Source organism: Momordica charantia, assembly GCF_013281855.1.
Source record: "Momordica charantia cultivar OHB3-1 chromosome 10 unlocalized genomic scaffold, Mcharantia_2.0 BLBB01000010.1, whole genome shotgun sequence".
NCBI lineage: Eukaryota > Viridiplantae > Streptophyta > Magnoliopsida > Cucurbitales > Cucurbitaceae > Momordica > Momordica charantia.
The window spans coordinates 12,444,287-12,516,375 of NW_028275158.1; the positions used below are offsets into that span (position 1 = coordinate 12,444,287).

The 72,089-nt window shown below is 36.7% G+C and overlaps 3 protein-coding genes and 3 long non-coding RNA genes across 7 annotated transcripts; 2 read left to right on the forward strand and 4 right to left on the reverse strand.

The window, feature by feature from the left end:
- Positions 1 to 2,377: 2,377 nt before the first annotated feature.
- On the reverse strand, positions 2,378 to 4,487 carry LOC148208568 (glucan endo-1,3-beta-D-glucosidase-like). Its single transcript, XM_088118952.1, has 3 exons — positions 3,066 to 4,487; positions 2,633 to 2,983; positions 2,378 to 2,534 (listed from the first exon to the last, which is right to left on the reverse strand). Exons 1-3 carry the CDS (start codon positions 4,444 to 4,446, stop codon positions 2,497 to 2,499), a joined length of 1,770 nt encoding a protein of 589 aa, XP_087975078.1. The 5' UTR covers positions 4,447 to 4,487; the 3' UTR covers positions 2,378 to 2,496.
- Positions 4,488 to 6,525: 2,038 nt separating this feature from the next.
- Positions 6,526 to 11,403, reverse strand: LOC148208569 (uncharacterized). The gene is made up of 3 exons (XR_015788433.1): positions 8,589 to 11,403; positions 8,464 to 8,498; positions 6,526 to 7,258 (listed from the first exon to the last, which is right to left on the reverse strand). It is a non-coding gene; the product is annotated as an uncharacterized LOC148208569 (long non-coding RNA).
- Positions 11,404 to 19,979: 8,576 nt separating this feature from the next.
- On the reverse strand, positions 19,980 to 22,355 carry LOC111025301 (uncharacterized). Its single transcript, XR_002603500.2, has 3 exons — positions 22,148 to 22,355; positions 21,430 to 21,474; positions 19,980 to 20,280 (listed from the first exon to the last, which is right to left on the reverse strand). It is a non-coding gene; the product is annotated as an uncharacterized LOC111025301 (long non-coding RNA).
- Positions 22,356 to 26,175: 3,820 nt separating this feature from the next.
- On the reverse strand, positions 26,176 to 28,783 carry LOC111025300 (glucan endo-1,3-beta-D-glucosidase). Its single transcript, XM_022303142.2, has 4 exons — positions 27,352 to 28,783; positions 26,898 to 27,233; positions 26,453 to 26,803; positions 26,176 to 26,355 (listed from the first exon to the last, which is right to left on the reverse strand). Exons 1-4 carry the CDS (start codon positions 28,745 to 28,747, stop codon positions 26,321 to 26,323), a joined length of 2,118 nt encoding a protein of 705 aa, XP_022158834.2. The 5' UTR covers positions 28,748 to 28,783; the 3' UTR covers positions 26,176 to 26,320.
- A 12,855-nt stretch (positions 28,784 to 41,638) lies between these two features.
- LOC148208570 (uncharacterized) lies at positions 41,639 to 44,176 on the forward strand. Its single transcript, XM_088119111.1, has 4 exons — positions 41,639 to 41,966; positions 42,462 to 42,778; positions 43,180 to 43,318; positions 44,169 to 44,176. The coding sequence occupies exons 1-4, from the start codon at positions 41,639 to 41,641 to the stop codon at positions 44,174 to 44,176; spliced, it is 792 nt and encodes a 263-aa protein (XP_087975237.1).
- Positions 44,177 to 65,572: 21,396 nt separating this feature from the next.
- LOC111025298 (uncharacterized) lies at positions 65,573 to 68,712 on the forward strand. Of its 2 annotated transcripts, XR_002603499.2 has the most exons (5): positions 65,573 to 66,091; positions 66,985 to 67,112; positions 67,645 to 67,817; positions 68,333 to 68,398; positions 68,484 to 68,712. It is a non-coding gene; the product is annotated as an uncharacterized LOC111025298 (long non-coding RNA). The 2 variants fall into 2 exon arrangements; XR_002603498.2 differs by having other exon boundaries at positions 65,574 to 66,091; positions 68,333 to 68,712.
- The last annotated feature ends 3,377 nt before the right edge of the window (positions 68,713 to 72,089 follow it).

Here is a 72,089-nt window from a genome sequence, read left to right on the forward strand (position 1 = left end):
AATAAACATCAACGCACACACCCACCCCTCGTCTACTTACTCTTCATTACTCGATAAGCCACCAATTCCAATCTTTCAAATGCATCGACAAGCCATTCACACATCTAATCAAAACACAATTATCCAACATGCTCTTCATCGTACAAAACAAGAAAATAATCTCATAGTTTCCAACTAAGCAAACATAAACTAAATAACATAAAACTATCACGTGCATTTTCAATCCCAAGACATGCTTTCAAACATCAAAGCTTAATCACTTCCAACCATACCGAGCAGCAACTTTTAAGGCACATCCAATAATCATGACACAAGATATTTTCCTAATATGTAAAAGGAAAGGAACAAAAGAAACAACAAGGATGCAACCCAACAATAACAACTAGAAGTCCTCAAATGATGCCCAACAAACTCTAAATACATGAGATATTCAAGTATAGCAAAGTTAAGCACGAAACCATCTCAATAACACCTATTAACTTACATATTAATAAATAATAAACACACCGAAAGCACCACACAATTCATACATATTCAATCAACAAACATCCCCCAAGTAAGAACTACTTACTACCAAGTTCTAATGCGCTACCAAGTTCACCGAAGGGTTCCTAAATCGAAAAGCAAACCAAACTTGATTAGAATTCATGTTAGAAACACTTAGTTTGCATCGAAAGTGAGTTTAGATGATCCGTTACCTACTATCTCACTATAAAACCTCTTCGGTAAGGAGTGGGTCGACGCCGAGGAGGTTCGGGCATCCAAAACTGAGTTCGAATGTTCTTATGCCTGCTGTTCCGATGTCAAACGCGATGGGTAATGCTGGCTTGAGTCTAAATAGGGGTGGGTACCGCGAATCGAACTCCGGACAGGTGTGGGTAAGCGTCTAAAGTCGTCGAGGGGAAACAAAGGCCACAGATCGGGGCTGTGGGTGGTCGTCGGAGCGCGCACGGCTACGGGCCGCCTTCGGAACGCCACAGAAACGGCACAGCCACTGCAGAACTGAAGGCGTGCCACTGCTGCTCAACCCGTGCACAGAGCCGCCGCGACGTCGCACAACGCCGGAGGAGGGAGTCTCGCGCCGCCGCTCGGGATTGTCGGATCTGCTACAGAACCCGCGCGTTCGCGCCGTCGATCACCGCCTGAAGGCCTCGCCACTAGTGGATATGCAGTCCGTCGCCGCCGAGTGTCGCTGTTCGTGGAGCTGCTACGCCGCCGCCGCCGTCGGGGTCCCGTGAGTCTGCTGCAGACGAGTCGTCGGCCGAAGGATGAAGCTGCTGCCGTGGGTGCCGTCGAAGAAGGAGAAGAACGAGAGTGGGTGGGGGTGGCTGGTTTACCGAAGAAGAAGAAGAAATTGGGGGGGGGGGGGGGGGGGCTGTCGGCCGCCAAGAGGGAGAGGAAGAAAGAGATCCTAGGGTTTCTTGTTTTTGTTTTGTTTATTATTTTATTTTATTTTTTTTCTTTTCTTTTCTTTTGTTTTAAAACCTATAGCCCAATTCTCAAATCTTAAATGAGGCCCAAATAAGTAACACAAAGTCCCAAACAACAAGCCCAAAATTTCACTTTAGAAATAAGAATAAACCCCACAACAACCCGAAATAAAATAGTTAACTTCAACTCTAAAACCCAAGAATAATATTTCAAAGAAAAGTAGAATTTAGGAAGGAAAATCCTAAAACTCGTGAATTTAGAATTTAACTAAAAATCTCCTACACAGGTCGAGAACTTAAATTATCTTAATCCAAAGAAATTAAACTTAATTCTAATTTAGCCAAAAATTAGAATTTCAAAGTTAGAAAATCCAAGAATTAAAGTTATCAACTTAGGGAAAAATCCAAAGACACTATTTATCTCTTAAAATAAACGAGTCAGAGAACGCGGGGCGTTACACAGTAGATGGAAGAGTTCCGGTGACTTGAGAGCTGGAGGAGTTATCAGAGGACTGACCTGCCACTACAAAGAGGGGGCTGTGGAGGATTGTAGGTGGAGATGTGGGGCAAAAATGATATCTACTTTAACAAATTTTAGCAATTTTAGAATCTATTTTCAAAATTTGCTTTCAAAATACAGAGTAACATTTTAAAATTAGATTTAGGTGGTTTAAATTTGATTGTTTTATAGTTGATTCCCTACCATTAAAGTTCAATGTTTTTGGTATTCATTATATCAAATAAATCCCTAAAATTAAGCACATGTACCTAATTTGTTATAGGGGTATATTCGTCTAAAATTTTTATTCATGATTAAAAAAAACCACTTAACCATTTATACATTTGGCCATTTTTTAAAATCCTTTATTTAGTTTGGTCATTGATGCGTTATCGCAATATATATTTAAGTTTTGGCTCGATAATTATCCAACATAAACAAATATTATATTCAATAAATAAAACACACATAAATTATTAGACTCAGAGAGATAAATGTTATTACATTCAAATAAAAAATCAATTATATTCGTAAATGAAAATAAAAGGTTGTTTTCGTCCGATTTCTTTAGTCATCCGAGGTAGGAAATTTGCAATCTCCATACACTGCATCACAAAATGACACCATTCAAACAAATAATTTTTTAAAATAGTTATTATAAGAAAAACAAAAAAATAGATTTTACAGATTGGATGGTACGTACCGGGGATTTCAGTGACGATGGAAGCAGCTCCTCCAAAATCGCACGCGACAGTGGCACGGTCGTTCTTTTGATAATAGCTGTTGAAAGCATATGAAGCGTGTGCTTCAATTGTATTAGGATTATAACATACTCCACCTGGCTGGATAGGATTGCAATCAGCACCAGCCCCGCACGCATACTCTAGCCCTTTCTGGAGCTCATCCGCACCAGCGTTGGATTTGGCAACGCACCATGCATCACCTTGGGACGACGGCGTCCCACTAGTGGGTGGCGTCCCACCGGTAGGTGGTGTCCCACTGCTAGATGGTGTCCCACTATCGGTCACCGGAGGGAAATCACAATCCCCATACTCTGTGGCAGTGCAAAACAACACCGTTCAGCCATAAATCACTTATAAAAATAATGATTAAAATAAAATTTTGATAATACGTACTTGGAGGTTTATTAACGACGACAGCAGCTCCATCGAAATCGCACGATCCAGCAGCACGACCCTTCTTTTGGTAATAGCTGTTGAAGGCGTATGAAGCGTGGGCCTCGATCGTATTTGGATTGAAGCACGTGGAACCGGGTTGGATAGGACCGCAATCAACCCCTCCTACTCCACATGCATACTCTAGCCCCGACTTGAGTTTATCTGCTTTAACGCCAGCAATGGCGACGCACCACGATGGCGGTCCACTTGCAGGCGGTGTCTCACCATCCACTGGCGGCGCTGGCGGCGGCACTGGGTCGGTGCTTATGTTGAGCGCCGGCTTAGGCCCATTCTTAAGTTGGTCTTCATTAAGTGCAATCTCGTACACCCTTTGACCGTTCGGATAAAAGAGGCCGTAATTCCTCTCAGATGTGGGACCCGGTTTCTTGTTCTCATTGAAGAGCGCAAACAGAATAACGTGTAATGGGACCGCAGGTCTCAAAGGCGTCCCAGCTCCGATTAGAACTCTACGCACCAAATTTCCATTATACGCTGCCGCATTTTCCACATTTGATCCCACTTCCTGGTCGTCTCCATCGGACGGCCACCCTGTCTCTGAAACCAGCACAGTAATGTCATCATATTGTAGTTTCGACATAGCCGCATAAACGGCGTCGACTTGAGCCACAAAAAGGCTGGAGTATTTGTTTCCATTGCCGGTATCCTCCACGCTGGGGTTGTGTCGAAAGACAGCGTAGTCAAGGTTGATCTGATTAGAGTTATCCATGTATGCGAAGAAGGGGTAGATGTTAACCATGAGGGCAGATTTGGTCTGGCGGAGGAATTCGAGCATGGGCTTGATGACGGGCTCGACGAAGTCCGGATTGAAGGCACCACTTGAAGGCGGGAAGGAGGATGTGAGAGCCGTGTAAGGAATTGGGGAGGAGACTTTGATGTCGCCAGCTTTGAACTTCTGAAGGGAAGCTTGAATGTTCTTCATGGCCGGTACGAGAAACGGCATGAGGTAGGTGGGGTCGGTAAACACTTCATTGCCGACAGCAATGAATTCAATTTTCGTGGCCGGGTAGAACTTGGTGATGTTGGCCTGGACCCAATTATCAGTGAAGGACTGGCTGTCGGCAGCAGAGGAGAGGAGCTCGTTGGGGAGGCACACGATGACGTATATACCAGTGTTGGCAAGGGCTGTGAGGACAGTGGCATCGGTGTCGAAGATTTTGACACGGTAGATTCCTTGGTATTTTAGGAGCTTAACTACTTCACTAGGCGAGGCTAGGTTGTCGGCAACTCGACCGTAGTTTACTCCAATATATGACCATCCCGCCACATCTACCACAAATATGGCCGAGAGAAGAATGTAGAGGAACGAATATGTGCCCATATTTGAAGAAGACGGGGGAATGGTCGTTTTCAATGAATGTGTCTCCAAACTCGGATTTTATAGAGACACAAAGTGGGAAGACCAATAAAGGGAGACCGGACAGGTGGTGGGACCCACTGATAAAAATAGAAAATTGCAACCTAACTTTTTATTTTCCTGTCCATAAACCAAAATTAACATAAAAATAGTAATATGGATTACCTAAAAAAAGTTTGTTATTTACTATTTGTATTATTCCGTTCATAAATAACCTTTTCTGTGCTGGTTATTAGATTAGCCACAAATCGCAACTTACACGATGGTTTCCAATTGAGGGAAAAATAAAAAAAAAATTATATAAAGGAAATAGTGTAATGTTTTTCTCTTTTAGTACCTTATATATTGTAACAGGAAAGAATATAAATTATATATTGGGAACTACATATGATACCATATTGAATTGATGAGAAATAAAGCTGGTAAAAAATCGTACTCCATTAGAAATGGCGAGAAAGAGGTCCCACCTATTTATACAAAATTACGTTGGAAAATAAAATAATGAAGGAAACAATAACTGAAATAATGAAGGAAATAAACGGGGAAGGTAATTTACCAACTAGCAACCAAACAAACACTAACAGAATAATTAACTAAGAGTCCGGTGGGTAAAGTTGTTGTTTCTTATTTTTTGTTTCTAATTTTTTGAACTAGAAACAATAATATTGTTTCGTGTCGATTTCTATTTCTTGTTTTTTGTTTCTAATTTTTTTTACTTGAAACAAGAATGGTTTGGTACCAATTTCTTTCTTGTTTCCTGAAAAAGAAATAAAAAAGAGAAATAGAAACAAAATGTGTTTGATAACTATTTACTGTTTCTTGTTTTTTATTTTTCATTTTTCTAGTACAACTAGAAATGAAGATTTGCACTCACGTCTCTTGATCGAGAATATATGTGTTGAGGGAGAAATCCGAGTAGGTGACGTGTGAAGCATTGGAGAAGACAGTTGGGCACGAGACCACATATGGTTAGGAATGTACATTGTGGGCTCGTACGGGCGCGCCATTATTGGAGTTGTACAGGAGGCGCGCGTCGCAAGCCAGAACTCACGCCTTGGCAGCAAGGGGAGATGGACCGGCAGGTGAAGGTGCCACCTGCCAGATGTCAGGGATGTCCACCCTCACCCGTCAAAGTCCCGTACCGCAAGGCGCACCCTGCACCCAAAACTATCGTCCTTCATGTTCGGCCACCTGTGCCAATAAAATGAAGGCCTCCATCACTACCAAGTAAGTGAAAAATCTATCACTAAATCCATAAGTGTTTACCCATACTTTTTACTTCGATTATTGACTTGATAGTCGGAGCATTTTAGACAGACACCGCACCGTTTTCAAGTTTTCTGGTTGCAGGCTCATTTGCTCATTGGTTATGCCCACTTCTGAGGGGCACATGAACCTCTCCAAAACTCGCCAACAACAGTTGGCCTAAATCGACATTTTCAAGCTAAAATAGAAAGCTTGTTTCCCTAGTTAAGACACAAAAACAATGTCTTCCGAACAAAGAATCATTGTTCGAGCAGTCTCTGTTGATGAGGAACGTCGGCACAATAAACCTACAGTTAAAGCGATACCTACTCCCCCTACTCCTTACAAGCCCGGGGAGCCAGAGAGGTAAGCCATCCACTTGGCCCGTTAGGCTAGTGTTGGGATATTCTCTACACCAAAAGATAAGTGTAACGTCCTAGGATTTTCAGCATTCAAACAGGGAACGTTACTAAAGCCACTTAAAAAGTATCACTCGTACTAGAGAATTAAACCACTAGAAATACAAACTTGGACAATTCTCACCACGCTTCTGCTGCGCTACTCTGATTAATAACACTTACATAAGCTGACACTAAACAAAACAAACAATGCTAAAGTTCTAACGAACTCAAATCCTTCTCAGTTAATAATTTAGTAACAATCCAACCTCATAGAAAATTTTCACCGCAATCTTCACTAATCAAAAATCATCCACTACACAAAACTAACTTTCTCAAATAGCAGCGAAGAGAATGCTAATTCAAGTTCGGCTTGAACAAATGTATTATCCTGATAAATATCCTCACATCGTCAAAGTTCAAGTAGCTAAACAAAATGTATGTTCTCAAAAGAATAGTGCACTGTCAACCCTAACACATCCTTTAAAAAATGGAACTTAACAACCCAATTTAATAATCTCAAAACATACTCAGTTACAAATAAACAACTATAACTATCCTATCCAAATTTAAAACTTAACGACGCAGCGTTATCTCTCTAGTCAAGTTCCTCCTCGCCATCACCATCCCAAGAGCTAGCTCGATACCTGTAACGCCCCAGGATTTTATATATCATTCTAGGCAACGCTAAATAATTCACCTGGCTAGCTTTAACTCTAAACATGCGATAAACAACTCCCTGGGAAAATAATTTAAACGAAATAAAACTTCGACTCCCATATGTTCTGTCAGAAATACAAATGTCACAAACTGTCAGGACTTCGCCCTCCGTAGGCAATTTAAAAACAGAAACATCTCATATCCGCCTTAGTGGCAAAAATTCATAAATAAATAAAACAACCGTACACCTAAACTCCAACGACGACAGTGACGCGTTTACCAGCAACATCCATAACAAATAAAGTAGTTCTAAAGAATACAAAATTTCCTCCGCGGTTCACACCTAGCAATAACATAAATCTCAATGCTACTCGTACCCAACGACCCTTCCCTCTATCCTCACTAACTAAGCTAGTGATCCTTCCTCGGTCAAGCCCTCTCCACGTCATCACCGCGGTCGACCCTGTTCACACCTGAAAACATATAAGGGTAAAAAGGGGAGGGTGAGTACATAAGGTACTCCGTAAGTAGCACTTCCTAACTAGCACAAAAATCATGCTCACAGTCACGACATAAAGAATAAAACGATAGCAAGGCAATCAAATAAGCAGTGAAAGATAGCAAACAATAACTAGACATTTACAGACAACAACCATGCGTCGAAACTACCAAGACCACAACCCATGATTCACTAGCCCTTGTCTCATGGTACTAAACCTTCCTCTACACCCACCTGTGTTACTCCCCGCTTAACTTCTCGAGGCATGACGGCTCTTGACATTTATTCCCAAGTCACTGTACCCCCTCCTTCTCCAGTACTTGATGTTCGACCTTGTCATTTATTCCCAAGGCCTAGCACCACTACTTCGCAAGCACCACTCTACTTTTATCCCTCAAGCCTAACTGCTCGAGTCGCATTGACCCTTGATATTTATCCCCAAGGCCTCAATACTCCTCTACAGAAACTTGACGTTCGGCCTTGCCATTTATTCCCAAGGCCTGAACTGTGCACCGGTCCTTGTCGTTTATTCCCAAGGTACCGATGACTTCCCAGCGTATTGGTCCTTGACATTTATCCCAAGACCCCAATACACGTTTACAGAGATTTGACGTTCGGCCTTGTCATTTATTCCCAAGGCCACTACTCAGGGCTTTGAACCTTCAAGCGATTTATATGCATTTTTCAGGTCAGAACACCCGTGGTTAACGGACTATCAACCTGTCCCTTTACCCTTCCCCCTTCACCACTTCACTAACCCTTCCATGACCACCTACAAGTAAAACTCCCACATTCTAAATCACTGCACCGTTTACAAGCATGTTGTTCCACGTAATAAACAAAATACATCCAACAGCTCACAACCAGAACAATATGAATTAATCGGTATAACCACGCTAGCATTTCATTTACATCCCATTTGCAAAACGTCATGAGCCAGTTACTTCTAACTACAACAGTTCAGAACCTACTAGTCACCTACACCAAGAAGAACAGGAAGCATGTTTCCTCAAAAGTATTCAATAATAGAAAGACGGCAACAAGATCGCTAGAAATCCACAAATCAAACTAACAATCCCTACATGCTCATTTAAATTATTTTAACAAGAAAAAGAACAGCATCAAAACCATTCCGTTAACGCTAAATAACGCACGCACTCGCCCCCTGGTGCTACTTACTCAACCACGTCTTTAAGTTTGCGTCGATCTCACACCTAAGCACCAAAAACAGAATAATACAGCAATTTAAATGTACTGTTCAGCCTTCGAAAAACGACTCTACGAGGGTTCAAAGGGCTCATTACCGCAAAACGACTTCGTGTAGGTGTGGGTAAATTAGATCTAGCTTGCGAAGGTGTGGGTAACGTAAATCGGGCTTCGAACGGATGAAGATAATCGCCGAACACCACCAAAACACTGCTGTCCACGTTTTTGCAGCAGCGAAAAGTGCCCAAAACGACCTCCAACGGCTTCGTTTTGATGTCCGTTACTACAAAACAACTTCGCTTAGGTGTGGGTATTCCAAATCGATTTTGTTTGGATGTGGGTAATCCAAATCTAACTTAGAACAAATGTGGGTCAAAGAAAAGTTATCGGGTTTCACGGATCTAAGCTAATCGAGGTTGTTAGGCTCGTTGGATCGGAGAAGGGACGCCGCGAAAACAGCCTCACGTGTATCGATGCCGCCTGCAGCTGCCCGAACGTCACGCGCCGCCGCTGCCCGTCGCACGCCGCTCCTGCCCGTCGCACGCTGCCGCCGTCTGCCGCTGCCCAACGCCGCGCTGCTGCTGTCCCGTCGTCGGTGCTGCTTCGTCGGAGAAAGAAATCCGGATTGGGGGGGGCTGGCGGCTTCAAACGAAAGGGAAGGGTGGAAGAAGATGAGGAAGGAGAACAAGATGGGCTAGGGTTGTTTTGTTTTAATTCCCCTTTTTCTTTTGTTTTGCAACATAAACTCACTTGGGCTAGTTTCTTTTGTTTAAGGCCCATTTACCCAAACACTCCTTGTTAACAAAACCAATAATATAATTTCGTAGTTGGTCCAATGGTCCAGAGCAAGTGTCACATAGCGGAATCCGTACTAAACCATAACTTAATAAATACCATACGCTACTAACTCACCACTAACTCTGTAACAATACACACTAGCCGAGATGCCACATTTAAATTAAATAAAGCTCACTGATGAGTCAAATAAAATAAAAAAAATGAAATCAATAAATAAATCAATAAACAAAAATCTATTTTGTTATAAAATTTTTCGGAACTCGGGGCAAGCTAACCTGAGTAACGCGGGGCGTTACAATACCTGCAAAACTAGAGGGGGAAAAAGAAGGATGAGTACAACCACAGTATTTAGTAAGCAGCCCTTATCTGAAGGATCACGCACAAATAGCATGCCTATACAACGTGTCATGCTTATCAAAGAGTCAACACATCATGCTTATCATTAATCTCGAGCCTTAAATGAAATAAACATATTTCAAGAAGCAGTTTATGTATAAGTTTAACTAAAAAATGTACCATACATGTCAAACTCAGCCTCACATGTTAACTCACTAGTGCTCTTTCTTGATTCCTCCAAGACTTACTCCTTCGAGTCGTACCGACCCCTGACCTCGCGTAGCTAAAGCATCGAAACTTCTCTACGGTGCTTGGTGTTGGACCTTGACATTTATCCCCAAAGCCTCAACTACTACTCAACGTATTGGTCCTTGGCCTCCAAGCAACTCCTAACCTATCACACTATGTTAGTCCTCCAAGTCTAACTTCTCGAATCGTATCGGCTCTTGCCATTTATCCCCAAGGCCTGACACTCATCTACAGAGGCTTGGCGTTCGACCTTGTCATTTATCCCCAAGGCTTCAAACTCTGCATCACATTATGTTAGTTCTACAAGTCTAACTCATCGAATCGTATCGGCCCTTGCCATTTATCCCCAAGGCCCGACACTCATTTACAGAGGCTTGGCGTTCGACCTTGCCATTTATCCCCGAGGCTTCAAACTGTGCATCACATTATGTTAGTTCCCCAAGTCTAACTCCTCGAATCGTATCGGTCCTTGCCATTTATCCCCAAGTCCCGACACTCATCTACAGAAACTTGGCGTTCGACCTTGTCATTTATCCCCAAAGCCTTGAACTGTGCATCGACCGTTGACATTTATCCCCAAGGTATCGACGACTACTCAACGTATTGGTCATTGACCACCACCACATCAAGACCCAATACTAATTCAACAAAATAGAATCACCGTGCCGACCCCCGACCCTTTGTACCCGGAGCCTCGACACTCATCTCTACCAAGTTGGGGTATCGATCCCCGACCTTTGCACCTGGAGCCTCGATACCCAACTAGTGACGTGCCAGCCTTTTTGGCCCTGTTAGTTCTCCATTTACTTTGTTACATCCCGGAACTCTCACCAGAGTCCTACTACATACTTTCCAGGTCATGACCCATGCAGAAATTATCTCACAACAATGGACGTAACCTATGTCACTATCAACCAGACATGCCCATCCAACATCACGAGGACACCCTTCTCTCAACACTCAGCATGCTTTACACACCACATCACAGATAATTCACAAAAGAGACGTAACCGACATATATCCATATACGCATCCAACACTCTAAAAATTTCATAGTAATCAGAACACAACCTAACCTATTCACTTCATTAAAGACCAAACTCTCACCAGAGTCCTACTACATACTTTCTAGGCCATTACCCATGCAGCACTCAACTCACAATAAAACCAGCATGCTTCCAGAACCAAAAACAGTAAGCTAAAAATGAAATGACAGGTCCACATGCATGCGCAACACAACAGATTTCTCCCACATTATTTCAGTATGCTTTTATGAACACAACCATACAACGATAAAACCATTCATAATCCATAATGCTTTCAGAAATACCACTAAGCATCAAATCCAACAATGCAAAGCAAATCAATTATAAACAACCGGAACCAACATGATTTCATTCAAACTACTTACAGTCATTAGCCAATATTCACAAAGACACAATCAACTTACATATTAATAAATAATAAACACACCGAAAGCACCAAACAATTCATACATATTCATACAACAAACATCCCCCAAGTAAGAACTACTTACACAATGCCCATAACACTACTAAGCTTGCCGAAGGATTCCCTAAAACAAACGAGATTACATTTGCATTAGAAATCCATTGGAAACACTTAAATTAAATGAAACCAAGCTTGAGGTGATTCGTTACCTACTAACTCACACTAAAATCTCTTGGGTTAGGAGTGGGTCGATGTCGAAAGAGCTCGACACTTCAAAACTGAGTTCGAAAAGTCTCAGGCTTGCTGGTCCTATGCCGAAAAGAAATGGGTAACTCAAATCAACCTTCGTTTGAGTGTCGGTAACTAATATCTAACTCGAGCAAGGGTGGGTAACGTAGATCGGGTTTCAAACGGGTGTGGGTAAGTGCCAAACACCACAAAACTGCTGTTGTCCACTTGCAGCAGAGGAACACGTCGAAACAACTTCCAACGACTTCGTTTTGTTATCCGTTACTACAAAACGACTTCGCTTAGGTGTAGGTAACTCTTATCTAACTCAAGCAAGGGTGGGTAACGTAAATCGGGCATTGAACGGGTGTGGGTAAGTGCCAAACACCACGAAACTGCTGCTGTCCACGTTTTGCAGTAGAGGAACGCGCCGAAATGACTTCCAACGATTTTGTTTTGTTGTCCGTTACCACAAAACGACTTCGCTTATGTGTGGGTAGCTTAGATCTAGTTTGGGTAGATGTGGGTAAGGGTCGAATATCGCTGGAATGAAGAAAAACAATACTAGAAATGTTGCTGTCCACGTTTTGCAGCAGAGGAAAACGCTCCAAATCCTCCTCTGACGCTGCTGAATGCTAAAGCAAACGTCCGGGTCACCCCATGGAGATCTGGGCTCAAACCACCGTGGGTCGACAGATCTGAACGAGGAGAGGCTGTCGTCGGCTGTCGAACTCCAACCAATTTCGTCAACAGCGCGGATGGGAGCTGAAAACGCGTGAGTTTGTCGCACCGCCTAGAAGAGGGATGGGTCTTCTGCTACCACCATACGTCGCTGCCAGGGACGCCGATTGCTGCCGCTACCTCGCCGGAGAATACAAGGAAGAGGGGAGGGCGGCTGAAACATAAGACAATGGAGTGGTGGGCGGCTAAGGCATCACGAAAATAGGGGGAGGAAGAAGAGACTTTGGGTTTCTTAATTTTTTTTTTGTTTTAATTTTGTTTTTCTTTTATTTTCTTTTTATCAAAAAGTAATGGCCCAAATAAAAACCATATTCTAAGCCCTTGTAAAAACAAAATATAGAGTTTTCTTAATCTTTTTTTTTTCAAAAAGGAAAACTCATTAAAAGAAAGGTTTGAGAAATTTATTTTAATGATTAACTAAATTTTTTTAAAACCGAAGAATCAAATCAAAAAGGGAAAATTACATTTCTAAAACTTTGAATTAGGACTTAATTCAAAACCTCTTTGTAAAAATTGAAAACTTAATTTATCTTTGTCTAACGAAATTAAACTTAAATTCTAATTGAATTCCTCAACTTCGAAACTAAAAAAAATCCAAGAATTTAATTTATCCAAAAGAGAGAAGTCCAAAGGCACAATTCAAATCTTAAAATAAAAATAACCTGAAAAGTCGGGGCTTTACAATAAGAGACATGTGCAAGCATACACGATCAGAAGTAATACAAGAAAGTAATTCCAAGGTCAAATCCTCAAGAACTTTTTCTTTCAAAATTAATTGGAAATTAAATGGTTCAAATTGCAATTGAGTTTTATGGATAAAAATGAGCGATAAAATATTATTTGGGGTTGCACTTATCAACAAATAAACAAAACACAACCCCTCTTCTTCTACCTTAGTTTTGAGAGAAATAATACACTAGAGAAAAAACCGCAAGGTGCTACTTGACACTTTATGGAAATATGAGTTATACTCTTTCACAAACCGCTTTTGGATGTTGCAGAGCCTAGGGTAACCTACTATCATATGTCTATGTGTGAATACAATCCTATAACGTAATTATTAATTCATTTGCTTTTATGGGTTTGAGGACTTATGTCTAGGATTGTGGTTTATGTCCTTATGTCTAAGTCACATCTTGTAACGTCCCCAAATTTTCAACAACACATGTGAGACATGTTACTAAAACCACCTATAAAGTACAACCCAAGCAACGGAAAATACTGAACCCTTAACAAGATAGTACTTTAATAACTATGTTAAGTTTCAAACCATAAACTATCAGCTAAACGAATCTTAAACTCTCAAATAACAACGAAGCAAGAACTAGCTTATTTTTTTTAAAAAAAATATTAATTATTAACTTCAATAACTTTCAACCCCACCGTTCAAACAACTAAACAAAACTAAACTTTCAGGTTTTAAAAATAAAATTAAGAATAACAAAATGAAAATTAAACTAAAAAAAGAAACAACTGCAATTATCCTATCCAAAGTGAAAATTAAACGACGCAGTGTTATATGTGTAGGATCGATATGGCAACACTAGAGAATGGTGAATAGGGTTGCGTACCAACTTTAAGGTTTTAAAAATAAAATTAAGAATAACAAAAATCAAATAACATTTTAATACACAAATTAAAAGAGTAGAGAGAGTTGACATAAAAATTTTTTTATAGTGGTTCGAAAATTTCTACTCCACTCCTCAAGGCTCTTTAGGTATTTTACTGCGTCGATATACGGATGAGAACCAAACCGATCGACTCTCTTTTGTCCTAGGCTAAAGCGAAACCCACGATCCTTTTAACTAGTTCGGGATCTAACCAATTGTGTTTTCTCACAACACAAGACGTACCCACACCTTAGTACAAAACCCAAAATGTAAAATAAGCAATGCAAATAAAGTACCTCACTAAGGTGGATTTACACATTTCGCACTAAAGCAATAGCTAAAACGCTACACTCTAATGTATCTATCACAAAAAAAAATGGATAACTTTTTGTTTGGAGAGAATGAAAATTTGGGAGTAAAATAATTTGATGGGAGAAAGATGTTTGATTTGATAATTCGTGTAGAGGATGGTGAAAATTGGTGGCTTTTAATGGAGTTTCGAGGATGAATTTTTGCCATTGGATTTAGGACAACAAGGATGAACGGTGTAGATTTTTGAAATGAAATAAAGATAATATTGGAAAATGGGAGAAATTGTGGGGATTGAAAAAGAATTTATCAAGATTGAAGATAATTTGTGGATTGAGAGAAATTTGTGGAAATTATTAGATTATTCAAATTTGAATGTGCCACATGTCGTCCTCTTATTCACTTCATTGTTGGATTTCACATCAGCAAATATATGACCTCTTGATGCCACCTATCAACTTATGAGTGGTCCACTTGGCCACATCATTTGCGACATTTGCTTTTTATCCATAAAGTATTCATTTGAACTCCAATTCGAGTGATTCAAAATGTGTTGGATTCTCTTTTCGAGCTTTATGCAATGTGACACTTTGAAACACTAAAAGTATTAGTAAATAAAGTTTGTTATCATCAAAATATTTGGCATGATTGATGCTCGTAGAGCTAACAATATGGTTCTTCTATTCAAGTCTCCTCCTCGCCATCACCATTCTCGTGAGCTACCTCGTCGTTAGCAAAATCTGAGGGAAAAAGGGGAGAGGTGGGTACAACCACTGGTACTCACTAAACATCCCTTACTTGAAGGGTCACGTACAAATAAAATGCTTTAAAAAAGTTCAAACGACATGCTCAACAAATCATCGTGCTTTACATAATTAAAATATACACCTAACTAAACACGCAACCTACATGCCAAATCCAAGCCTCACATCACAACTCACCGGTTCTCTTTCCTATTCCTCCAAAACTTACTACGTCGACTCTTAACCACACATAGCTAAGGCCTTGACACTCATATTTGTCCAAAGTTAGCGTATGGACCCTCGACCATTTACCTGGAACCTTGATACCCAACTACTAACGTATCAGTTCTCTAGCCGTGATACTCACCAATTCACTTCATAACAAAACCAAACCAAAGTTCTACTACATGCTCTCTAAGCCATGACCCATGCAGCATTCAACTCATAATTAATTCAGTACGCTTCTACAAACATAGACAAGAATGTTATCAACGAAACAATATGTCTATCAAGCTTTCGTAGTATACTCACAATCATTTCAGTATGCTTTTATGAACACAACCATACGACAATATAACTATCAATAATCCAGACACACATCAAACACACCAACAATTCTCATAATAGTTAGGGCACAACTTGTGGGAGAATTTGTTGGGACTGTTGAAGAAAGATAATGAAATATATTGAGGGTCGAGCTTATGAGTATTCTTAAGGGGATTGGAGATGTAACAAAAATCAAGTGGAAATGGGTTTCTTGGTTGAGAAAAATAAAGAAAATATAGAGGAAGGAGGAAGAAGAAAGGGTAGAGAAAGGGAGAAAATCCGTGTGTTTGAACGGATAAGAAAGAAGAATAGGAGGGGTTGTTGATGGAAGAGAGAGAAAGAAATTTGTGGCTTAAAATTTAAGCAATAAGAAAAAAAAATGCTTAAAGGAAAACGAGATTCACGTAGGTTTTTGGAAAGGAGAAGAAATTGAATTGTTTATTGTGAACCCACTTGTAAGCTGGTAGTAAGACAGAGAAGAAGTGGGTCTTAATGAAGAAAAAGAACGAGTTGTTACATGCATAATTGGTTTTATTTTGAAGATACCGTTTGGAATTAAGTTTATGTTGGAATTAAGTGAATTAATTTGGTATTGGGATGATATTTTAGGTCGGACATAAGTTGGAGACATGAACGACCTAGTTTGAAAGATTTGTGAGTGGTTACTTTATTAAACGTTTTTTTATATTTTTATTGGATTTGTGATTGGTTATTTTATTAGATTTTTTATAGCATCTATTAATATAGAATTTCAAGAAATTATATATATTATGTATGTTTTAGTATTTTTGCTGAAAATGAAAGAAAATGTGTTTTTTTTTTAGGATTTTAGAAATGTGTTATTATTTTGAAAAATGTTTTATGATTTCAGAGAAATGTTTGAGAAAGTTATGAAATGTTATTTAGAAAGAGATTTCATAATTTATTTCAGAGTTTTGGGAACTGTTGTTTAGAAGGAAAGATTTTAGAAATGATTTGAGAAAGTTCGAAAAGTTCTTAGAAAGAGGAAAAGAAGAATTTTAGAACATTTTTCAGACCACCATGTTATTGAATCCAGATGATTACATGTATGATGTATGAATGTGTTTCTATAGTATACCTAGAAATAGAAGGTCTTTTGGACCATTTGGTTCCGTCCGTTGACAGAATTATTCTGCTGTGTGTATTGAGATTACTCTGCGTCAGTAGACCACAATAGAATGTGGATACATGCGTGGTGTTAAGTTTTCTCTAGTTTATTTATGTTTAAATAAGAATGTTTTACATGTTTTTAGAATGTGCTTTTAGAGCAAATCAAGAAGCTGGTGTAACTAGATCGCACTGGACATAGGGGAATGTCACGGCAATTAGAGCCACATCCAGATTCTAAATCCTGGTCCGAATCCTAGGCTTGGAAGCATTGCTTGTTGGTTGTTTTGGAAGTATTGTTACAAGATTTTTATGAGAAAGTTTACTTATTCCAAGTTTTTATGAGTTTTATAATGTTTTTAAGAGCTTGAATTCCAACTATTTATGAAATAAGTTTTATGAGATTATTTTCTTATTAACTAACAACTCATTGAGTTTTTCATCTCACTCTTTATTTTTTATTTTTCCCCCAGGTTGTACCTGAGTTTCAAGGATAAAGTAGATCAACTTCTGCCACCTAAATAGTTCAAAAGTTACATAACATTTTGTACGTATACGTAGTGTTCTTGTAAAAAGTTTTATATTTATACCAGGTTGACAGAGTAGAATGTTTAGAATGGATGTAAGAAAGGATGTTCTGTAAAGATTATTATTTTATTATGCATCCACTCAGAGCTTGTTGTTAAAGTTTCAGGTCAAAGGTAATAAGTTGACCATGGACTCTGTAGTTAGTTGGGGTCTGTGGTCTGCGCGACTCGTTCTAGGACTAGTAGGTATTTTGAGACGGGTCGTTACATTATTAATAAAAATTATTTTATTATTTATTTGCATTACTCGTATTCAAATAAACTAAGATTTAAAGTTATTTAATGTAACTGAAACAATATATATATGATATACAATATATATTTAATATACATTGTATATTTTTGATATACAGTATATAAACAATATATATTCGATATACAAGTGGATAATGTTCTAGTAATAACCTAAATGGTCTATAGTACATGGATAAGGTTGGGTACATTATCCTAGTAACACTATGGATACGACCTGTTTTGTAATAGTTACAAATGACTTTATCTAGGTCGTTCATGTAGAGACATGTGAGTGAGGGCATCATATACAATGGTTTTGTATAAGATCGAACTGTGAAATAATTAATCATTGGCTCTAACACCATTAGTCAATACATTGTTATCTCATAGGATGACTAGGTAACTCGATTAAGAGTTATGAACTCTTGCCTACAAGGGATCGTCCTTTGATTTGTATAAGTGAGAGTGGTTCGAGTTGCCGACTTAATAATCCTACTATTTTGGGGGCGAAACTGAGTAGGGAGCTGGAAACATAACTACGCAATATGAAATTCACTCCTTACCAACTTTAGAGAAGTAGATGAGTGTTCACTTACATGGTGACTACGGGACTTGAACAAGGGGCCCACCCTCTCATTGGCCTAAGAGGGACTTCTGGTTATTGATCGGACCATAACCGTGTTGTTCATTAGAGGAGTAGTGGTATATTGGGAGCAAGAATTAACTTAGGGGTAAAACGGTAATTTGACACAGCTAGAGCTACGAGCACTCGTGAATGATTGACTTGCCGTTAATTGTCGTACATCTATGGACACAAAAATATTCTACAATGAGAAGAGTGCAGTTGCAACAGGTACTATTTCACTAAGTTTTATCTCTTTTTAAGTGCTTGTTGGGACTCTCCTCTTTTCCTTGGAATCACCGTTGTAGCATCATTTTTCAAACAAGTGATAATAAGTGATATGATCATAATTGGTCTCAAGTCCTTAGAACTAAGTCAAGATAAGAAGACAGCTCCACCGCACACAAAATGCCCAAAGTGAAAGGCACGTCAAGCGTGTGTGCCCCACACTAGGCATGTCATCGCACCCCGCACTCCCAACAGCCTGTTGCGCACCTTCTCTAGCCAGGTGCTAACCTCGCAACGCCCATCCGAATGTGTCAGCGCCCGTGCACCCCCTATCGCAAGTACTCAAGCGCCCCATGTCGCTAGTGCCCACGCGTCCCATACCTTACCCCTGCCACACACCCCTACCTCACCTACCGCACGTACACCCCAGCACGCCCACCTTGTCCGCGTCCATCCGCCCGCCCAGCACTCACGCCTGCACATCGCCAATGCCTTCACCAACATCCACACCTGCCAGCCCTCACACGCCGCCTGCCTTCGCTCGTACGCATGCCTGCCCAGTGTCCTGACTATATATGCCACGCGCACGTCTACCCATCGCCCAGCATTCGGGCTCTCACACGTTCCTGCCAAGCCTCTCATCTGTCCAGTGTGTGCCCACAATGACGCCACCCCATGCGACCGCCCACTCTATTCATTTTAAGGGAATTATTTCCTTTATATTTTTCTTGGTTTTATTTGATCAAAATACATTTAAGGAATAACTTCCCTGGTTTGATTAGTACGTTGGTGGATTTTAGGAAAAGATCTTTATTTGATTTTCACTTAGTATATTTTATTTTTATCAAAATTAGTTAGAAATGATTGCCTTACTTGATTGGCAAGTTGGCAATTTAAGGGAAATATAATTCAATTATTTGTTTTATTTTATTTTTAGGTTTATTTTCATTTTACAATTTTCTTGTTAAGGTCATTGGCCTTAGCCTATAAATAGGCTTGCACCACTCTTGTATTTCACACCTTTGAACCTTTGATTGAAATAGAATTGAGAGTTTTCTCATCCCTTTGTTGTGTGCAAACTCTGCGCCCCCCTCCCCCCCTCTCCCCCAAATATTGATTTTCTTTGTGTAGTTGAACTAATTAGGATCTCATATTTTACCCCTCGGAGCATGCTTGTTTGATTGGTTATCAAACTCGTGGAGTGTTTCCAGACTCGAGCATAGTGAGTATTCTACCTGCTCAAGGTAACGACAGCAAAGGTAATCCATCTAACCCTTAGCCTTTCGGGTTGAATCAGTTGTACGATTGGATTCAAGTGGCTTGTGGCTCGAGTATTCCAATACGCTTTGGTTGTCATGTATCAATTTAGTAGATGTAATATAAAAAATGTAATATGCATACGAATAATATAATCTAGGACAAAAAATATAACTTACAATATAAGTTTCTTTAATATAAACGTCTAAATTATTTGATTTAAATAGAGAATAAATTTTTAATTTAAAAAATAGAGAATCGAAAAACAAAGAAAAATAAAAGGGAAAAAACAAAGAAAACATAACTTAGAAAAAACAAATGAAATATGGAAAAAAAAAGTAACAACATTTCGTTATTCGCGAGATTCGAACAACTAACTTGAAGGCTAAGTGCACGCTTGAACCATAGGGAGAAACAGAAAAAACGAAAAAAACTACTTTTTATGGGATCCAAAATTTAGTCTCTTTTTTTGTAAACATGACACGACTCGTCCCAGAACACCTACTAGTTCAAGAACAGACCACACCGACCATGGACCCCACTAGGTGCCGAGTCTATAGTCGAAAATCTTCTAGACTTTTAAACTAACTTTTAACATCACTTCTATTATTAAATTCTTTCTAAATACACTACTCAGGATGTAACTACAAATGATATGCAATTCCTTAATGACTCTGGGTGGCAGAAGCTGGTCCACTCTCTCTTTGAAACTCAGATACAACCTACGGGGAAAACAAAGGGTAAAGAGAGCTAAAAAGCTCAGTGGGTGGTAAGTTAATACAAAAAATAATATTGTAAAACTTCTTTCATAGACTGAAGTTTCGAAGTTCTGCAAAAAAAAAAAAAAACTTTATAAAACCGTTCTAATAAATATTCTCATTAAATCTCATAAAACTTGAGAAACTAAAACTTATAAATACTTTCTCATAATAAACGTGTAACAGCATGCATAACCTAAATAAATTTGTAAATCGTTCTCCTGAAACATTAAATAGAACTAGGAAAACACTTTCTAATAACATATAAAACATTTTCTTTCAACCAATAAATAGGTTCAGAAAACTTAACACCACACATGTATCCACATTCTATTCTGGTCTACTAGCGTAGAGTAATCTCAATATGCACAGCAGAATAATTCTCTTTCTGGTCTACTGGCATAGAGTAATCTCAATATACACATCAGAATAATTCTTTCAACGCACGGAGTAAAATGGTCTCAAAGACCTTCTATTTCTGGGTATACTATAGAAACACATTCATATAGCATATGAGTAATCACCTGGATACAATAACATGGTGGTTTGAAAACTTCTTTCTCAATCTCATAGAAAGTTCTAAAATTCTTCTTTTCTTCTTTCTAATAACTTTTCTTTTCCAAACCGCTTCTAAAATATTTCTTTCTAACTTTCTCAAATCTTTCTTTCTAAAAACTTCTTACAATCATCTAAAGACATAAAACATTTATAATTCTTATCAAATACAATTATTCCCAAAACATTTCTAAAATCCTTCTGTCTAACATCATTTCAGGAAACTTCAAACATTCCTCTGGAATCATATAGTATTAATAAACTCTCATATTCAACCCAGCTTCTTTCATTCTAAATCAAACATTTCTTATACTTCACACATTTTTCTAAATCACAAAACATTTCTCCAGATTTTATGCATCTCCAAAATCTCAAACAACCAGAGTTGTTTTCTAAATTCTCAGACACATTCATAAATTCTCAGAACATTTCTAAAACAATTCTTTCTAACACATTTTCTTTGATTCTCAGCAGAGATGCTAAAACATACATAATATATACTTTCTTGAAATTCTATCATAATATATTCTAAAAACATTTCTAAAATAAACCACTCACAAATCCTTAGAATCGGAACGTCCTTTGCTTCAATTTCTACCCGACCTGAAATATCGATTTGATACGAAATTAACTCACTTAATTCCATTTCAACATAAACTTAATTCAAACTGTAATCACAATAATTTCAAAATAACTCAATTATCCAAATTCCCCGTTCTCTCTCTTCATTTAAAACCATCACTCTTCTCTTTTATATCACCTTACACATGTGGGTCCCACAATCCACCCAGTCTTCTTCTTTTCCATGTCAATCTCACATGACAAGGCCCCATTTTTAAGTATCTCCTTTTTATTCTTGATATTTAGTTTTAATTCAAACAATTTTCTCTTTCCTCCATCAACAACCCATAATCATCCTCTTATTCCTTCTCCATTCAAACCCACGGCTTTCTCCAACACCATTCACCTTTCTACCAATTCTTCTAACCAACACAAACACTCTTCAATTTTTCTAGCAACCCACAAATAAACTCTACCATTTAGTTCCACATTGTAAAACAGTTCAAAATCTTCTTTTCCCCCTAAACAATTTCTTAAGCATAACTTGAAAAACTCACAAAACCAATATTGGTCAGCACCTCCTAATCTTTTAAGGAGAAAGTAAATCCAACCTGTTTAAGTTTCAAATGATTTCTTAACTCAAACACAACAATGCATAAAACCCTAACCCACTCCTATTTCCTTCCTAATCTTCAAATAAAACCAGTTTAATTACCTAAATTTGCCGCTCTCCATGGTGGAGCTCTCCAACAGCATAATCGAAAACAATCTCAGCCTCTATTTCTCAGCAGTTTTGTGAAGCCCTTGCTACCTCTCTCCCCTGTTCTTTCTCTTTTTCCCCTTCGTTTTCTCTATCTCTATTCTTTTTCTCTCTCCTCTTTCTTTCTTCGTTTCGTTTCGTTTCTTTCCTTTCCTTTTCTATTCTTTTCTTTTTTTTAAAACATGTCACACACACACGCCAACCTCACACTACACACACGTGTCCCCAAAATTCCATTTTTCACTTTTCTTTTTTTCAAAAGACCAAAATACCCTTCAAACTAAAATTCCAATTTTTTTATTTTTTATTTCTTTCTTTCTTTTTTTCTTTTCAATTTCCTTATATTCTTCTTTTTACTTAAAACGAAATCAAACGGTCCTTACAAAATATTTCTCAGAATTTAGAAATTAGAAATAGGATGGGTTACCAAACATGTTCATTTCTAAAAAAAATGAGAAACGTAAACGAGAATCAGGAAGCGAGAGTGTTACCAAACAGAACCTAAATAAAAACATTTCTAATAGATTTCGATTCTTCCGCCATTTTTGGTACTTCAGAGAGATCCATCATCCATGGAAGAAAGGAAGAAAATAACAAAGATCAAGAAAAAAAGGAAAGAAAATAACAAAGATCAAGAAAAAGGAAAATTTGTTACATTATTTAATTTAATTAAAGAATGCTTTTGCTAACTCCTCTTGATACTTGCCTATATAAGAATTTTTGGGATTGGTGGAGCCAAACCAGAATCCGAGCGAAAAATAATTGAAAGAATAAAGAATGAATGATTTGAAGTGAAGCTACATGGGCACGCTGACCGAGGAGGTAACGTTGAGACGCTCCATCAAAGCATCTCAACATTGTCAATGCCGGAGGATCATGGACATTGTCAATGCCGGAGGATCATGCTGCAGGAGTCGGAGTGTTGAGACGCTGGGGACAACATCTCAACGCTACCGCGAGGAGGGGCGCACATTGGGCATTCTGTCCATAGAGGTGAGACGCTATGGAGAACATCTCAAGGCCGCAACTTAAGTTGTTATAATACCATCGTTTTGTCTTAGGGTTTTAGGCAGTCTTGTGATTAACATTGTAGCTAAATTTTGAGGGCGTTGGCAGCACAGAGAGGGCAAACAAGATCATTGTTTGGGGTAATTAGTTATCGTTGTTTCTTGAGTTTGTCCTTCTTTGTGGATAAGTATAGTGTGTTAATATACTTAGAAGCTTATGGCTTTTGTTGGGACTTCTAAAGAGTTAATATCTTAGCGGAAGACTGGACATAGTCAATATAAGGTGAACCAGTATAATTCTGTATGTTGTGTCATTTATGCGCTTTCCTTAATCTCTTGTTGTGTATGATTAACTAGTTAACTGTATATAACTGTGGATGAGGAAATTGTTTGTAGCCTAATTTTCCAACAAATTCCAAAATATTCATACGATATTTCAAGAAATCGGGTGAGAGTTGGGAGTTCTGTTGAGCGATGAAGTCAAGAGAAGGTGTTCCTCTTTCAAAAGTTTAATTTTCTTTTTCTAAGTCCTAAACCATTATAAATTTGAACCGAATAGAACCAAAGTTGAACTGAATTGAATCGATTAAGCCAATTTAATTTAAACACATTGATTATAGTTGGCGGCCACGTCAACTTTGTGTGTAAACAATTTTATAGTTAATGGACTAAATCGTTACTTTTAGAAGTTTAGGGGTTAAATAATTATTTTAAAAGTTTAGGCAATAAATTGTTACTTTTATGGGCTCATCGAATAAACATTTTTTTTATTTTTTTAATTTAATAAATTTTATTAATACTGAAAATGTAGGTTTTCAAAGTTAGCAAAATGCAGAGATTAAAATTATCTATAATATATTAAAAAGGCACGATCTCGAAAAAATATTTTAGGACCATTATACCCCTTTAATTTTTGCTTAATTACAAATAAATAATATATGTTAATAATTAATTATCAATAAATACTAAATATATGGAATGTAAAAGTTTTTCCTTTAATTACAATTCATGATGGAATCTCTAAAGTTTTGTAACTTGTCCTTTCGATGACCTATATTGTATTGAAGGGATATCTATATGATCCGATTGATTGCGTAAAGCCCGCAGTGGCAATGGAACTGGGGAAAGTATACAGAAAAGATAGCATTTTGGTGACAAACACTTCTCCCTTCATTTCTCTTCGTAGTTCTCTCAATTCATTGCTCTCAAAGAATTCTTCAATCTTGAAAGACGACTTAAGATGCTGGTGACGTATTCAAGTTGCAAGGAAGCACGTTGTTGGATCTATATCCTAGACTGGGTCGTTTCAATTCCACTTTGTGATGAAATGTTTTTTGTTTGAGCCATGATTTTTCATCTTTGAAATGATGATCTTAGAGTACAATTATGGAGTTGAAGTATCAGAGATTCCTAGAGGCATACTATCAAGAAAATTTGTGACTTGACGATTGGGGAGCCAACGACTGAAGCCCTACGGTTGTTCACGTCATAATTCTAGTTCGAATAATTTTCTTTGTTTGTTGACCGTATATAATATATATATATATATATATATATATATATATATATTGTTGCGGTATTCGATTGATTTCATGTGATACAAATATGGCTTTCTAAAATTCTACCATATTGAATAATAATATTGGTCAACCAATTATCAATTGAGAAATTTTATTTTAAAGAATGAGTCTTACAATAATTTTTTTTTTGTGTTTTATTTTTCTTTTATAATTAATTTATTTTTTATTTAAAATGTTTAGTGAAAATTAATAATTTATTGATCATAATTACAATAATTACAAACTTATCTTATTTTGTTTGGACAAAAAATCGAGTCCTTACCAATTTTTAATTAATTATAAATAGTAAATTAATTAATTAATCAATAATCAATCTAAAAGTTGGAATAAATTTTTTTTTTTTCATTACATTCAGCTGGAAGTTAAAAGAATTTTAAAATAATAAGTATAATTATAATATGAAATCAAATAATTAAAATAATTTTTCTTTATTGAAGTTTAACATTTTAATATACGACGTTAAAAAAGATTAGGTTGGAAAATCTTTATAATTTTAATTGAACAAAGCAATGTGTAGTTAAAAAAATAAGGATCTTAAATCAGGTAAAATAAACTTTTCAAAATGATAATATAAAAAATTGTAATTTTAACAATAAGAAAATGTAACCTAAATTTCATTAAAATCGTTGTATATGATAATGAATTGCAAAGATTAAGTGAATAGAATGTTAAAAGTTATAATATTAAATTAATTATATCTAAATATTTGTATATGCTTATATTTAATTGTAAAATATGAAAGGTTTGGAATGTCAAAATTTTATAATTTTTTTCACTCACTCAAACTATAAATTTGTGTCATCAATTTATTTCCATGACAATTTGAAAGTTTTATCTTAATAAAATTCAGAAAATAATTAAGAAACTTAAACCTATATTTACTAATAATAAACAAGAAAATAGTTTTAAAACAAATGTGAACAATATAGAAAATGTAAAACATCAACCAATTATAATACATATTGATTTGAATCATATTTTATATTTGGACTATCATTTTTATCGTTTTTAATTTTTAACGTATTTTATTAATAATAATTACCTTTAATCTTATATTTTTACAATTACATTGATTATAAAAATAAAATAAAATATATTTAACAAATTTATTATATTTTTTACAAATTTAAAGCACTTAGTTAAATAAATTGTTTTTATAAATCAATATTTTTATTACGTGCATTGCATGTGGTATTGAACTAGTATTTTAAAAAGTATGGATTACAATTTTTTAGATTGGGTAAAAATTTTTAAATACTTTTAAATTATAAATTCATAAATTAAAAATAAATTACACACATTTATTTTTTAACGACGAAATGCAAAATTTATAAAGATTACCTAATATATCTATTAACGTTTATAGTAAATACTTAGCAACCATTACAAACAAATATTATATTCCATAAAAAAAACATAAAAATATTTTATTAGATTCAGAGAGAATATAAATGTAACTATTACATTCAAATAAAAAGTCAATTATACTAGTAAATGAAAATAAAATGTTGTTTTCGACTGATTTCTTTAGTCACCCGAACTCAATATACAGTAGGAAATTTGCAATCTCCGTACACTGCATCACAAAATGACACCATTCAAACAAATCATTTTTAAAAATAGTTATTACAAGAAAAACATAAAAATAGATTTTGAAGATTCATGGTACTTACCGGGAGCTTTAGTGACGATGGTAGCAGCTCCTCCAAAATCGCATGAGACGGTGGCACGATTGTTCTTTTGGTAATAGCTGTTGAAAGCATATGAAGCGTGGGCCTCGATCGTATTAGGATTATAACATAATCCACCTGGTTGGATCGGATTGCAATCGGCACCTGTCCCACAAGCATACTCTAATCCTGTTTGGAGCTTATCTGTACCAACCTTCGAATTGGCAACGCACCACTTATCACTTTGGGTCGACGGCGTCCCACTAGCAGGTGGTGTTCCGCTGTTTGGTGGCGTCCCACTGCTGGGTGGTGTACCACTATCAGGCCCCGTGGGGAATTTACAATTTCCATACTCTGCGTCAAAAAATGTCATCATGTAGCCAAATCACTTATAAAAAATGATATTAAAAGAAAATAATATACACATTGAAATTTGAATGGAACTTACGTGGAGGTGTAGTGACAATTTGAGCAGCTCCTCCGAAAGTACACGTGCCATCAGCACGAGACCTCTTTTGGTAAAAGCTATTGAAAGCGTACGAAGCATGGGCCTCGAGTGAATTAGGATTGAAACACGCGGCACCTGGCTGGATTGGACCACAATCGGCACCTCCATTCCCACATGCAAACTCTAGCCCCTGCTGGAGCTTATCATCTCCAACGTTTGGTTTGGCCACGCACCACGTCTGACCTTGGGTCGATGGTGTACCACTGGTAGGCGGCGTCCCACCGGTAGCTGGTGTCCCACCGGTAGACTCTGGAGGAAATTTGCAATCTCCATACTCTGCATACAAAATGATACCATTTAGCCACATAAATTTAAAAACATATATTAAAAGAAACAAATATGAACATTGGGATTGAAAAGAAACAAATATGAACATTGGGATTGAAATATGTACTTGGAGGTTGATTAACGACGACAGCAGCTCCATCGAAATCGCACGATCCAGCAACACGACCCTTCTTTTGGTAATAGCTGTTGAAAGCGTATGAAGCGTGGGCCTCAATCGTATTAGGATTGAAGCACGTGGAACCAGGTTGGATAGGACCGCAATCGGCCCCTCCTACTCCACATGCATACTCTAGCCCCGACTTGAGTTTATCTGCTTTAACGCCAGCGATGGCGACACACCACGACGGCGGTCCACTTGCAGGCGGCGTCCCACTATCTGCTGGCGGTGCTGGCTTTCCACTATCCGCTGGCGGCGGCAATGGGTCAGTGCTTATGTTGAGTGCCGACTTAGGCCCATTCTTAAGTTGGTCGTCATTGAGAGCAATCTCGTACACCCTTTGACCGTTCGGATAAAAGAGGCCGTAATTCCTCTCGGATGTGGGACCCGGTTTCTTGTTCTCATTGAAGAGCGCAAACATAATAACGTATAGTGGGACCGCGGGTCTCAAGGGGGTCCCAGCCCCCGACATAACTCTACGTACCAAATTCCCGTTATAGGCGGCTGCATTTTCCATATTTGATCCGACTTCCTGATCGTCTCCATCAGACGGCCACCCGGTCTCTGTAACCAGCACCCTAATGTCATCGTATTGTAGTTTTGACATAGCCGCATAAACGGCGTCGACTTGAGCCACGAAAAGGCTGGAGTATTTGTTGCCATTGCCAGTATCCTCCGCGCCAGGGCTGTGTCGAAAGACAGCGTAGTCAAGGTTGATCTGATCGGAGTTATCCATGTATGCGAAGAAGGGGTAGATGTTAACCATGAGGGCGGATTGGGTCTTGCGGAGGAATTCGAGCATGGGCTTGATGACGGGCTCGACGAAGTCTGGATTGAAGGCACCACTGGAAGGCGGAAAGGAGGATGTGATGGCGGTGTAAGGAATCGGGGAGGAGACTTTGATGGCGTCAACTTTGAACTTCTGAAGGGAAGCATGAATGTTCTTCATGGCCGGGACGAGAAACGGCAGAAGATAGGTGGGGTCGGTAAACACTTCATTGCCGACAGCAATGGATTCAATTTTTGTGGCCGGGTAGAACTTAGTGATGTTGGCCTGGACCCAATTATCAGTGAAGGACTGGCCGTTGGCAGCAGAGGCCAGGAGCTCGTTGGGGAGACACACGATGACGGATATATCAGTTTTGGCAAGGGCGGTGAGGACAGTGGCATCGGTGTCGAAGATTTTAACTCGGTCGATTCCATGGTATTTTAGGAGCTTAACTACTTCGACAGGTGGGGCTAGGTTATCGGCAACTCGACCATAGTTCACCCCGAGATATCCCGCCGCATCTGCTGTAGATATGGCCGAAAGGAGAAGGTAGAAGAAGAAGAAGAATATTCCCATGTTTTGAAGAAGACGGGGAAATGGTCGTTCGTTTTGAGTGGGTCTGCCTTCAAACTCTCATTTTATAGAGACACAAAGTAGGCTAAATGTGGGAAAAGGGAGATATAGAGAATGGACAGGCTGTGGGATCCACTGATAAAAATAGAAAATTGCAACCGATAGTGTTGTTTTTTTTTCTCTGTCCATAAACAAAAATTAACATAAAAATAGTAATATAAATTACTTTGAAAGTTTCTTATTTTCAATTTGTGTAAATTAGTACATAAATGACATTTTCTGTGGTGGATATTAGATTAGCCACAAATGGCATCCGGTGGGAGGGGGGAGCCCCCTTGAAGGCTTATTGATTCATGGCAGTTTTCTTCGAACCGTTTATTGTCTAAATTGCTTTCATTCCACGGTTTTTGTTTTCTTTATTGATGGCCTAAAAAAAACAAAAATAAAAACAAAAACATCTCTCTCATGCGGATTTTAATTTGTTGCTCTCCTTCTCGTACAGATTAACGACATATATTTTTTTCTTGTTTCAATAAGTACAAAATATATATAAATAAATAAGCACGTTTCCTTTTATACTTAAATTTTTTTTTCAACTTTGATGCTTTTCTGTCTCCAGTTTTGTATTTAATTCTTTTTAATTTTCAAAACTTTTAAATGTCTATTTTAACTGTTTTATCATGTCATATATACTAGTTAATAATAGGCAAGATTTTGGTTGTAAAAAAACCAAAAAATTGAAGTTTGTATTAAACAATTTTTAAACAATAAAGTACTGACAAAAGATTAAAATAGAAAATTTAATAGTTTAGGTGCTAAAACAGAATATAAAAAGTCATAAATCTGTACTTGGTTTAAGGCTCTTAAAGTTTTTTGTTTTTTTTTTTTGTTTTTTTTAACAGAAAAAAAAAATCTATACATCCTAAAAAGTGTTTATATAAATGTTATATTAGGAATGCAAATCCATAGTCCTAAATAAACCTGAAGTAAAATACGTAAATCTAAAATAGGTTCATTTCAATAACCCATCAATTATTCCAAACATTATGATTAAGATATGTTTTACTAATCCCATCTCCCATAATGCAACTGTGTCAAAAACTAAATATATTTATAAGATAATAGTTTATTTTATAAATCACATCATGATTTAAGTCTAATTATTCGCATTAATCAACACTTTCAATTCCAACAACCAGCATGCAGAAAATATGAATAAATCAAACTTCAAGGAGAACTAGATGATGAACTCATATATTGTCTTAGAAAAGACGTCAAGGCCCCTACCACCGATCTCAAGTCAATTTACCATAAAACTACCTTTATTCTAAAAAATATGAATATTTCTAACTGGTCTATTTTTGTAGTTAAAAAACTTTTTGAAATCCAATAGAGACGGTGCATACTTCCTTATTGATATAATTTTTAGCACAAAATGACTCAAAAAATGGACTGGCTACCACGGTTACTTATTGGAGTCTCTAAGTTGGCAACAAATCTGAACCAATCCATTGTGAGTTGTACAAAGTCAAACTAAATCATGTTGCTATTATTAAGACCGCTAAATACCACTCGTAGCCTAGTGCAAGTGGAGTGTCGATAAGTGAGATTATTTTTAAAAAATATCGTAAGATTACTTATTATTTTTCTCTCATCCAATCTTATTTCTTTTTACTATCTCTTTTGTTTTTCTCATTTCATTTTTCTCTTTCTCGCTTATTTTTTTTCAGATTATTTTCTTTTGGCACTCTCTCTTTTTTTTCCTTTAGCTTCATTTTTCTTTTTTTTTCCTACTTCTTTTTAATCTACGCATTTTCTTACCTCTCTCTTGTTTTTTACTTACTGTATTTTATTATGCTTGCTTAATCTACTCCCCAAACTTTAGAGAGGAAGTAGTGTCCTTGATGACAGAAACGTGTAGAAAAAATTTGGAAGTACGTAAATATTTTCACATGAAGAAGAACGATTCTTTTAAAATATTAAAATAGTTAAGTTTAGGCCAGAGTGGCAGAAAACAATCTTCATCAACAAAACAATGCACTAAATAACTCGTGGCTTGATTACGACGACAGGGAATCATGCTAAAACAAATCTTAAGCTTCATCATTGACTTAAGACCCCACACAAAGCACTACAAAAAGATGACATTGGAAAAGAATGTGCATGCAGATCATTGGAAAATCATTGCTGCAGAAGCACACAGATAATCAAACAAAGAAGTCCGACATTGGATTCTTAACTTTATCAAGAAATGGGAATATGTGCATAATTTGTTTTTATAAAGATCTATTCATAGAAAAAACAGGTTGACTTCTCAAAATAGCATGCAAAGCCTACAATAGAACAGAAGAAAAATCTTAGGCATGCAAAAAATCCAACTAACTTGCCAGACTACCTAACAAACGCAAATATATATATATACTAAACATAAGCAACAAATGGGTCCGAAAACATTCCTATTCGCCCTTGGATTCATCACCGGAAAATTCCAGCTGCTGAGAAGTTGAAGGCGAGGTTTACCACAAAATATACCCCTTTTTAGGTTTAAAAAACAAGGCGAGGGTGGTTTATTCACTGAAATTCCCTATCCATCAAGGTGGGTCTACTATTGAGGTTTACTTGCTTCACTCATTCCATCTTCTAAGTAGATTGCTTTGATTCCTTTGGCAAAGTGCCCGCTGCTATACTTTCAACCTTGCTCAGCTTATTGATAACCCTTGTTTTCGAGGGCTGAAATATAGTTTTTTTTTTTTTTTTTTTGCATACTTTGGAGCTCTGTTGATTCATTCTTGTCCACGACACCCGTGTATTTGAACACATAATGATAATGTTAATGTTTGAGTAGAATACATCACTAATGCATAAAAATGAAATTTATCACTTTTTGGAGCAAACTTAACAAAAACATCAAATTTCAACCGTGCAGACAAGCAGCGCCTGGTGCTGTTTTCGTGGAGTAAGCAAAATGCTTCCTTTTGAACGAAGGATAGTAAGGACATTTGTTGATGTACTTATTGAGAGAGAAATAAGAAAGTGGGGAAGTAATAATTTCATTCATTAGTGCTCCATATAAATACATACTATGATACTAAAAATAAACATAACTATCTCCACGTAATTAGCTACTCAACTAACCCATAAGAATAGCAACTTAGACTTGACTACAACTAAAAAAGGAATATCAACAAAAAACTAGGTCTTTGACCAAACCAATTCAAAACTAACATTCAAACTTTGTATTTGTAGCTTTGAGTTGACTAACATTTTCCTCCTGACTCAAATGCTACAAACACCTTCAAATTGGCCAGCTTTGGTTTAGTATCAAACCAAACTTCATAGGGTGTCTTCTTCTCCAAGACCCTTGTAGGTTGTCTACTCAATAGAAAGACTGTTGTGTTTGCTGCTTCAGCCCAAAACTCCTTTGGCAAATTCTTCTCATGCAACAAGCATCTTGTCATCTCCATAATACTCCTATTCTTCCTCTCACTAACTCCATTTTGCTGTGGAGAATATGGAGCAGTGAGTTGATGCTCTATCCCATCTTTGTCACAGAAAGAATTGAATCTTTGCGACGTATATTCTGTCCCATTATCAATCCTCACCACCTGGACATTACAACCATTTTGATTTTCAATCCATCGGCTACTATTCAGTGAGAGATCAGTTGGTTGAGGTCTACATAATTCAGTGTGGCTGAGCTGTAGTTTCTCAGCTTCTTTCCAGATTGACTTCTGCAAACAAACTCCGCAGTTTGTTTTAAGCTCTTCCAGAATTGGTACTCTTATTGTCATCTCATTTTCCTGCCGATACTGCAACCCCTTTTGATGAAAATGCCCCAATCTTTTGTGCCTTAACTCAGTGTCATTCACTTGACACTTGAAAGCTATCTGCTCCTTCTCTAGTGGATCTAATGAGAAGCTCTTGTGTTGCATATTTATTTTGAACCACTCATTCCCATTAGAATCAGAAATGAGACACTTCTCATATTCAAAGAACACTTTAAATCCCTTCTCTACTAGTTGACCAACACTTAACAAGTTTTGAGCAATCCCAGGGACAAACAATACTTCACTAATCAACTTGGTTCCAACACAGCTTTCTATTGACACTGTGCCCTTCCCCTTTACTTCAAGATACTCACCATTCCCTATCTTCACCCTTAACTTAAATGACCTGTCAAGGTCCTTAAACAACTCTTTGTCACTTGTCATGTGATTGGTACACCCACTATCAACCAACCAACTGTCACATTGAGTGACTGATGAGAAACAAGTAGCCACAAAGAGTTGATCTTCCTCTTGTTGTACTGCAGCATGCGCTCCTCCTTGCTGTTGAGTTTTTGCTTCTTTACAGAACCTCTCAATGTGCCCCAATAAATGACACCTTCTACACTTCACATCTGGCCTTCTCCAACATCTAAAGTGTGGATGATTATGCTTTCCACAGTGCTTGCATGCACTACTAGCATCCTTTACAACAGACTCTGAGCTATTGCTGCCACTTCCCTTCTTCCACTTCTTCTCTCTTTCATATTCTCCCTGCTGCATTCTAGCTTTCAGTGCCCCTTCAATGCTTTCTTCTTGTTGCATCAACCTCCTTTGCTCCTATGCTTGTAAAGCACTCACTACTTCTATCACTTTGAGCTTAGTTAGGTCTTTAGAATTTTCTAAGGAAGCAATGGTTGCTTCATATCTCTCAGGTACTGAAATCAGAATCTTCTGAACCAATCTATCGTCAGATAGATCAGTTCCTAATGCTCTTGCCTTGTTAGCAATCCCGATCAACTTGTTTGAGTACTCCTTGATGGACTCAGAATCCTTATCTGGATTCTCTCGAATTCCCTTACCAAGTTCAACACCTTCATGCCTTTAATCCTCTCATCACCTTCATACTCACTTTTGAGGAACTCCCAGATCTCCTTTGCTGACTTCAATGCCATAATTCTGTTGAATATGGCGGGAGACACAGCTGCATATAGGCAAGCTAGAGCCTTTGCCTTCCTGGTGACCCTCTCCTTGTGAGTCTTGATCTGATGCATTGTTGGATTATCAGGAAGTGGAGCAATTTCATAATCTTGCTCAATTGCTTCCCAATAATCACAACCCTCCATGTAGGCTTGTATTCTGATTGCCCATGTTTGATCGTTTTCACCATCAAACACAGGTGGAGCCAGTGAAGAAAGATTGTTTGATCCTAACTCCATTGGACAAAACTCTCACAGGTGTATCACTTAGTTTCTCTCGGGAATATTTCACTAATCCTCACTCACTGATCCCTTAAGAATTTAAGGCTCTGATACCACTGTTGATGTACTTATTGAGAGAGAAATAAGAAAGTGGGGGAAGTAATAATTTCATTCATTAGTGCTCCATATAAATACATACTATGATACTAAAAATAAACATAACTATCTCCACATAATTAGCTACTCAACTAACCCATAAGAATAGCAACTTAGACTTGACTACAACAAAAAAAGGAATATCAACAAAAAACTAGGTCTTTGACCAAACCAATTCAAAACTAACATTTAAACTTTGTATTTGTAGCTTTGAGTTAACTAACAACATTTCACAATTCAAGGGACTTCTAAAGTCACGGTGAGTTTATTTTGCGATCTGTTGGTCAACAATCCCTTCATTTTACCTCCTACTTCCTCTTTTTTGCAACCTAGTTGCAACTACTCAATCTCCATTAAATTACCAACATTCTTGCATCAGAATCATCATCATCTAGGTTTAGAATTCGCAGAGTGTAATCTTCCAGCTTTGTTGAACTAGAATTGTAGTTTTACAATTATTTTACAGGCATTTATTTATTTGTTCCCATTGCATTTTTATTTAAGTCAAGTTCGGTATGTTACTGTTTTAGCAAGTCTATACTCTCTCCAAGCTCCGAAGAGAGGAAGGTCAAGTTAGGAGTACTTAGGTGTTTTCATTTTGTTGTATTTCTCTTATTAACGTTATTTTCAATCATTGGAAAGTATTTCTTTTATTTTTACCCATGTTTTATTTATGTCCAACATGAGTTAAAGGCAGTTCTACAACCCCTCACTTAAACGCTTTAGACAAACGTTTAAAAAGAGAGAGTAAAAAGTTACAGGTAGCACCAACCGCTGCTAGTTAACACCTTCAACCAATTATTTCACCTTATTTCTTAAAGTTGGCAATTACACAGTTAGCTCAGCTGAAGCCTAATAATGATAGGGTTAGGTTAAGTAGTTAGTAGGGAGATAATAATGGAGGTAGCTTAGACATAAACACATAAAATAACACTTTAGAAATATGACCTTGTTAATGATTTTTAAACCCTTGTTCAAGTTTGCACAAAGCGCGTAACAAGTGATAGAAAGATCGATCCCACAATGATTGATTTACTAAACACTTCTCTAATTACTCAAGAAGTAGAAAAGCAAATAGAAGATAGTTTAATGTTTAACTAAATTTAACAAAATAGGCAAACGTGCATAAATCTTACAATAAAACTAACTAGGAACAATATGAAGGGATCAAATCCTGCAGCAGAAGCGCACAAACGCTTGTGTTTCGATTTTGTTTTAGAAAAACTACTGTGAAAATAAAGCAATGCAAAGAACGATCGAGAACCTACCTTTAAAGATTGTTCTTCAAAGTAGACACCAACACCACCAAAAAGTGTTCTCCGCTATTCTCTTGGCAAGGATCAATTTGTGGGAACCGTCTTTTGAAAGTGAGGGAGTTTTCGAGAGAGAGCTTTTTTTTGAAAGAAATTGTTTCACCCCACCAAAATGCAACTCTTTGCATTTTATAGAGAGGGAGAGGAGTGACAACCTCCCCACCCATTATCTTCCAAGTTCCTTCCACAATGCAGTGAACCGGATTGTTAATTAAATTAATTAAAATTTATTTAATTTTAATTTAATTAATTATAATAATAATAATTAAATATTATATATTTAATTAAAGCTTAATTAAAGCTTTATTTTAATCATATTCAAATGTATATCGCTCTGGTAACCTATAGTTTTAATGTGATATCATTCACATTAATTGTAACCTACAGTTTTAATATGAATCCAATTCATATTTCTTATTATTTGAATCTTATTCAAATATAACTCTCATAATATAGTTTAATTTTGAATGTCGTTTAAAATTAACTTTATATTATAACGTATCTATATACATTATGTTAATTGTATCTTATATAATTAACCTACAATCCCTCGTTTAAACTGAAAAATTCAAATTCTTTCAAAAACCTTGATCCTTCTTTTACCCGTTGTGAGCTATTGCAGGGGAACCTAATGGACTTACAGATTAGAAGCTCCAATGATACGAGATTAAATGATTAAACTTATTAACTAAAGTAACCAACATTTGTTAATTGTGGGTTACTCCACTAAAGAACACAACTGCAATCTTTGCACTGTACAATATTTTGGGTCCATGGATATTGACCATTAATAGTAAGTTAAACATTCACGAGCGTTTGTAATTACAGCTGGGCCAAATTACCATTTTACCCCCGAGTTACATCTTTCACCTTAAGTACCACTGATCCTCTAATGAACAACCAATGTATGGTCCGACCATTAAACAGAAGTCCCTCTCGAACTAGTGAGAGAGTGGGGTCCCTTATTCAAGTCCCAAAGTCAGCACTTAAGAGAACACTCATCTACGTACCCTAAAGTCGGGAATGAGTGAATTCCATCTGGTGTAGTTATGTTCCCAACTCCCTACTCGGTCTCGTCCCCAAAATGGTAGGAATATTGAGTTGGCGACTTGGGCAACTCTCACACATACAAATCAAAGGATCATCCCTTATAGGCAAGAGTCAACAACTCACTCAGGATTGACATTGAGTTACTTGGTCTTCTTATGAAATAATAATCTATATGTCAATGGTGTTACAACTAAAGATTAATTATTTTGTGGTCCAATCTTATACAAACTCATTACTAGGATACCACACTCGAATGTCTCCACATAAACAATTTGGATTAAGTCGTTTGTAACTATTATAAAGTGGGTCGTATCCATAGTGTTACCATTATAAGATACCCAGCGTTACCCATAACTTCGACCTTTTAGGTTATTACTGAAACATTATCCACTTGTATATCGAATGTATATTGTATATTAATTATATCAAATATATCAAATATATACACTATATATTAAATATATACCGTATATCAGTTATATACTGTTACAGTTACATGACATAACCTCATATTTTACTTTATTGGATTTGGGTTAATGTAATTCTAAAATAAATATCAATAACAACTTTATTGAATAAATATTTGTTTTACATTTACAAACCACGAGTTTAGGATATAAAACCCAACACAACCAACTTTCAACTCAAAACCACGAGATACAACGGGAGAGATTAAGGTTTGATCAACGGAAAAGGGGGGGGTTGTGTATCTACTTTGACATTAGTGAATGATGCTTCAGCAACAACAAAAATGACCCAACTGACACGACATCTTCCCAGATTGCCATATTCAATGCTGTTAAAGTTTTACCCATAACAACTAATACAAGACAACCCAAGCGTATTGGATTACTCGAGCCACAAGCCACTTAAATCTAATCGTATAAGTGGTTCAACCGAAAGGCTAAGGATTAGATGGATTACCTTTGCAGTTGTTACCTTGAGCAGGCAGAATACTCACTATGCTCGAGGTCGGAAATACTCCACGAGTTTGGTGACCAATCAAAACAAGCATGCTCCGAGGGGTAAAATATGAAATCTAAGTTCACACAACTGAATTCGATATTTTGGGGAGAGGGGGGGTTTGCACACAGCAATGAGAGAAAACTCTACTCGATTTGATTGAATGATAATTCCAATGTCTCAAAAAGAAGTGGAACACGCCTATTTATAGGCTAATACCCATGACCTCTATAAGGAAATAACAAAATTAAAATAACAAAAATTAAAATAATAATTTCCTAAAAATTGAAAATCTTTCCTAAAATTGAAAAATAGATCAAATAAAAATTCAAGACATTCCTCAATTGTTCTTAGAACAAATTAGGAAAATATTTCCTAAAATGTTCCAAGAGTGGGTGGCAAGGAACCTAGATTTGACGTTAAGGATGGGCGCCAATGGGAAGAGGCAGCATCAACGAAAGGGCGCCCATAGGGGCTGGTGAAGTGGCATGTGTATGGGAGAGACAGGCACGCGCGCTGGGCGTGGGGCGCTAGCAGTAGTGGAGGGTGTGTTGGGGGTGCTGGCATAGCTGATGGGGCGCGTTGACATAGGCGGGATGTGCGGGTGGCACGGTATGGGCGCGCGGGTGGCAAGGCGTGGACGGGCGAGAGGGGCGCTTGCGAGGTTCGCAAGGTGGGGGGGGGCATCGCACAGGCAAAGGCGCGCGGGCGTGCGGGAGCAGGCGGCACGCGTTGTGAGGTTAGCGCGGTAGGGGCGCATTGGGTGTCATGGTCATGCTCGTCCAGTGCATGTCGCCCATGGCCACATGCCCACGACAGCCTCTTCCCTTATACTTTTGCAAGTTATTTACTTTTCCTTATACTTTTGGTGGCGAGGATCACTCCTTGCCACTTTGCATGTTCACGCCTGCCAAAGGTAAAATGTTTTATAATGTACCTTAGGGGGGTACACCTAGTCTCCTCCCTACATCGAGTTGTATTCTTGTCTTGCCGCTTATCTATTCTCTTGCATTCAAGCATACAATAAGCTTTCCAAAATGTCTTCAAATTTTTTCTAAACCTTTTTTCTCTAACCCTGTTTTCTAAAACCGTTTTCTCGAGAACGGGGGTGGAGGTTGCGATATATAGCCATAGTACCGCCGGCTGTCCGATTCTCGTTGGCTAACTTGCTCGTTGGCAGGAGCAAGTGCCGTACAATCACTTTGGGAGTCCTTTGAAAGGTGTGATTGTGACACTAGATATCAGAGCGTAGTGGGGAAGTGTAGGTTTCATTTAATGATGCTACATATTTATACAAACTCTAAATCTAAAAATAGACTCAACTAATTCCACATAAGAGGCAACTACTCCACTAGCCATAAGAATAGCAACCTACCTAATTGACTTGAGTATAACTAAAAATAACCCTAACAATTTCCTAGAAACTAGGACTTGGACTAGACAAATTCAAAAACTAAAGGAATCAAATTTGCAATTTGAGTTAACTTACAGTTTGTAATTCAAGCTTCTAGCAGCTCTTTCGTATGATAATAGTCAAGCATCGTGATTTTACAACTTCATATCACTGCCCTATAGAAGTACAGGTTAGCAATTCTCACTCCATAAAGAGAGATTAGAAGGAGATAATGTTCAAGTTTGAAGAGGCTTGGCTTCAACATGATGGCTTTGATGATATTGTGAAAGAAGGTTGGCGAACATCGGCACATTTGAACCCCAACAGTCTGGTTACAGTGCAGAAATGTATTGCCAGTTGCTCTGAAAATATGTCCTTGTGGGGAAGAAAGAAGAAAGATGATCCGTCAAGCGAAAGCTTCTTATCAAAGAGCAATTGACACTAACAAAGGCATTAGTGTAACAGGGAAAGTTTGATGATTGAGGAAGAAAATTTCTAGAAACAAAGGATGCAAACTGATTCGATGAAATGGGGGGATAAGAACACATCCTAGTTTCATCGGAAAGCATCTCAACGATGCAAAAAGAATAAAATTTAGGGGCTATTCGATATGGATGGTGTGTGGCAAACCGATGAACATGGTATCCTGGAGGTGATCAATGATTATTTTCAAGATTTATTCACCTCGATTGGGCCAAGAGACAGCGAAGATCATTTGAAGTTTTTTCGGAATATCGAACCACGAGTCACTGAACAAATGAACCAGAAGTTGTGTGCAGAATACTCAGAAGAAGAACTAGTAGTTGCTTTAAATAAGATGAATCCATCCAAAGCGTCAAGAGTAGATGGGTTACCAGCCCTTTTTTTTCAATAGTATTGGGGAGTGGTTAGAGAGGAGGTGACAACAGCATGTCTAGCCATTCTTAATAGAAAAGCTGATGTGGGGCTGTTAAATCATTCTGCAATAGTCTTGATCCCGAAGGTGAAGGTGCCAAAGTATATCTCAGAGTTTCGACCTATAAGCCTTTGCATTGTGATTTATAAGATAATATCCAAGACAATTGCAAATCGCCTAAAAATAATGTTGGATGACATTATCTCTCCATATCAGAGTGCTTTCGTGCCAGGACGAGTTATCTTTGTTGGCTTTTTGGCCCTTAATCTCAAATTAATTAATGTTTTGATAATAACAAACTTAATTTTTATTTTTTGATAATTTTAGTTTTTTAAAGTGTCCACAGCGTAGAGCTCGTTACATCGATTCCAACAACTGTTAGATAATCCAAATCGGAGCTCAAAAGGAGAAATTACGATAAAAACAAATTGGAAGGAAAAATACCTGAGAAGATGACGTGGACAGTTTGTAGGCTGACAAGTGGCAAGAGTCTTTTTAAAATATATATATATATATATATTGAAAAAGAAAAGAAAAGGTTAAAAAAAAAATATTCAAAAGTTACCACGATAACTTTGAAAAAATAAAAATTTTTTTACATCAACATGCTAACATGTGTCAGCGGTTTAAAAAAAAAATTTTAAAATTCTTACTTTTCTCACACATATATATTATTTTATTATTATTATTATTATATATATATAACTCTTATTTTTTTTAAAATCATCTCCATCCTTCATTTTCAATAATTAAGATCTAATGGTTTAAAATTAAACTTGATTTTTTTTACCATTTTCTCCCCTCTATTTAAACTCAGCTCCTCCTTCAAAATTATATATAATTTTCTTATTCTCAATCATCGATAATTTCAAAATTCTCATTTGCTAACCTCTCCAAGTTCTCGGTTTTTCTTTCCATCTTATTTGTGAGAGAAATTTATTGTTGTGAGGATTGAATTTTTGTGAGCTCAAAATTGTATATGTACTCTATTTGAGAGTTTGTAAGTGTGTTTAGAAATTTCTAACTCATTGTAACGGTGTGATCCTCACCGTGGAGAGGATCGTCTTTGCTCTTGTGAAGAGCAGTGTACCGGTTTGACTCCTACCGTGGAAAGAGTCAGAATTTCAACTTACAACTCAAGAGGTGCTTGGGAAGTGGAGTAGGACAGTTGTGTCGAACCACAATAAAAATTCCCGGTGTCAAATTTCTCTAACCCTCTCTCTTATTTATTTCTGCAATTAATCTTAGAATTTTATTGTTTGCTTTAAATTTCTCCTGTTTGCCTTAGAATTTATTTTATCTTACTTTGTTAAAATTGCATATCTCAAAAAGTGTATTATTTTTGTTTAAATTGGGCCAATTTATTAAAAAGTTTATATTTTTTTAATTAAACCTTATTCACCCCCTTTAGGGTTGCCATACCGATCCAATAATTGGTATTAGAGCAAGGTTGCTCTTGTTTGATAAACTTAATTGTTTTTGAGCTATGGTAACTTGAGGTTTCATCCCTTTTACCGATAGTCAATCTATTACTAAGCCTCATTTCTTTTTCTTTAATGGTAATAATTATAGTTATTGGAAAAATAGAATGAAATTTTTCTTGCTTTCTATTGACTATGATTTGTGGGATGTTGTTGAAGAAGGATTTAAAATTCCAACAAAAGATGTTGATGGTGTTAGAGTTGTAAAGCCTAAAGAAGAATGGTCTATAATTGAAAAGAAAGAATGTTCTTTAAATGCTAAAGCTATTAATTGCTTGTTTTGTGCTTTGAATGAAGTTGAGTATAATAGGGTGTCTATTTGTAAAACCGCTAAGGATATATGAGATAAATTAGAAATTACTCATGAAGGAACTAGTCAAGTAAAAGAAACAAAGATTGACATGTTAGTTCATCAATATGAAATGTTTAAAATTGATGAAAATGAAGCTATTTCCGATATGTTTATTAGATTTACTAACATTGTCAATGCTTTAGAAGGACTTGGAAAAGAATATTCAAATCTTGAGAAGGTAAAGAAGCTCTTATGGTCTTTGCCTAAACAATGGGAGCCTAAAGTCACTATCATTCAAGAGGCAAAGGATCTCAAGACTCTCTCCATGGACGAACTCATTGGTTCGTTGATGACGCATGAGATAAAGATCAAGAAAAACATGGAGGATGAGATGAAAAAGAAAGAGACTAGCATAGCATTAAAGGCCATTACCTTGGAAGTTGACTCCGAAGGTGAGAATGCCCTTGATGAAGATGATGTGGCTTATCTCTCACGTAAGTATAAAAATTTCATCAAGAGGAAGAAACAATTCAAGAAGCATTTCTCCAACCAAAAAGAGTCAAAAGGTGAAAATAGCAAAAGGATGAGGTAATTTGTTATGAATGTAAAAACCCGGGTCATATTAAAACCGATCGTTCTCTTCTTAAATCATCCAAGAAATCCAAGAAGAATGCAATGAAGGCTACTTGGGATGATAGTGATGAAAGTGGAAGTGAAAGTGAGAATGAAGAAGTGGCCAACTTTTGCTTCATGGCTCATAGTGACAAAGAGGATGAACAAGATGACAGTAAGTCTTGACCCCCTTTCTTATGATGAGTTGGTTGAAACTTTTGAGAATATGCAAAATGATTTAGAAAAACTTGGTTCTAAATATGTTATGCTTAAAAAGAAATGCAATGTCTTAACTAGTGAAAATAAGTCTTTACTTGATGATATTGCTTGCCTTAAAGAAAAATAAGCCTGATGTTGTAAATATCTCTTGTAATAAGATGTTCTTGATTGTGATGAGAAAAATGCCTTACTTAATAAAATTAGATTTATTGAGCATGATGGTTGTGAAAAACGTAATTTGATTAAATTGCTTAAGAAAAATGAATCAAATGCTTTAGTGGAACTTGATAAGGCTAAAGATTCTATTAAAAAGTTAACAATAGGTGCTCAAAGGTTGGACAAAATAATTGAAGTAGGTAAGTCTTATAGTGACAAAAGAGGTTTAGGCTATGTCGATGAATGCTCTACTCCCTCAAGTTCTAAAACTATCTTTGTTGAAGCATCTCCTAATATGCCTAAGTTTGTTGCTCCTAAGGTTGTATCTAAACATGCTAAAATTAACGTTGTGCCTATATGTCATTATTGTGGTGTTGAAGGTCATATAAGACCTAAGTGCTTTAAATTAAAATATGCTCAAACTACTTCTTCTAGAAGAAATTTATCTCACAGGGCAAAATTTCACAATGCTCGAAGAAAGAATTTCTCCAAGAAAAGTAGGGTGCATAAATTTGTTGTAAAAGATAATTCATTGCATAATGTTGTTTGATTTTCATGTGGCAAGTATGGACATAAATCTTACTCTTGTTACTTGTCTAAATTTTGTGCTTTCAATGAAAATGCGAAAATGAAATGGATCCCGAAGTTTGTTAATCCTAACCTTCTAGGACCCAAACAAGTATGGGTACCAAAGGATCAAATTTAAATTTTTGTTTGTAGGTTTGTTTGAAAACTTCCAAGAAAAGTAAGTGGTACTTGGATAGTGGTTGCTCGAGGTACATGATGGGAGACCAATCTAAGTTTGTCACTTTCTCCAAAAAGGATGGAGGTTTTGTAACCTTTGGTGATAACAAGAAAGGTAAAATAATAGGTAAGAGTAGTATAGGTAATGAATCTTCTATTTTGATTTGAAATGTACTTTTGGTTGATGGTTTAAAGCATGATTTATTTAGTATTAGTAAATTGTGTGATAAAGGATTTAGAGTTGTGTTTGATAAAAAGAATTGGTTCATTGAAAATGCTAGTGATAGAAAAGTTTTATTTGTTGGAAATAGAGATGAAAATGTGTATACTATTGATTTGAATGGCCCTATTAGTGATAAATGTTTATCGGTCTTGCATGATGATTCTTGGTTATGACATAGAAGACTAGGACATGTTAGCATGCACTTAATTTCAAATATTTCCAAGAATTCTTTGGTTAGAGGTCTTTCCAAGTTTAAATTTGAAAAAGATAAAGTTTGTGATGCTTGTCAAATGGGTAAGCAAACTAAGTATTCTTTCAAATCTAAAAATATGATCTCTACTACAAGACCCCTACAATTATTACACATGGACTTATTTGACACTTCTAGAATTGCTAGTTTTGGAGGAAACTATTATGCCTTTGTGATAGTTGATGACTTTTCAAGATTTACTTAGATTTTGATGTTAAAACATAAGGATGATGCTTTGAAAAATGTTTCTAGTTTTGCCAAAAGAGTTCAAAATGAAAAAGGATTTTTGATTTATAAAATTAGGAGTGTGGAGGAGAATTTAAAAGTAATGCTTTTGAAAATTTTTGTGAAGAAAATGGATTTTCTCATAACTTCTCCGCTCCAAGAACTTCTCAAAAAAACGGTGTGGTTGAAAGGAAAAATCGTACTTTGCAAGAATTTGCTAGGTCAATGTTACATGAGTATGGTTTACCTTTTTATTTTTGGGTGCAGGCCGTTAATACCGCTTGTTATGTTTTAAATAGAGTTTTAATTAGACATTCTTTACATAAAACTCCTTATGAACTTTGGCATAACAAAATTCCAAATATTGGATACTTTAAAGTTTTTGGTTGCAAATGCTTTATTTTGAATAACAAAGAAAAGCTTCGAAAATTTGATTCTAAGACGGATGTTGGTATTTTCCTTGGTTATTCCTCTACTAGTAAAGCTTATAGAGTTTTCAATAAAAGAACTTTGGTAGTTGAAGAATCTATGCATGTGGTATTTGATGAATCTTGCAATATTGTTTCTAATGATTATTTTTGTAGTAATTCTTTATAAAGAAATTTTGGAGATTTACTTGTTAGTGACAAAAGCAAAGAGATTGCTTCAAGTAAGCAAGAAGTGAGCGTCAACGAAAATAAGGTGGATGGTTTTTCATCCATGGCTAAGGAGTGGAAGTATGCTCCATCCCATCCTAAGGATTTAATTCCTGGTGATACCGAACAAGGTGTGAAAACTCGTTCCTCCCTTAATATGTTTAATAACATTGCATTTGTTTCTCAAATTGAACCAAAAAGTTTTATAGATGCCGAAAGTGATGAATTTTGGATTTTAGCTATGTAAGAAGAATTAAATCAATTTGAAAGAAACAAAATTTGGGAATTAGTCCCTAGGCCTTCTAATGCTTCTATAATTGGGACTAAATGGGTCTTTAGAAATAAAATGGATGAGAATGGAAATATCATTAGAAATAAAGCTAGACTTGTAGCTCAAAGTTATTGTCAAGAAGATGGAATAGATTATGAGGAAACTTTTGCACCCGTTGCTAGATTAGAAGTCATTAGAATGTTACTTGCCTTTTCATCTCATAAGAATTTTATTTTGTACCAAATGGATGTGAAAAGTGCTTTTTTAAATGGTTATATTATGGAAGAAGTTTATGTGGAACAACCTCCAGGATATGAAAGTTTTGATTTTCCAAATCATGTTTTTAATTAAAAAAGGCTCTTCATGGTTTAAAACAAGCTCCAAGAGCTTGGTATGATAGACTTAGTAATTTTCTTCTTGAAAATGCTTTTAAAATGAGTAAAATTGATACTACTCTCTTTATTAAGTCTAAAGAAAATGATATGCTTTTAGTGCAAATATATGTGGATGATATTACTTTTGGTTCTACTAATCCTTCTATGTGTGAAGAATTTTCTAAATGTATAGATAATGAGTTTGAGATGAGTATGATGGGAGAACTTAGCATCTTTCTTGGACTTCAAATCAAATAACTCAAGGATGGTATCTTCATAAGTCAAGAGAAATACACCAAGGATTTGCTCAAAAGGTTCAAATTCAATGAAGGCAAAATTGTCAAAACTCCTATGAGCACATCCACTAAGCTTGACAAGGATGAAAAAGGTAAATGTGTGGATGTAAAAACTTATAGAGGTATGATTGGCTCTTTACTTCATTTAACCGCTAGTAGACCCGATATTATGTTTAGTGTATGTGTTTGTGCTAGATTACAACTTTGTCCTAAAGAATCTCATGTGAATGCCATTAAAAGAATATTTAAATATTTGCTTGGAACTATTGATTTAGGTTTGTGATATCCTAGAAATGTTGAATTTAATTTGGTAGGATATTCCGATGCGGATTTTGCGGGTAGTTTACTTGACCGAAAGAGTACTAGTAGGACTAACCAATTTCTTGGTAGTTCCTTAGTTTCTTGGTTTAGTAAAAAGCAAAATTCGGTTGATTTATCCACTACCGAAGCGGAATATATTGCGGTTGCTAGTTGTTGTGCTCAAATTCTTTGGATGAAACAAACTCTTTGTGATTTTGGATTAAAGTTTGAAAATGTGCCTATATTTTGTGATAATACAAGTGTCATAAATTTGACTAAAAATCCTATACATCATTCTAGGACTAAGCATATTGATATTAGACATCACTTTATAAGAGAGCATGTGCAAAATGGTCATATTACTCTTGAATTTGTAAGCTCAAATAATCAATTAGCGGATATTTTTACCAAGCCTTTAAATGAAGAATGTTTTTGCAAAATTAGGCTTGAGCTTGACATTATTCGTTGTGATGCATCTTGATTTTGTATTTGTTATTTTAAATGTATATTGATAGGGGGAGCAAAATTGTGTTCATGTTTTTAGGGGTTTTTTTTTTGTTATTAATTTTTTTTTGTTCTTTTTGATGATTACAAAGGGGAGAGGTTTAATAAAAATTTACTCTAAAATTGTTTCAAGATTTATTGGTTTATTAATGAATGAATGTATCAATTGAGGGGGAGAAATTAATATTTGAATGGTTTTTAAGTATGATATTTTGGATTTACTATGATGATTATTAAATGTCTATGTATTTTTCTTTGGAAGTTTGTCATCATAAAAAAGGGGGAGATTGTTGGCTTTTTGGCCCTTAATCTCAAATTAATTAATTTTAATTAATTAATTGATTAATGTTTTGATGATAACAAACTTAATTTTAATTTATTGATAATTTTAGTTTTTTAAAGTGTCCACAGCGTAGAACTCGTTACAACGATTCCAACGACTGTTAGATCATCCAAATCAGAGCTCAAGCGGAGAAGTTACGATCGAACAAATTGGAAGGAAAAATACCCGATAAGATGACTTGGACAGTTCGTAGGCTGACAAGTGGCAAGCTTCTTTTTAAAATATATATATATTGAGAAAGAAAAGAAAAAGTTTTTTAAAAAAAAAAATTCAAAAGTTACAATGGTAACTTTGAAAAAGAATTAAATTTTTTTTATAGTTCATGTCAGCATTAAATGCTAACATGTGTCACTGGTTAAAAGAACAAAAAAAATTCAAAATTCTTACTGTTTTCTCTCTCACACACACACATATATATTATTTTATGATTATATATATATATATATATATATATATATATAATTCAAAACTGTTTTGATATGTATATATATTTATTATTATTATATATATATATGTAACTCTTAATTTTTTTTCAATCATCTCCACCCTTCATTTTCAATAATTAAGATGTAATGGTTTAAAATTAAACTTGATTTTTTTACCATTTTCTCCCCTCTATTTAAACTCAACTCCTCATTCAAAATTATATATAATTTTGTTATTCTCAATCCTCCATAACTTCAATATTCTCATTTGTTAATCTCTCCAAGTTCTCAATTTTTCTTTCCATCTTATCTGTGAGAGAAATTAATTGTTGTAAGAATTGAATTTTTGTGAGCTCAAATTTGTATATGTACTATATTTGAGAGTTTGTAAATGTGTTTAGAAATTTCCAACTCATTGTAACGGTGTGATCCTAATCGTGGAAAGGATCATCTTTGCTCTTGTGAAGAGCAGTGTACCAGTTTGACTCCTACAGTGGAAAGAGTCAGAATTTCAATTTACAACCGAAGAGGTGCTTGGGAAGTGTAGTAGGACAGTTGTGCCAAACCACTATAAAAATTCCCGATGTCAAATTTCTCTAACCCTCTCTCTTATTTATTTTTGCAATTAATCTTAGAATTTTATTGTTTGCTTTAAATTTCTCTTTGTTTGCCTTAGAATTTATTTTATCTTACTTTGTTAAAATTGCATATCTCAAAAAGTGTATTATTTTTGTTTAAATTGGTCTCATTTATTAAAAAGTTTATATTTTGTTAATTAAACCCTATTCACCCCCATCTAGGGTTGCCATACCAATCCAACAATCTCAGATAATGCTATCTTGGGTGATGAATGTCTTCGTAGCCTAAAATCCAGAAGATCCAGAAAGACAGGATGGATGGCTATAAAACTAGACATGAGTAAAGTCTATGACAGAGTCGAGTAGAGCTTCATTCATAATTTCATGTTGGCATTAGGTTTTGATGTCTTTTTTGTTGATTTAATTATGCGGTGTATCTCCTACGTTTCTTTCTCTTTTATAATTAATGGCGAACGGAATGGTTTTTTGTATCTTCAGAGAGGGCTCCACCAAGGAGGCCCTATATCCCGTTATTTTTTTCTCATTTGTGCATAAGGCCTTTATATGCTTTTAACAGGGTTGGAGGCAGACAAGAAGACAAACGACATGAAAATCTCAGGGTCTAGCTGACCGATTAACCACCTTTTCTTTACTGATGATCGCTTGCTTTTTACAAAAGCAATAAAGGAGGAGGCACTAGCCATCTCAAATACCCTAAATTACTATGCTAGATTGACAGGGCAAGAAATCAATTATAGCAAATCAACGGCTTGCTTTAGTCCCAACACCAAAAGGAGAGAGAAAAAACGAATCCTCCGTAGGTTGAAGATTTCAGAAGTGCCATGCCATGAAATATATCTTGGGCTACCCTCATCGCTATCTTATAACAAGCCTTCATCCTTTGGTTATATAAAAGATAGAATTTGGCGACATCTACAAAATTGGAAAGAGAAGTTTTTCTCAATGGGGAGTAAAGAAATTCTTTTAAAAGATGTCATACAAGAGATTCCAAGTTACTAAACGAGTTGTTTCAACTATCCAAGAGTGTTTTGGTTGAGTGCAACAGGTTAATGGCCAGTTTTTGGTGGGAGGTAATGAGGACAAAAGGAAGATCCACTAGACTACATGGCAAATGGTGTGTGTTCCAAAATGTAAAGGAGGGTTGGGCTTTCAGGACCTGGAAAGCTTCAATCAAGCCCTTTTAACAAAGCAATGATGGAGGATCCTCACAAATCCAACCTCTCTTTTGGCAAGAGTGCTTAAAAGTAAGTATTTTAGAGACTCTTGTTTCCTAAAAGTAGACTGCAAACGAAACGCCTCGTTCCTTTGGATGAGTCTTATTTGGGGAAAGGAGTTGCTTCAGTACGGTGTCCGGTAGAGAGTAGGTAATGGGCAAAGGATCCGAATAGGAAAACATAACTGGATACCTAACAGTCCAACTCCCATCCTCCAACAACACCTAGAGGCAGATAAAAATATGTTGGTTTCTAATCTCATACATCCTATGGGAGCTTGGAATGAACCCATGATTCGAGATATTTTTATGCAACTGGATGCTTATCGAATTTTAGATATGCCACCTCCCCGAATAAGTTGTGCTAATAGGGTGATGTGGCAATACTCTAAAAATGGTATTTTTACTGTTAGAAGTGGGTACTATGTGGCTAACGAGCGAAAGCCTCATCCTAGCTCTTCTAATACAGTAAAGATGGAAAAGTGTTGGAAGCTGTATGGAGCTTGAATATACCAAATAAGATTAGAATGTTTGGGTGGAAAATGTTCAAGAATTTCCTTCCTACGGGGGCCACCCTTCGGAGAAGAGGGATTGACTCTAAAGAACGTTGTGCGAGATGTAGTTCTGTACAAGAAGACACTTTCCATGCATTATGGACTTGCAAGCATAGTAAATCCCTCTGGCAGAGCACTTGATGTGATCATATTTGGCCCAATACTCCAAAATGACACCTACACCGACAATGAAGAGAAGCTTGAGGAAAAACCCAATAAATGAAGAGACTTCATTGGACCCATCAACAAATTTTGACCATATTGAAGGCCAATGAAGAACCCACTACGGTCAAGAGGAAGCATGGAGAGGAACAGAAGCCAAGCGAGTGGCCCCACTTCAAGGACAAACCTATCGAGAAGCCACCTGCACGCATGCACTACCAGGTGCACGCCCCTTCCGCGCATGCCAATGTACCACGAGAACCTCGCAGCACGCCCCCTACCGTGCGTGCCACCGCCTTGCTAACCTCGCAGCGCACAGTCTCTACGCATGCTGCTTGCCCGAGCGCCCATCGCCTGCCACCCATGCCTGCTCGCCTTTGCCTACCGCCTACGCCTGCATGTCAGCGCCTACCACCCATGCCTGCTCGCCTTTGCCTACCGCCTACGCCTGCATGTCAGCGCCTACCTAATATCCATGTGCGCCCCTACATGCTACACACGCCCGCGCATCTACGACTACCCCAGCATTCGCTCACCCCCGTTTGCCCAACACCCATGCGCACAACCATGCCTATCCGCGCGCCTCACACGCCACCAGTGCCTACACCCAAGCGCATCGCACGCCCTTCAGCGCCCCTACTGCCTAACACCCGCGCCCCGCACGCCATCAGTGCCCGCGCCCAGCACCCGCACGCCCCCAGCGCCCAGTGCCCCTGTCTGCAGCCCATGCACGTGCCAGTCGTGCCAGCCTTGCCTTTGCACGCGGCAACCAACTGCCCAACCTTGCCTTGCTGGTCACTAGATCCCATTTATGGAAAGAATTTCCTTATGATTTTGGTTTATTTGATGAGATTTGATTTGAATTTGAATTTGTTTTATTTTGTTTTATTTAACAATTTGAAATTCCAACTTTAGGCTGTTGGGTGTGTTGCCCTAAACTCGTAGTTTGTATTTTGTAAAAACAAATGTCTATTTAATAAAGTTTTATTCAATAAATTTGTTGTTGAATCATAGCTTTGCATTGTCCAAAATCCAATAAACTAAACATCCAATGTTATTTTTGATGTAATCGGGACAGTATATATATTGGGTATATAGTTGATATACGGGGTATATATTTGATATACCCCTGATATATGAATGGATAATATCCCGTGAATAACCTAAAGGGTCTAGGTACCTTATCCTGGCAACACTATTGATACGGCCCACTCTGTAAAGGTTACAGACGACTCGATCCAGGTCGTTCGTGTGGAGACATGCGAGTGGGGGTATCCTGTACAATGAGTTTGTATAAGACCGGACCGCGAAATAGGCAATCTTTAGGTGTAACACCGTTAACTAATAGATTGCTATTTCTTAGGATGACCGGGCAACTCATTCTCAATCCTGAGTGAGTTATGGACTCCTACCCGTGAGGGCTCGTCTTCTGATCTGTATGGGTGAGAGTGGCCCGAGTCGCTGACTCAACATTCCTACCATTTTCGGGACGAGACCGAGTGGGGAGCTGGGAACATAACTTCACAAGATGGAATTCAATCCTCCCCGACTTTAGGGGAGTAGATCAGTGTTCCCTTAAATGCTGACTCCAGGACTTGAACAAGGGGCCCCACCCTCTCATTGGCCGAGAGGGACTTCCGGTTATTGGTTGGACCATAACCGGGTTGTTCATTAGAGGGGCAGTGGTGTTTAAGGAGTAAGATGTAACTGAGGGGTAAAACGGTAATTTGACCCAACTTGAGTTACGAGCACTCGTGAATGATTGACTCGTCATTAATGGTGATATATCCATGGACACGAAAACATTCTACAGTGAGAAGAGTGCAACTGCGGGTCTTTAGTGGAATGACCCGTAGTTAACAAATATAGATTAACTCGTTCAATGAGTTGGACCGATTAATCTTGCATTGTTGGAGCTTCGGATCTGTAGGTCCATTAGGTCCCCTTGCTAGCTCATAATGGGTAAAACGAGGATCAAGTTTTTGGAAGAATTTGAATTGTTCAAATTACTTAAGGGATTATATGTATATTGATACATTATAATATATAGTTAATTGTGAATTAAAACTATATATTATGAGAGATATTATTTGAATGAGATTCAAATAAAATTAATATGAATCAGATTCATATTAAAACTATAGGTTGAAAATAATGTGCATAAGATGTACATTAAAACTATAGCTTATACGAGAGTAATGTTTTAATTTTATAATAAATAATTAAGTGTTAATTATTTATGTATATATATATTTATTAATTATAAATTTGATTAATAATTAATTTGATTAATTAATTATATATATATTTTTTAATTATTATTATATATTATAAATATATATAGATATATTAATATTATTATTAATATTAACTCCCCTGCAAAATTGCAGGGGAGTGGGGGGTTGCTGTGACGTGGGGAGTTACCCCACGTCATTGTTCTTCTTCTTCAATGGTTGAAGAAAACAGAACACTACAGTGAAAAAAAAGGAATCCCCAGATCTCTCAAGAAGCTCAATCTCTCCCTCTCGTTCCAAATTTTTGCTCCCACCAGCACGATCTCGAGACCCATGAGGATAGCGAGGAAGAAATAGTGGTGGTGTTCAAGGAAAACTAGTTGAAGAAACGTTCTTCAAAGGTAAAGTTTTCTCTGTATTTTTGTTCTGTAAAATTCAGTTTTGTATCCCGAAAATCAGCAACGAAAATCCGTTTCCGCTCCGGGATTCACATCCATTCACAGGCAAGTTTAGCAACTTTTAGGAAATTGTCAATTTTTGTTTTCATTTTAATTTTTGTTATTTCCTTAAAAGGCCAAAGGCCTAATGTTATTTCATTTTAACTTTTAGGAAATTCCACCAGCGCCTAATGTTTGTTGGTAAGAAACTCTTTTGGTGTGTGTTGCATTACAAATTGGATTTTTGTACATCTTTTAAGTTTGTTTTTTTATTTCATTGATTTTATTTGCATAGTTCTTCTTTGTTTAGCTTTAACATCAATTTGTATAATGTTGTTGAGTCCATAGAACCAAGAGCATTAAGCCCAAGGTTGTCCTTATCTTTGCTTGTCTTTGGTCTTAAGTATCATTTGGTATCTTTTTGATTCTTAGCATCATTTGGTCTTTGTTTGTTGCCATTTGATTCTTGTCTTTGGTATCACCTAAAGCCTTGACCCTTAGTAAAAAAATAATAAATTATAAATACTTTTGCAAAGTTGCCTGTAAGCCTATACTCACTTGTTCCAAAACCGATTCGCCACGAGCATTCAAGTGAGCGTCTCCAAAGGGTATCCACACCAACATCCACCCTACCAAAGGAGAGGAAGCTGAGAGGTTAAGTAAGGGAGTGAGAGATAAATTTTCTTTGTTTATACTAACTTTTACTTGTGTAGTGATGGCAACAAGAGGAAAGTCTCATGACTTGCTAGAAGAAAGAGACAAGGCCAATGTGAGCGATGAAAGACTTAAAGAAGCTCCAATCCAAACCTTTGTAAGGTTCACACAACGGCTAGAAGATCTTACCGAATCCTTACAAATGATGAACACACGTGTTCAAGGATTGGAAAGGCCACAAAGATTGCCACACCGAAGGAGACCAATTAGTCCAAGAGAGATATCCAACGATTTTGAAGAAGACGAGGTAGGTACTTTAAATGAATATTTTGCTAATGAAGAACCTTTTGATGTAGGTCCTCCAAGAATAGCATACATTGGCCAAGGAAGAGGAAGATTCCAACAATACCGAGAGATGCCAAAAAGGGAAAACTACCTTCGAAGCATCAAGTTGAAAATCCCAACCTTTCATAGAAAGTCTACACCCGAAGAGTTAGAATAATGGGAGAAGGAAATTGAGTTAGTGTTTGCTTGCCACAACTATGATGATGGCAAAAAGGTAATTCTTGCAATCACTCATTTTAAAGATTATGTACTAACATGATGGGATAAAGTGATGTCTCATAGAAGGAGGAACCATGAAGGACACATAGATTCTTGGATAGAATTCAAGGAACTCATGAAGAGGAGATTTGTGACACCATACTACCATTGAGTAAATTTAAGGAAACTTAATATGCTCTATCAAGGCACCAAAGGAGTTGAAGACTAATACAAGGAAATGGACATGTTAATGAGCCGTTTGCAACTAGAGGAAGATGAGGAGATCACCATGGCCCGATTCTTGGATGGTCTTAATCCGGACATAGCCGACAAAATTGACTTGCAACACTATGAAAACATGGAGGAACTTCTACACCTCACCGTCAAAATAGAAGAGCAGAACCAAAGAAGGGCTAAAAGGTATGTCAAATCTACCCCCAAGACCACTTGTAGCAAGATGGAGAACAAATCATTAGAGTCAAAACCGAAGGTTAATTATGAAAGGGGAGAGTCATCCAAGTCCAAAACCCAACTCGAAATGCCCAAGACTAGGACTAGTGATATTAAATGTTTTAAGTGTCACGGAATAGGCCACATAAGCCGAAATTGCCCTAATAAAAGAGCCATGATACTTAAAGAGGGAGAGCTAGTCCCGGATGATGAGGAGGAGGAAAAGGTAAAGGTTGAGGAGAGAAAAGAAGAGAGTAGTCAAGAGGAGGAAGTAGAAGAGGATTCCAAGGATATAGCCTTAGTGGCTAGGAGGAACCTCAATATTCAATTTAGGAAAAGACCCTTAGAGGCACAAAGAGAGCACCTATTCCATGCTAGGTGCATAATAAACTCCACCATATGTAGTGTTATCATTGATAGTGGGAGTTGCACTAATGTCGCTAGCAAGGATACAGTGGAGAGGTTCGAATTAGCCACCACACCCCACCCACGACCTTTTAGCCTACAGTGGTCGAATAATAGTGGGGATGTGAAGGTCAAATTCCATTCAACATAGGTAGGTACACGGACGAGGTCACTTGTGATGTTGTACCTATACATGCTAGTGATTTCTTTTTAGGGAGACCGTGTCAATTTGATAAGAAAGTGAGCTTTGATGGTTTTCTTAATAAGTATTATTTTGAGCATCAAGGAAAGAAAATCACTCTGGTACCTCTTTCTCCAAAAGAAGTACGAATTGATGAGTTAAAATTGGAAGAAAGAAGATTAGAGGTCGAGAAAAAGGAAGTTGTTGAACTTCAATCTAAAAAGAAAGAAAAGGCCCCTAAAAAGAATGAGAAAGCCGTGACCTTCTGGCTAGAAGAGATGAAATAGAGCGAGCTCTATGTGCTACACAATTATTTCTTTGATATCTACATGAAGAAAATGATCTCCTAACTCAAGAAAGAAGAAATACTTTGCCTAGTAGTTCTGTTGAGTTTTTATAGGAACTCGAGGAGACAATAACCGAAGCCATACCATGCTTGGAAAGAAGAATGGAAGAAGAAGAAAGAGAGCAACAAGGAAGCTCTTTTGAGCCGCACACTCAAGGATCCCAAACACCTCAAGAGGCCGAGCCACATGAGGAGAGCAAACATGACAAGCAAGTGGAAATCCTTGAGAAGAAGGAAGAAAATGAAGTTTTTCAACTTTATCAAGGTAATAGTCCTACTATATATACATATCATCGGACTAACTTGCTTCATTTGGATGTAGGTAAACAACTTGATTTGAGGACGAATCTAATTCAAGAAGGAGGAGATAATGTGATCATATTTGGCCCAACATTAAAAAAAGACACCTACACCAACAATGAAGAGAAGCTTGAAGAAAGACCCACCAAACGAATGAGGCTTCATTGGACCCATCAACAAATTTTGACAATATTGAAGGCCAATGAAGAACGCACCAGGGTCAAGAGGAAGCATAGAGAGGAAGAGAAGCCAAGCGAGTGGCCCCACTTCAAAAACAAGCCTATCGAGAGGCCACCTGCACGCACGCACTGCCAGGCGCACGCCCCTACACGCGGGCGCCCCTGCTGCGCACGCCAACGTACCATGAGAACCTCACAGCACGCCCCTTGTCATGCGCGCTACCGCCTTCCTAACCTCGCAATGCACGGTCCCTACGCGTGTTGCCTGCTTAAGCGCCCATCGGCTGCCGCCCACGTCTGTTCCTTTGCCTGCCGCCTACGCCTGCACGCTAGAGCCTGCCCAGCACCCATGTGTGCCCCTGCCTATCGCACACGCCTGTGCGCCTACGATTGCTCCAGCATCCGCACACCCCCTGTCCGCCCAGAGCCCAAGCGCACAGCCATGCCTGCCTGCATGCCCCATGCCCAAGCGCCCGAGAGCCTCGCACGCCCCTAGCGCCAACACCCGCGCGCACCGCATGCCCCTCAGCTCCCCTGTCGCCCAGTGCCCCGCACGCCATTAATACCAACGCCCAGCGCCCAGCACCCGCACGCCCCTAGTGCCCACGTTAACGCCTAGCGTCCCTGTCAGCCGCCCATGTGGGCACCAATCGTGCCAGCCTTATCTCCGCGAGCGCCAACCGACCGCCCAACCTTGCCTTGCCACCCACTCCATCCCATTTAAGGAAATGATTTCCTTATGATTTTTGTTTATTTGATGGGATTTGATTTGAATATGATTTTGTTTGATTTTATTTTTATTTTACAATTTAAATTCCAACTTTAGGCAAGTTGAACAACTTTTAGGAAATTATCAATATTTATTCTCTTTTTAATTTTTGTTATTTCATTAAAAGGCCAAGGGCCTTGGCCTATATATAGACGTGTATCCTTCATTGTGGAGAACATCTTAAACTTTCAAATTGAATAAAACCGAGTGTATTTTTTTTCCGTTTGTCGTGTGCAAAACCCCTCCCCGAATATCGAATCCCTTTGTGTGGTTGAACTTAGGCTTTCGTATTTGACCCCCTCGGAGCATGCTTGTCTGATTAATATTCATGGGGTTCCATCTCAAAACAAATTGGCAATGAGAAGAGTCCATGTATTTTCCTTTCAATGTGGGATCTTTAATGTAGACACCGTATTTGGTTCGGCCCAATTTCATTTTCTTTAGATAAAAAAAATTTTAAAAATATTTATGTCTTTCATTAAAAATTCAAGAAGATAAAAAAAATAAAATAAAAAGATAAAAAATAAAATAAAATATTTTAGAATAATCATGGGAATTGAAATTTGAATTTCAATTTGATTTTGGGTTAAAGCTATGTGATTTTCAATTTTTTTAAATATACCAAAAATAGAAAAATAGAAATATTAAAAAATACGAGATTTGAAGTTTGAAATTCAAATTGATTAAGGCTTTTTAAATTTTAACTGAATTTCAAATTGATTCACTTTTGTAGATTTTCACTTAAGGTTTGGAGAATTTTAAAATATGATTTCAATTTGATTTTTTATTTAAAATGAGATTTTCAGTTATAGATTACAAGATCTCATTTGAATGGATTTTTTTGGGCCCTATATAAAGGAGGGTTCATCCCACTTGAAACCCTATTTCTAGAATTGTTTTTTAGAAAACACACTCTGTTTCATCTCTTTTGCTAATAATAACCCACTCTCTCCTCTCTATTCTCCAATTCTCTCTCCCTCCAAAATCAACCATATCATCATCTATCTCCTCTCACATCCCATCACAATCCGGTGGCATACAACTCCGACGGCAGCGTGGAACGCGATGATGAGAGCCTACGAAAGTCCAACCCCCAATGTTCATACCCTTTCTTCCAACGACCTTTGACAAATCTCCCTCCATTATGTAAGTATTCTCTTTATAGGTGAGTAAGGTCGGTAAAATATTTGTTTTCTTTTTCACTTACATCTTGGTAGAAATTTTAGGTTGTTTTGCATGTCATTTTTGCTAAAAACTTAAATAGTTTTTTGGACTGTTTTTCTGTTTTTTTTTTGGGCTTAAAATTGGAACTTTTTGGATAGTTTTTGTTGTAAAATTTAACAATTTTGCGGACTGTTTTTGGGGCTGAAAATTGGAACTTTTTGGACTGTTTTCTATGAAATTTAACAATTTTCGAGACTGTTTTTCAGTGTTTTTTAGGCTGAAAATTGAATGTTTTTGGGTTGTTTTCAGGTAAGAATTGAATGATTTTGATACTTATTTTAGTGATATTTTTGGTAAAATTAAGGATTCTTTTTGTGCAAATTAATTTTGAATTGATGATGTCAAATTCTAAAAAGGATGACTGAGTAATGCGCTTCCGTGGAGTTACGACTCCCGTGTAAGTGCACGAAAATCCTCAATTTTTTTTAATCTTCTCGTTCGCCATAAAAAGGGAATAAAACAATTTTTGACAAAAAAAAGAAATTGGTTTTCAGAATAAGAGATAAATCGTTTTAAAAATAAAGTTAAAAGTATATTTAAAGAAAGATAAATCTAAAACGGGTTTTAGATAAAATAAGTGAATTTTTAAAATGCAAGATAAAATTTTAACTTTCAAAACAAATAAAGATTTTAAAAGAAAACAAAGTTTTCAAATTCACATTGTTTTGAAATTAATAAACAAACAAAAATAATATGATTTTCTAAAAACTCTGATGACCGAGACTTTCCAATATTTTTGAGGTGACAATTTTTCCTAATAGCCTTCCTGCCATATAATTATTAGTTCATATTTTATAGCAAAATGTGAATTAATAAAATATAGGACATTTAAAATAAAAAGAATCATTTTTTCGGACCAATAAATTAATAGGATAATTTAAGATAAAATATGGTAACAGTGTTCTAGGTGCTAACGCATTCCCTACACTCAATCCACTCTAGAATCGAAATCTGTTTTCGTATACCATTTTTAGGTCACCAATCACACCTCATAGTTGGTTGATGGCTACTTCAAATCCATCTCTCCTTTAAGGGATGACGTCGGCTGCACCGCAATGACCCCAAGTGAGTTTCCCTCATCGACGAGGGAATCTTTGTTCGTAATTTATGTATTTAGGAATGTCACAAATACATCCCCATTCTTCAGCTCTAGGTCCCAACCTCCAATTTTGGGCTATCCTCTAAGACCCCATTAACAAACAAGAACGACATCCACTTTCCCATTGCCTAATGCCTATGTTTGGGTCATTTGCAAATACTTATGCCACTACTCAAACTTTTCAACACCCAAAGTGATATAACGATGGTCAAAACTGAAACCTGAAACCTTATAACAAGCTAAGGGCTAAGAGCCCGTTTGATAACAATTTTAGTTTTTGGTTTTTGGTTTTTCTTGTTTTTAGTTTTTGGTTTCTGTTTTTAAAAAACAAAAACCATATATGTTTGATAACAATCTTTTATTTTTTGTTTTTAAAAAACATAAAACCAAAACATTTTTGGTAACATTTTTAGTTTGTTGGTTTTAAAAAGTTAGAAAATTAAAAATACATATTGAGAGAAAATTTTATGTAAAGTAGAGATGACAATGGTGTGGGTGCGAGTGAGGATGCTAATTTTGAGTCTCCATCTCCACCTTGTTCTTGGGTCCGAGAGATGCTTTTGAGAAAAATTATTGGTTTTATAATCGTTTTTAATTATTTTTAGAATTTAAGTATAAAAAAAGTGTAATAAATATATATTAATTATTTAGAAATGTAAATGGGGATGGGGACGGGGTCGAGACATGCGCATTTCATATTTGTGGGACCCGACCCTGTGGAAATTTTTTTCCCCCTAATGTAGAGACATGAAAATACAAATTTAGAGAGATGTAAGTAAACTTTTGGAACATAAATTTTAGAGAGATAAATAAAAAGACTTAGAAAAAAAAGTTACAGAAAAGTTAAAGACAAAAAGAGAAAAATTGTAGAGGAAAAAAATAAAGTCAAGAGGAAAAGATATGTTAAAGAAAAAATAATAATAAAGAAAGAGAAAAATTATAGTGGAAACAAATTTAGAGATAATAACAAGATTCAAAATACCATTGTTAGAGAAAATAAATAAATACAAAGATAAATAAAACTTACAGTGAAAGAAAATTGAACGAGAAAATAAAATATAATTTTCAGAGGAAAAAATAGATTACGAACATAAATAAAAGATATAAAAGATGAAAATTTCTAGAGAAAAAAGTCAGGAAAAATATTAAATTTTTAGAGGGAGAAATGAAACTAATCTGTTAGAAAAAAAAACAAAAATGCAGACAAATAATAATAAATATTAAAATATTAAAATTTTAGAAAGAAAAAAAATAAAGTTTGTAGAGAGAAATTTAGAAATAAAAAAATTTTAGCGTGGGAAATACAATTTTTAGAGATAAATATGAGAAAGAAAAAAAAAGTTGAGTATTAGAAGAAAAAATCGGATTTTGAAAAACAAAAATCTGTTTTTGAAAACTACTTTTTTTTTTTGTATTTACATAGAATTTTGTTTTTTTTTTAAAAAAATGAATTGGTTATCAAACAACCCTGTTTTTGAAAAACTAAAAACCAAAAACCAAAAACAAAAAACGAAATGGTTCTCAAACGAGCCCGAAGCGATTCAAATAAGTGCTGAAAAACGAGGTGTTTTGCAGTTATCTAAGAATTTCGACCTCAACCCCATTTAAAACAACAAGGTTTATTTAGAAATTGGAATGGTACTACCCCTGTGAGATAAAGGCAAGAGAAACAAGTGCTCGAATTAAGTTTAGATGACGATTTAATCCGAAGCGAGGCGCAGCGCGACTCTTGATTCACCAGAGAATGAGGAAAGAGACAATAAGCAGGGGGATAATACCGAGTATGAGACATGGGGTTGAATTTCAATTCCATCTCTCCGTTATTAACCCTCTGATTGGCGTCAAGAAAGTTACAAAAATCATTTTAAATTTCGTGATCTGAAATCCGAGAACTGATATTAATTTTTTTTATCTTGTTTGGAACGAGAATGATTTGAAATAAATTGAATTAAATTTCTTTATTTCGATGTTCGCCGTAAAGAAAAAGAAAATAAAAATGTACTGAATTAGGCTTTTAATCTAAATTTATTAATCGAAATAAAATATGACGAGGTTAAATTGATAATTTATTTTTAAATTCTATAAAATCCTGTAAAATCCGATCATTTTGATCTGATTTTTTTTCTTTTACATAAAAACAAAATTTGAAATCTAATCCTTCAAAATAATGTAGCGTAGAATTGATTTGAAATCCTTCGAAATCCGAGATACCAAACTAAAGGACCCCACAGCTTCAGGGGGATCGATGGGTACTTTCAATTGTGCCTCTAGTTGTGAGCCGAAGACAAGGACTGGTAAGGCCCATGTTTCAGCCATTAAAGAGTGTTTCCCATGTCAGATTTCTACCTCGGATATAAACTGTTCATAAATAATAAAAACAAAAAACAAAAAATACTTGAAAAAGAAGAAATTTCTATCTTAACTTGAGCCTCCAAAACTTACAATCGGACTCGAATCACCCTTGAGTTGGAAGAATTAAAGCCTAGCCACTCATGGTAGAGGGAGAACTTGAATTTTGGATAAGAGAGCTTTTTGTTGGAACTGTAATGATGGATCTCTCAATAAGGCTTCCCTATTTATAGAGATTAATTTTATGGTCTTTTAAAGATGAATTATCTTTAATAAGAAATTCATAACTAATTGAGAATTCCTATTTAATTGAGATTATCCTATTTAAAAGAAAACAAATTAAATAAAAGAGTTCTTAATAAATTAAGTATTATGTTTCATATGTTGATTATATTCTCTTTATTTAAAAAATATCCTAAAGATCCCTAATTCTCAAATTGAACCATCCAGCCATAATAATTGTGTCTGTATTTTATCCATTTGGCTCTCCCCAATTTGGTGAAGTCCGCATTATTCTCTAAAATTGTGCTTTTAAATTATTATTCTTGAATATCTTCAATCTTCCACAAAATGATAAATTATAATTAAATTCAAATATTTAAACACAATAAATTGATAAAATGTAAAATAAATATATAAAATATGGGTGCATTTTTCATGTAATAAATCAAAGAAGAGTTCATCTCTCGTTTCCTTCAATCTTCGGGTTCGTCACTAACACATGTGCTAGACATCACCAAATTTTGAAGTGACCTAAACTAGATTTACGTATTCTTCATAGTTCAAAAGGTGCTTTAGAAACACTTTTTGATGGAAGTGTGTTCAAAATGAATACGACATTCTCCATTGCATAACCCCAAAACGAAGCCAGCGATTGAGAATAGCTCATCATAGATCAAACCATTTCTAACAGGGTTAAATTTCTCCTTTCTGATACACTGTTATGTTTTGGTGTACCAAGTGCTGAGAGTTGGAATGTAATTGCATGTTCTATCATATGTTCCTAGAATCTTAAGTTCATATACTCTTCACCCCGATCAGATCGGATTGTCTTTATCATCTTACATAATTGGTTCTCAACTTTAGTCTTGTACTCCTTAAACTTTTAAAGGGCTTCAGACTTAGGTTGCATTAGGTACAGGTATCCATACCTTGAATAATAATATATTAAAGAGATGAAATACTCATACCCGCCCCTAGCTTTAACATTCATCGGACCACAAAGATTTGAATGTACAAGCTCCAAGAGTGATGAAAGAGATGAAATACTCATACCTTCCCCTTGCTTTAACATTCATCGAACTACAAAGGTCAGAATGTACAACCTCAACAATGTCCTAAGACACCTAAAAAACGTCCTAAAGCAGTCTTGACATTCATTTACCAAATCCCATAGTCATAATATGTGGCAATGGACAAGAGTATTATTATGAACTTGAGCATAGCTATCGAGGAGAAGGTTTCTTCATAGTCCACCCCTTTTCTTTGTGTGTAGCTTTTAGCCACAAGCCTCGCCTTATAGGTATGTACGATTCCTTCAACATCTCGTTTTCTATTATAGATCAATTTGCACCCTATGGGTATACCCCATTGGGTGGATCTATAAATTCCAAAATGGAATTGAAGTACATCGATTCCATTTCGAGACTATAGCTTTGACCCATTTGTCCCTGTCAAGATCTTCCATTACCTATTTGAAAGTCAATGGATCCTCAACGCCGTCATTAGGTATGACAACTTGGGTTTCAGTTAAACCCATGTAACGGTCAGGTTGTACACAACCCTCCCACTACGTTAAGGCACCCTCAATTCTTGAGGTAGATGTGACTGACGTGATGTACTAGCTTCATTAACAGCTTTTGTTGAAGTGCCAACTTGATCAACAACTTTTGTTGACGTATCTGTAGCCTCTTAAAAAATCTCGTTATTGCTACTTTGCTTTGTGGTTTTGATCTTAAACGTGGTCTTCTTCTAAGAATGTGGCATTTGTTGATACAAACATTCTATTTTCTTGACTGTCGAAGAAGAGTCCACCTCTCATCTCTTTAGGGTAACCTATGAATACACATACTTTTGAACGAGGCTCCAGTTTCTTTGGGTTGGTCACGAGCATGTTTGTCAAACATCCCAAAATGCGGAAGTGACATAAACTAGCTTTACGATCCTTCCATAGTTCAAAAAACGTTTGAGAAATACTTTTCGATGGAACTACGTTCAAAATGTATACAAGAGTCTCTACTGCATAACCCCGAAACAAGTTAGGCAACTGAGCATAGCTCATCATTGACCGAACCATGGCTAACAAGATTATTCTCCTTTCCGATACACTATTGTGTTGAGGTGTACTAGGGGTTGAGAGTTGGGACGTGATTCCTTGTTCCATCGTATTGTCCTGGAATCTCAAGTCAATATACTCTTTGCCTCGATTGGAGCGAAGTGTTTTGATGGTTTTACCTAATTCCATGTTGGGTGTGTTGCCCTAAACTCGTAGTTTCTTATTATGTAAAAACATATTTATATTAAATAAAGTTATGTTTTCATACTTAATCAAATTGTTGTTGAATTTATTGTCCAAATCCAATAAACTAAACATACAAGGTTATTTTCATGTAATCAGGACAGTATATATACGGGCTATAATTTTGATATATGATACGCGACAACCCAAGCGTATTGAGCTACTCGAGCCAGAAGCCACTTGAATCCAATCGTATAGTTGGTTCAACCAAAAAGGCCAAGGTTAGAAGGATTACCTTTGCAGTCGTTGCCTTGAGCAGATAGATTACTCACTATGCTCGAGGCCGGAAACACTCCACGAGTTTGATGACTAATCAAACAAGCATGCTCTGAGGGGTTGAAATACGAAGGCCTAAGTTCAACCACACAAACGGATTTGAAATTTGAGAGGGGTTAGCACAAGGCAATGAAAGAAACACTCAATTCTATTCAAAATACAATTCAAAGATGTGTTACAATGGAGGGGTACAAGCCTATTTATAGGCCAATGCCCTTGGTTTTTTAAGGACAATAACAAATTTAAAAAGAAATATAAAAATGATAAATTCCTAAAAAGTCTAAAACTTGCCTAAACGTGAATTTAAATTTGATAAATAAAACAAAGAAATCAAAGATAAAATCCTAAAACAAATCTCCCAAGAATAAACCAAAATGTTAAGGAAATATATTCCTTAATTGGGAGGAGTGGGCGGCAAGGAAGGTTGGCGCGCGTGGGGGCTGGGCAGACAGGTGGGGCGCACGCGGACATTGGGCGACACGTTGGGCGTGCGTGCATGGCGTTCGGCAGAGGCGTTGGCACGGTGGCATGCACATGCGCTTTTGGGCAAGGCACTGGCGTACGCGTGGGCGCGGGGCAGGGGCTCTAGCACGAGGGCGCGCGCGGAGCACCTGGGTAGCGGCACTAGTGCTTGGTGGGCGGCACGGGCGCGACAGTGTGCTAGCGGCATAGGCGGCAAAGCGTTGGAGAGCGTGGGGCGCGCATGGGCGCTGGTGGTGGCAGGGCGAGTAGGTGCTTGGGCGTGTAGGGGGTGGGCGCGCGAGCGGCTGACGTAGGCGTGGGCGAATAACAGCATGCGATAGGATGGTTGTGAGGTTAGCGGCACGACGTGCGCGGTAGGGGCGTGTTGTGAGGTTAGCAACACGGAGCATGCGGCAGGGGTGTGCTGTGAGGTTAGCGACATGGCGCGCGCGACAGGGGTGCACGTGGGGCATCGTCTTGTTAGGTTAGCCTGTCATTGGTGGCGTAGGCACGCGCGTTGTGGGTATTTTGTGTACGGTCGAGCTCTCTTATTGGTTTGACTTGATTTCAAGGATTTCAGGCCAAATATGATCACATCAATACGTCCTCGATATACACGAGGATAACGTCCTTGAAATAACCTAAAGGGTTTATAGTATATGGATAAGGATGGGTACCTTATCCTGAGAACATTATGGATACGACCCACTTTTTAAATGTTACAAAGGACCCGATCCAGGACGTTCGTCTGGAGACATGCAAGTGAGGCTATCCAATAGAATGATTTTGCATAAGACCGAACCGTGAAATAGGCAATCTTGAGATGTAACACCGTTGACTAATAGATTACTATTTCATAGGATGATCAGACAACTCATTTTAATTCCTAAGTGAGTTATGGACTCCTTCCCATAAGGGCTCGTCCTTTGATCTGTATGGGTGAGAGTGGCCCGAGTCGCCGACTCAACATTCCTAGCGAGAGGTGCACCTACCCACTCATCAATCACGGTGTTCAACTGACTTGCACTGATTGGGGACGAGATCGAGTGAGGAACTGGGAACATGACTACAGATGATGGAATTCACTCCTTCCCAAATTTAGGGGAGTAGATGAGTGTTCCTTTAAGTGCTGACTATGAGACTTGAACAAGGGGCCTCACCCTTTCGCTAGTCTGAAAGGGACTGCCAGTTATTGGTCGGACCATAATCAGGTTGTTCATTACAAGAGTAGTGGTATTTAAGGAGCAAGATGTAACTTAGGGGTAAAACAGTAATTTGACCCAACTTGCTAAAGTTACGAACAGTCGAGTGTGTGTGTGTGATTCTTATTTTCAAGCCACTTTACCATAATTAACTTTTGTTTAAAAAAACCACTACAACAAATATGACTTTTAATGACAGTCAAAAACAAAAACACGGAAGAAATGATGACGGACATGTAAAGACGTACTTAAAATTTAATTGACAAAAAATATACATTTCAATGTCGGGTCTGGCCCGACATTGATTCTGTACTATTAATGTCGGGTTTGGCCCGACATTAAAAGCCCAAATTAATTTTGCTTTTATCTTTATTACCCAATGTTTTGTTTTTTGTTTTTACTCTCAGGCTCTCTCTCACTCACGGGACCCGCGACCACTCCTCTCTCTCACTTGACTCACAACCTCCACGACCTAAGGCAAACGGCGGCATTTCTTGCAGCTTTCAGAGCGGCAATCGAAGGCCACTCTGGCGGTGCGAATGAAATCACGATCGGTAGCTATCCGGCGGTGCGAACAGTACTTCAGTAGTTTCTGGCGAGTAGATTCCAGATCGAAACAGCGACGAACAGCGATACGAACGAGGCTTGATTCTTCAGCAGGTTCGGATGACATGCGAGGAGATTCCAGATCTGAACGGCGGCGAGAGGAGAGAACTACCCAGATTTGAACGACCGTGAAAGTCGATTCTTCAGTAGCTTCCGACGACGGGTGAGAACAACCAAGATCTGAACGGTGGCGACCCTACGATGTAAAGTTGAGGCAAGCTCCAGCAACTAGATTTGATTCTTACACAAAGCACTGCTTCCTGATTTCGTCGACGACGAGGTATATAGCCTTCTCTTTTTCTTCTTCATTGTCATTTCTGGAGAATCGTAAATTTTTATTTGGTTGCTGAAAGTAATATTGAAATTGATACTTATGTTAAATTGGACAGTGATTCATGGAAGAAAAATTAGAGGTATCAAATAGTTTTGCTGAGTGTTGAGAAAATTTTAGAGAAAATAATTAGTATTTGATACGCATTCTAGTGAGGAGATTTACCCAGAGTCCTATGGTTCAATTTAGCTTCTAGGATAATGGAAGAGAACATGAACTTAGTTACATGGAAACAACTAGCTCTGCAATTTATTAATTTATTTTGATATTTTTTTTTTTTGTTATCTTTACGAGTTTAAGAGTATACCTGGTGAACATGTATTCTATGGTGATGGTACAGATGGAAAGATATACACCTTGCGCTCAATGCTAAAAGCTCATTTACTAGTGATTATGGATCTGTGAAAAACTTTTTATCGTGTAAACCATTTATCTTGTCTAGTTTCATTATTCTATCTCATAATTGTCAAGAAGATTAAGTCGTCCTAAAAAATCTTGAGCACTTTCCAATTTTTAGAATGTTATTTGTGTTCTATGCAAGCAATTCAGATGGTTGACTGATGATATAATTATTGAATACAATTGTTGAGGAATTTTCTGTTGCTATTAGTTTTTTACTTTCACTCTGAGGTATTTTTAATGGTGTCTTAAATTCTTTAAATGGGAACCAATATTCTATTTACAAGTTGATAATATGTCTAATATCCCTAAAAAAGCTACCTTTTGGTTTCGTTACTTTAGATAACTGAACATGTATAATATGTTTTACAGTGTTTGGAGCAGGATATTATTGTCTTTATTGCTTTGTCCTCCAACTAATTGTACTTTTGTATTTTTACTAGCAAATCTGTTGCTTCTTTGGCTTAGTGCACAAGTGGAAATTTGTTGATATCTGGATATGAGGATGGAGCAACCAGAGTTTGGGATACCAGGACCAATAATATCATTTGTGTTCTTAAACATCCAAAAGGTTTAGACTTATCGTAATGTTCATGCATAATTATCTATTATTGCACTATAAATCATGTTTTAGCGTTCATGTTATTTCTTGAATAAATATATTTTTTCACTTTGTTTCCTTTATAAACCAGATATTAGCAACATTCCTTCGATGGATATGTAAGGAATATTTTTGTTGCAAATCAATTTTATACTTAGCTGAAGCTTTGTATATACGAAATATCTTTCGTTGCTCGTGCTAGATTTTTGTCTTCTGCTTTGTTTTGTAAGTTCTAGTCGTAAGAGATTGGAGGACTATTTTAATAAAATAAAGTATGTTATGAAGCTATAGTACCCTTTCTTTATCTTGTTTTTTTTCTTCTATCCAATTTTATAAACTTCATTTGATAATATCGTTTTCTGGTACATTCATTTATATGGTTTTTTGCATATTAATTTCATCCCTAGTTACTGTATTCAGCTTTTAATTACTATGTCCATGACTTGAATTTTTATTTTATAGACTGAATACAAATGCACTGATGATCCATTCTATTCAACAGATAAATTCTACTTTTCCTTAAGAAAGCATCATTCACTATTATCTCCGCCCTTGCAAAATTTGAAAATTCAAAGGACGGGGATGAAGACACCAGTCATTGGTTTATCAGGAGAATTTATGGATTCTTCCCCCCTTACTTTTCACGTAATGGAGAACTAAATTGCAGAGCTTCAGGTACCAAGACTCCATTTTTCTTGCTAACTACTCAATAAGTTAATAATGGTTTATTCCTTGTTGTTGTGAGATATATGTCATTTTGTGATAACTTTTGTTATTCTACACATCTCTAAAACTTCCTTGGGAGGTTTTGCAGTTATTGGTATGTGTCGTAATGGTTTCTATACTTTAACCCATTAAAGATGGGTAATTTTGTGGTTTCTTCCTTTGCATTCTCTTCAACTTATATTCAACTAGTTTATGAATCTCAAAGATCTAAAAAATCTTAGTTTATGGGGAAGTTTGGAATGACTGAATCTAGCACAATAGTTTATCCATACAAAAAATTGGTAATAGTGTTGAGCTAAAAATTTCAATTTTACTAGTGGTAATACCTTCGTTCTAGGATTCCTTATGTTTATATTTTGCTTTATGAAAAATGTACTTGAACTTCAGTTTGTCTTTTTCTTTTTTGAGCAAATTAGTGTTGCTTATTCTTCTAAAATATGTTTATATTCCTTGCTATCCTTAAGATTCATGCAGCTGGAATTGTCGAGTATGGTGAAATCAACCATGAAGCTGTTGCAAAGGTTGTAGAGGTAACCTTGCGGTTCTTTTTTCGGTTTGATTTCTTAAAGTAGCTTTGTCCATAATCTTTAGTGCTTGATTATCTCCTTTATGTAGGGATTTAATGCAAGCAGGTAATAGATTTAGAGCAATGGAAGTGGGTGATAGATTTAGAGCCATGTAAGCTTCATGTCCTTAGTTCTGGTTGGTATTTTGTTCAAGTGATGTATACTTTCATTAACTAAAAAGCATGTGTTACATATATATTACTACATTTTGTTTTGCGTAGTTGTGTAATTTGCTCATATTCGTTATTGAAAACTGCTCAATTATTCATTACTCATTATTGAAAATTGTTCAATTATTCATTACGTTCTTCTATGGTTCTTTGTGAGTTAGCTAATAATAATATAAAAATAAAATACTATTTTCATATTTCTTTGTAGATTGAAAAAGAGGATATTTTTGGTTTACTGGTGTGTAACCAACAATATTTTTTTTATTCAAATATTAAAGAAACAATGACGGGCATTGCCCGTTATTAAAAGCACACATTTATGATGCACATATGATGACGGGCAATGACCGTCATTAAAGGATGTCTGCCATTAAAAGAAACAATGACACTTGTAAAGATGTCGGTCATTACCCGTCATAGTTATTCTTTCATGACGGGCATGCCCATCATGAAAACAAAACTTTTCATGACGGACAATGCGCGTCATTAAAACCGTCCGTCATTGAAAGGAAACAAGGCACTCGTATAAATGACGGTCGTCTGATCGTCATCGTTTCCTTTTAATGACGGGTAATGCCCGTCATTAAAAGCCGAATTTGTTGTAGTGAATAAAAACACTTATAGCTCCTATTCTTTTCTAATTCAAAAATTTTTTGCAACATTAAGGAATTTTCGTGCTTCCTTTTTGTTTCAGAGCTTTCACATCAACAAGACATCAAAATTGGTTATTAGCCCTTGAGGTTTCTAAAACACTTTCTCGGCTTTCCACCACAGCCACATCTAGATGCCTCTAAGAAAGTAATTTAGTCACAACATATCTATGGTGGGTTTCGCGAGGTTACATTGGACTGTGTAGTTACTACTCTTAAGGCTACTAATGCCACTAAACCTAAATTACATGAGTGTATATAGTGGGAGTTTCTTACCACTCTATTGTTCCTCTCATTTGTTTATCTTTTCCCCACTAATTTTTTCTCATAGAAAAGACGGACTCAATTTTCATGACTTTTTTTGGACTCTTCTTTGTTTTTTTTTTCGTTTTACAATGACTCATTCTTTGTCCGTTTCTATGACTGTTTTTGATTTCTCTTTCCGACTCTTTTTCGCAAAAATTAAAACGCATGATATTTTTGGATGTAAAAGCAGCATTTTCTTTAAATATGAAAAGACCCACACTGATTCTAAATTGAGAGAGACAATGTTGTCGCTGGGAAAATATTTTAGAAATGCACAAATTTGTCAGTAACTTGGACAATGACTTCTTATATAACATTAAAAAATTAAAATTTTCATTAAGAGACCGAAGAGGTAAAAAACAATCTTATTAATAAAACAAGGTATAAAATGATGCATGGCTTGACCACAAGAATAGGAAACCTTGCTAGTGCATTATTATTAGTTATTCATTGGAACATTGAGCCACAAACACAGAACATGACAAAGAAAGCGACTCATTAAAGAGATAAGCATGCTATTCATCGGAACATTTCTATTGCATAAACAGGAGACAAACAAACAACATAGATGAAAAAGTGGACGCACCCTTTACACATGGTAGATATGCATATTTGCATATTGATTTCCAACAAAATTATTCATAGCAGAACATGGATGTTATCATAACAACAAAAACAATCCTAGGGAAGCAAACGAAACCTACTCTAACTATCTCACCAATGAAATTAAAAAGTTCAAAATGAAAAGTAAAAGCAACAAATAAAAGGATACCGGGACTCCCATAGTTATCATCGAAATCATGCTCCGAACAGTTGGGTTGCCTCGAGGAAGATGGTATGTTGGTCAACAAGTTAACATAAAAAGATGGGGCACATCCCCAAACACTTCCCTAAGGAACTTACATGTAGTATGTGAAACCAATTAAAGCCGAGAGTACTTGTGCTCAAGATCTTGGTACTTTGCCTGTAAGCTTGCAGTTATGGCTTCTGACGCCTCGACACTGGAGGTTGAATTCTCATCCTGCAGTAGAGCATAGCCACGAACGAGCCTATCAAATGTAACTTGTTTTTTTTTTTTTCAAGAAATACAATCTTAGAAGGCTGCACTTGTACACCTTCCCTAAGACATAATTCGGTAATCAAAGATGGGAAGAAAAGTTGACCAACAGACTTATACACGCATTAACCAATATGGTCTTGAATGAGCTGCCAAGAACTGAATGGTATCCCCTTCACGAGGAAATACACGAGAAGGAAGCAAATACTCTTTATGGAAGAATCATGAGTGTTGGGCACGAGGTGGTTTTTAACTGCTCCTTGAACGGGGTTGTGATTTACTAGTTTCCCTCCGCAACAACTAAATCAAGAAGACCAAAGCGAGTACTAATAACTTTAGGGGAAAAGTTAATAATCTTACCGAGTGCATGCCTCCATGTCGATCTATGGCAACATAGAACACTTTCACCACTTTTGGCCACTTTATGCAGGGCTGCAAATAAGGTCTTCCAACCTTGTGTATCCAATTGAACATTGACATAATCAGGCACGTGTTCCAAAGCAGTTCAAACACTTCTCTAAAATCGTAAAGCATTTCTAAATTATCATAAACATTTTTAAATTAAAAAAAAGAACATTTCTAAATTCTCAGCAACCCAGTTTCTCAGTAGCAATAATAAAACATACGCAATATATATATATATATTGAAGTTCTATAATAGATATATAAAAACATTTAGTGAAATAACCACTCACAAATCCTATGAACGACGTGAATTTGGATTGTATGATGCTCCAATTTTTGTTTGACCTCAAATAATAACCAACCAAGTTTCAATACACACTTAATTCCAACTTAAAACTATAATACTTTAAATTAATCCACAATATTGTATCAACAACCCCATTCTATCTCCACAACTCAACCTTTTTTCTCTCTCACCTTTTCATACAAATGGGACCCACAACCCATTTTCTTCACTTTTCAAATTCCAACCTTAGGTGGTTGACTTCCATATTCCAATACTGCATCAAAACACACCCAAAACCTTAATGAGAAGCATCAATATAAACATCAAATTCTGTTATAGGTATCGGAAGTGCCAATATAGGCACATAAATCAATCTCTTCTTTAACTCCTTTGATCACATGTATCTATCCACACAGATTTTGAATTCTTCATAGTCAAATTAGTTAGAGGAAGCGCTATCTTCGAAAATCCTTCAACATATCGGCGATAATACCCCGCCAAACCGAGGAAACTACGAACCTCTGTAACTGTAGTAGGTTGTTCCCATTTCACAACTGCTTCAACTTTCAGTGGATCAACATAAATACCTTTTACAGAGACACATGGTCCAAAAACATCACATGATTAAGCCAAAATTCACATTTGCTAAATTTGGCATATAGCTTCCTATCACGTAATGTCTGAAACACAATTCAAAGGTGCTCTGCATGCTCGCTTTGACTGCCATAAAATATTAATATATCATCAATGAACACAATTACAGATCGGTCTAGGCATGGAT

What these genes read in the sequence shown, in the direction of transcription:
- LOC148208568 (XM_088118952.1), bottom strand. Translation starts at nt 4,446, where the DNA reads ATGGGCACATATTCGTTCCTCTACATTCTTCTCTCGGCCATATTTGTG. An exon ending in CGTCGTTAATAAACCTCCAA is followed by an intron (nt 2,984 to 3,065) that starts GTACGTATTATC and finishes GCACTGCCACAG; the next exon opens with AGTATGGGGATTGTGATTTC. An exon ending in CATCGTCACTGAAATCCCCG is followed by an intron (nt 2,535 to 2,632) that starts GTACGTACCATC and finishes TTTGTGATGCAG; the next exon opens with TGTATGGAGATTGCAAATTT.
- LOC111025300 (XM_022303142.2), bottom strand. Translation starts at nt 28,747, where the DNA reads ATGGGAATATTCTTCTTCTTCTTCTACCTTCTCCTTTCGGCCATATCT. An exon ending in CGTCGTTAATCAACCTCCAA is followed by an intron (nt 27,234 to 27,351) that starts GTACATATTTCA and finishes TTTTGTATGCAG; the next exon opens with AGTATGGAGATTGCAAATTT. An exon ending in AATTGTCACTACACCTCCAC is followed by an intron (nt 26,804 to 26,897) that starts GTAAGTTCCATT and finishes TTTTTGACGCAG; the next exon opens with AGTATGGAAATTGTAAATTC.
- LOC148208570 (XM_088119111.1), top strand. Translation starts at nt 41,639, where the DNA reads ATGTTTATTAGATTTACTAACATTGTCAATGCTTTAGAAGGACTTGGA. An exon ending in TGATGTGGCTTATCTCTCAC is followed by an intron (nt 41,967 to 42,461) that starts GTAAGTATAAAA and finishes TCTTGTAATAAG; the next exon opens with ATGTTCTTGATTGTGATGAG. An exon ending in CTAAGTTTGTTGCTCCTAAG is followed by an intron (nt 42,779 to 43,179) that starts GTTGTATCTAAA and finishes TTTTGTTTGTAG; the next exon opens with GTTTGTTTGAAAACTTCCAA.